The sequence below is a fragment of the Esox lucius genome, chromosome 7, assembly GCF_011004845.1.
Source record: "Esox lucius isolate fEsoLuc1 chromosome 7, fEsoLuc1.pri, whole genome shotgun sequence".
NCBI classification, from domain to species: domain Eukaryota; kingdom Metazoa; phylum Chordata; class Actinopteri; order Esociformes; family Esocidae; genus Esox; species Esox lucius.
Genome location: NC_047575.1, coordinates 86,905 through 158,993, shown reverse-complemented (window position 1 = coordinate 158,993; position 72,089 = coordinate 86,905). Strand labels below are relative to the sequence as shown.

The window sequence follows — 72,089 nt, the reverse complement described above, 5'->3', positions numbered from 1 at the left end:
GTTGGCATTAAATGTCTGTGCTGCCATTTTTCTGTGTCTTATGTGTATCTTACGAAATGTTTTGCCTGTAAATTTCAAATATTTTGTATACTTTGTTATTTTGTCCTGTACAGCATTTGGGTCAACAACAGTTGTTTTAAATGTGCGTTATAAATAAAGTTGACATTGACGTTACTTTGTGTGAATGATGTTTCAAGTTGACCACATGGGGGCACTATAGGAAAGGAAGAAACATAGATGTCGTATTTCTTGCAATTAGTCGTTGTCAATGTCCTTTTTTTTTCTTAAATATTTTTTATGCCAATCAAGCATATTATTTATTTTTTGCCAATCTATCCCTGTCGTGGTGTACAGCTCAGTTGTTGTAAGATAGTGGTCAGAAAAAATTTAGAATTTTTGCCCATTGATGTTCGTTCCTATCTTCCCGGACAAGTATCTCTTGCTGCTTCTCCACTACGGATCGTTAGGTCTTGCTGCTTTTCCTCACTGGCTAACTCGGTGTTGCCATGGCGGATATGACATTTATCGTGGTGTTAATCAGCATATTGCCTGTACTGGACACCAAGAAACAATAAGTATTGTTTCTTGTGCATCTGACAATGTGCTCTCACCTCACTTTGACTTTCCGTCTGCGGGAACTCTTTCGATTTCAAGTAATCCGAACATCCAAGTGCCCATACAGTTGTTTCTGGATACAAACATTACGAATTTTGGTTGCTACCAATATGAAATGGTTTTAAATTATTGTTTTGTTTTGTCTGGAAATATGCCTGCTTGTTTTAATTCCAGGACATCCTAAAGAAAGAAACATCATGCAACCGTTTTAAATATACACTGTAAACCAAGATTTTGTTTCTAGTTAAACCTACGAGTGATCATTTTCTTATTATTTTATGTTTAGTAAAAACCTGCTATCATTACTAAACAACATTATTTGTTTGTACTATTTAGTTCAAAGATTCATTGCACTAATCAAGTTTAGCAGAGATAACTTGGTGTGTTTACTTTTATAAGAAAGGAGAGGGGGCTAATGCCTGTGCCGAGCACAGGCATCGGCAGCAGACGGTACCCAAGAAAGCAACCTTACTCCAAGTGGAATGGTTAGTATGTAAAATAACTATTCTAGCCTAGTTAACTTAGTGGGATTTTTGAATACCCAAAAGCGTGCAGATAATTTGTTGACGCAGCTTTTATTTCTGTCTAATGTTATTGTTTGAACCTGTGCATGGTGTTAATACATACTTATTGCTAACACTAGCTAGCTACACAAAAAAGTGTCAGCTGAATGTTAAAGTTAGCTTAGCTAGTGTTAACAGTCTGAGGATGACTCACATACCGGCGAGTTTGGTCGACTGTATCATTTATACAACCGTCATTTTACGCAATAGAAATGCAATTAAACCGCTGTGGGGGCAAATTAGTGTAGCAGTCGCTGTGGAGGTGTTTACGTTGTGGACACCCAAGCTGCTTGCAGTGCATTGATTTACTCGACCCATCCTTGGCCGCTCTCTTTTTCCCTCTCACTCACTCTCAGGCCGGCTACACACTGGCTGCGTAGCGTGAGCATGTCAGCTGCGTGACGTGTCCGTTTATATTTAGGCTCCCATGTTAACAGGTTAGAGCTGCCTGCTAGAAATAGGACCGACGGCTATTTTTCACGCAACTTTCAATACAGAACCTGTCAATACAGAATGAAACAATGTCTTGATTAACCTTCTGCATTTAAGTAAAATTCTCCAACTTTGATTCATTTTTATTCCAGAAAGTGGCGGTCAGCCAAACACTAAATCACAACTTATATTTTGACCACGTCTGTGGTTCTACTGACATCAAAATTACTCTGTCATCAACAATGGAGGATGACTTTTGGTCAAAAGTCATACATTTCAATGTTAAAGCTATTGAGTAGAAAATGTCTCTAACCTCTACTCAATGTTTGATTATCCCAAAACTGAATTTGCTTATGTTGAGGAAATTACCACATTTGAGACCAGTCTGAACACTCAACTTTAACCCTTAGAAATAGGCTACCCTGACTTAATGGGAGAGGTTGTTTGGGGTCATCCTAGGGGTCTGCCCCCCTTCCTGGAGCCCTTGGCTTCACCCACTCATGGCTAGCCATAAATAAAGGCCAAATGGATTATTTAAAATCTATATGAAATTTAGGTTTCCACATATTAAAAATCCATACATGGTCCTCAGACTGTCTGTAGCAACATGTGTTATTCTTTCAACTTAGCCGATATCCTTTGTTAAGTGAAGGTTCAGATTTACTGTCCTCTAGTTTTGTTTGCAGTTAGTAAAAATATGCTTGTCATATCTATACAATAACTTAACATTCTGGTGGACATTCCAAAACATTGGTGAAAATTATGACTAAACCAAAAACAGACATGACCACCCAAGTAAGCCTATGTTACTCTCGCTATCCCAGGTTGTGGGGGTATGTGGGAGGATTGGCTCAAGCAATCCCCCCCCCCGTGCTGCTCTCTGAACCTTGCAAGGGTGAGACCATTTTAGAAAGTCTACTTTTTAGTATCTAACTTGTTCTATAAAACACAAATGTCATCTTAGTTGTAAGAGAAACACAAAAAACAAACAAAATTTCCTAATTAACCAAAGCCAATTCAACATTCAAAGTAAAATATAACATTTTATTGTATGGGATAAACTCGCTTTTGGCAGTTTTCACCCTTTTTGTCATAATTTGAGACTTTAATCTCAATCTTTTGTCTAAAACCAATGTATAACATATATTAGAATCAAATTCAGTGCACATGGAAAGCCATGTGTCTACTTCAAAAAATTATTACCCTATGTGTATTGTTTCCCTCTCACCAGTTGTCCTGTGACAAGGCAGAGAGAGAGAGAGAGAACACACACACATTCCAACTTGGTGGAAACCCTTTGTAAAGGCCTATGGCTGTTTTGGATTCATATTCAGTCCTCATGGGACACAGTGTGTCTTCTTAACGTTAAAGATTATCACCATGTGGATTCTTCAATCTATCACTGATATAATATTAAGGAGAGAGAACACACAATATTTTAACCTTTTGTAAGAAAACCATGAGACTGTTTTACCAGATTACAAAATCATCATTGTACCAATTTCTAATGTATCACTAGGGTTAGATGTACCCACGTGTTAAAGCCTGTAGAGAGACCCTCCTTGAGGCCTTACGGTTTTAAACATTATCATCAATGCAATAAATACGTTTGATTTAAATTTACATAGTGAACATGACAAAGCACAACAAAACAGGCTATTCCTTGAATACCTATTAAAACATGTTCAAGCATGACAGAACAAAACAGGCTATTTCAAATGCTAATTAAAACATGCTATATACCATCAAAGTGCTTTCGAATTAATATTCACTTGAAAAAGCATGGTCATTATCAAGGGAAGTGATCAGATTTCCTTGATAAGTTCCAGCTCTACTCAATATTTAGGTTCGATAAAAAAATTTTGGAAACACATTTAAAACTCTTAATCAATGATTATAAGTTCACGTCAGTTCCCGGTATCACCAGGAAATCTTCTGTCTTTGATTCCTGAATTCCATACATGGGAGATCTTTCCTTGCTGCTGATCAGAATGTGGTCAAAATGTCTCATGTTCCAACTGTCTGTGCATTCTGTCTTTTTCCTTTGGTTCTTCTTCTTCTTGTGACACTCATCCTGCCAATGTCCAATGATTCCACAATCACATTTTTCAATTTCTGATAACACAATCAACGACCAATGTGTTTTTTGTAATTCATCAGGCATTCTTTGAAATTCTTCCCATATTTTCTGTATATCAAAAAAACTCCAAAAATCTTCTTCTGGAACAATGGTATATTTTTTAATTATCTCTTGGTGACAGTCATCTATTTTCAACCTCTTTTTGATCTCATAGGCAAGGATTTCACAATTTTCTAAATTACAACAGGAGGGCTGCAGTCCCTGTATTTACCACGTTGTTTAAAGATGTCTTTTTCTTCCCCTTACTTGTACAAGATTTAAATTATTACTACATACGCGTCAACCTGCTATCCAAATAACAAGGACTTCTAGATGAATACCGAAGCTTTGCACTAAACAGTGGCCTATATTAGGACTTTACACATGTGTCACGTACTACTCAGTCTAGTAAGTACTTCCCATCACAACAAGGAAGATTTAGCAAGGATGACTAGATGACTTAATGAAGATTTATCTTCTTCTGTGGAATCGCTGGACTAAGACTAAGAACACATCTTTCAGTGTCAACGTAAGTCTTGCGTGTCCTCACCACAGGTTTCCATTGCCTAAAAAAGCGATATTTCTAGGTCTTCTTGTTCCAGATGTGATCATCTGGATATTCATGCTGATTTAACTGACTTGTTCTTTTAGAGTGGTTTGACTCACGATTCAGAGTGCAAATCCATCTGTCCGGCTCAAGGCACCATGCTGTTAGATTCTGTCCAAATTTGATCCATGAACAAAATAAATGCAACCAGAAGTCAGGGGAGAGCCTTCTTTATTCAGCATGAGTCTATGATGTTGTCCTTCCATTTCTCATTTCTCTCTCTTCCATAATTACAGAGGCAACACTGTCTTTATGCCAGAATACATAGGAGGTGGCCAGTGGTCATAACCAACCATTACACATTCCAATACCCTCCAATAAGAAAGGTTTATCCTACAACATACCCTTGTATGGTATGTTCCAACCTATGCTCAATGGACCTATCCATATAGCCTATGTTAGTCACATGGGCAACTCCTAACAGGAGGTATGGATAGGAATGTATGGACAGGATGTGTGGGGCCCATCAGTAACAGGCAACACGTCCTGTCTATGGTCCTTCTTTCAGAGTTAGTCAGCACATCTGTGTTGTGTTAAGTTTCTCATGCCCATTTCCTATCAACCAGAAAACCCAGGGTGCACACCTGAGTGAAACTGCCCAAGTAACATTTAACTGTCAGTCATGTGATTTTTCTGCACCCTGCACAGAAGCAGTCTTTCTCACTCACCTGCGCAGTACACATTTAAAGGTAAATCACAGAGTCCATAAAATGGCTGTAACTTTCACACAAATGTGTATTATACATTTAATGCTCACAAAAGTAAGGAGCACAGAACACACAACTGGAGGATGTTCAGGCCAGAAATAGTCTCTAGTAGTGCAACTAACGAAATGGCCCAAGATGAACATGAGCCTTTAAATGACACTTCAGAAGACAGTGATGATTCTACCAATGAAGGTCTTAATGATCTAGAGAAACAGCTGGAGCACAACCTAGTGGCTCTTTTTTTAAAGATGCAAATGGTCCTACACATTCCAGAACGTACGGTACAAGAATTCATACAACAGCTGTTACAGAGGCTGTTACAGCCACTGCTGCATAATGCACTCAAGGACATTCTGAAACAACATACAGATGTAGATGATTCAGTTGTGGAAGAGTTAGTCAGGGCTGCCACAAAGAGCAATGTGATCATTAAATTCTGTGGCAAGGATGGCCCCTTATCAACAACAAAAAGGAGAGCAGCATATGTGAACAAAAACTTCACAGAGATTAAACAAGTGGAGTACATTATTGAAAGAGGAAAAAAATATAGGGGAGGAATTCAAAATCGCTGTTGGACTTTATACAGATGATTTTGAAGTGTCCAATCCTTTAGGAACATCTAGAAAGAAACACAAAATGAATGCAGTCTATTGGATGATAGCTAATGTGCCATCAAAATACAGATCCACACTCCACTCCATTCAGCTTGCTGTTTTGTGTAAAGCCTCTCATGTAAAATAATTTGGCTACGCTAAAATTCTCTGCCCACTCATTCATGATCTGGCTTCTTTGGAGCAACATGGTGTATATGTTGAGAAGTTGGGAGAATGTGTCAAAGGTACGGTGTTATATGTGGCTGCTGATTACCTGGCTTCTCATTCTCTGGCAGGATTATTTGAAAGCTTTATGGTGGACAGATTCTGCAGGTTCTGTATGGTGACGAGAGGCGAGATGCAAGCCACAGAGGTAAATTCAGGTGCTTTTGAACCTCGCACTATAGACACTCACAACCAGCAGGTGCAGGAGGTAAAGCAGGTTCCCACTGTGGCAAAACGGTATGGTGTGAAAGGAGGGTGTGTATTGATGGACGGTCTGGAGCACTTTCATGATATTCGTGACATTGTCACAGTGGGCATTGTTCCTGTTGAGTTAACCCTCTGCATTTCAGACATGATTTCTAAGAAATATTTCCCCATAGAAACACTGAACCATGCCATGAAAACCTTTGAATATGCTTTTCATGACAAAACTGAGAAGCCTCAGCCAATTGCCCATGGCTTCTCTACCAAAGGGAACATAGGGGGCAATGGCCATGAGAACTGGGCCCTACTCAGGCTGCTCCCACTTATCATTGGCCATAAAGTCCCTGAAGGAGACAATGCATGTAACATTCTGCTGCTCCTAAAAGACATTGTTGAGTTGGCTGTTGCAACAAAGCACACTGAAGAGTCGGTGCATTTCCTTGACTGCAAAGTGTCAGAACATAGAGACTTGTTACAAACAACATTCCCAGATTTTAGATTACAGCCAAAACACCACTACATTGAGCATTACTCTGAGATGATCAAAGCATTTGGTCCCCTTTCAGATGTTTGGACAATGCGGTTTGAGGGAAAACACAAATTCTTCAAAAGGGTCATTTGTAATGCCCACAACTTCAGAAATGTAGCTCTTACATTGGCTGTTAAGCATCAGAAAATGATGGCTTACTATTTGGAGTTCAGCAGGATTGCAGGCAAGAACCTCAAGCAGGAATTCTATGAGAGCATTGATCGGCACAGTCCTCGTCTCCTCTAGTTATTTCGATCCAAGAGAGGGAATGTTGGACAGTTGTTGACACAGATTTCAGACCAATGTACACATTATTACACACATTATGTACTTGGCATTGTTTTTTTAAGGTTTTATATAAACATCATATCACAATGCTACTCTATTAGTTATATAATTCCATTCAAACGTTGCTTGGCTTGTTTAAGCTTTCTTAGAGATCATTATTTGTTTTTCATTTTAGCTATCTAACTTGTGGTACTGTGTTTCATTTCCAAAAGACTAGAGAGCCAACTGCGATCCGGACACAGGTGCTCAGAGGGCTTCCTATCATCCTTGGGTACAACCCCACAAACTTCTTCAAAGCAGGCTTTGTAAGTAAGCTCTTGCTTTCTTATAATTTTTTATATTGTTTATTTTTCACCATGACACACTTCTGTTGATTAAAGTTCTTTTTCAAATGAGAAATATAATGTAATGATTGTGCTCTTCTGTTTTTCTTTATTTAGGAATCTGATGATGATGATTCATTTCATGACCTTGGGATACTTCTCATTGAGCGTGAAGGTGCTGTGCTCACATTTTTCCAGCATCTCAGTCCAGCCTCGTTGAAAATCATCATTGAGGGAGAAGTTGTGATGAACAACATTCAAGATCTGCTAAAAGCAATGTGCATTCTGTTTGGACTCATGTATGCACTCCATCTTAACTAACCCAAGACTATGAAGCTCACATTTCGGTTCATCCAACAGGTATTGCTCTTGTTAGGCCACACTGACCTAAAGCCGAAGCTACAGACTTTGAAAAATCAGCTCGCAATGTAAAGAGATGTCAAGTCTACTTAAGACGCTGTTGACTCCATTTTATTTTCTTACCTGTGGGGTAAACCTTTTTATTTTCTGTGAAACAAGTGGATGAAAAGACACACGTAAAACGCAGACACACACACACACACACATAAACAACACTGACAACACAGACACGGACAACACCCACACACAACACCCACACGGACAACACCCACACGGACACCACACGGACAACACCCACAACACAGACACGGACACAACACAGACGCGGACAACACACACAACACGGACAACACACACACGGACAACACCCACACGGACAACACATACAACACAGACACGGACAACACACACCCACACATAATTGTTTATTTGAAATGACCTTTTTCAGATTAATAATTTTAGGTTGGACGTGTTGATGTTGACCTGATGTTAAGTTTTTCATAACAAAATTGGCTGTGTTTGGGCATTTTTCTTAAAAATTTAATGCATTGGAGCATTTAGAGGTGTTTTTTTTTTTCATATAACATTTTAAAAACAAATCAAAGGCTAATTAAATTGGAGGAAAATACAGTAATTGTATTTAACAAGTCATAATAGCTAGTGATATCTAATGATTTTGAGTACACACTACTAATAAATATAAATACTAAACTTAAGGTTCCATGTTAATACAACTCAACATGTTTAGTTTCAGCTTGTGTAAAAACTAAAGTGGGATAAGGCAACTGGTTTCCACGTGATTTGCAAGTAAAGTCAACTAAAGAGATGTCAAGTTTACTTAAGACGCTGTTGACTACATTTTTTTTTCTTACCTGTGGGGTAAACCTTTTTATTTTCTGTAAAACAAGTGGACGAACAGACACACGTAAAGTCAACTAATTTGGTTTAAGAGTGTAGGAGCCTAGTCATTCTTTTATTGTTAATATCTGGTAACGTGCAACCTAATCCTGGCCCTGATAATTTGATGCTAGATATTCAAACTCCTTCTGATTTTAAATCTAGAATTGGTCTTGGCATCTTTCATTTAAATGTGAGTAGCCTGTTGTCCGAAAATGATGGAGTTAGGACTTGGGCTAAATCAACGGATGCTGATATAATTGTATTTTCTGAAACCTGGTTCGGGAAGTCTGTCATTGATAATGATATCTGTATAAATGGATACAATGTATATCGCACTGACAGAGTGAAGAAAGGTGGTGGTGTAGCAATTTATGTGAAGCATAAATTCCAGGTAAAAAGTAATGTCCCAAACTATTGGTAAACAATTAGAATTTCTGGCCTTGCATATTGAGATTACTTATAGTTTCGCATTAACTGTCGTTGGCTGTTATAGACCCCCCTCTGAAGCTGGGGATGCATTCTCTCATGTCTAAACTTATTTTAACTAAAATTATTTTTGTCTGTGATCTTAACTGGTGTTGGCTAAAGCTGGTGTCTGAGGATTTTAAAATGTATTATAATTCTATGAATTTTACCCAGTTGATAAACACACCCACTCGCCCAAATCCTAAATGTCCAGAAAAATGTATTTTGTAATAATTTGAGTGACCATTGTGCATGTGTAGCTGTTAGAAATGGCAAGATCCCGAAAACAAAACCATGCTTAATTTCTATAATAAATCTTAGAAATGTTACAGAGCAGGCCTTTTTTTGTGATTTGTTTCATTCTGACTGGAGAAGGATTGAACTCATTCCAGATGTTGAAACTGCTTGGAAGTACTTTCACAAAGGTGTAACTCAAATAAATAAACATGCCCCATTCTGGCAATTTCGAGTTACAGGGTGTGATAATCCATGGTTTTCCACTGAGCTTTCTTCTCTTATTCATGAGCTGAATCAAGTATGGGCCAAGGCAAGGTACTCAGATGCTGATGCTGACAGGTTTTATTTAGGCAGCTGCGTAATAAATGTTCTTCGCTGCTAAGGAAGGCAAAATCTGAGTATTTTTTATCAGTCATTACTGAAAACCTAAATGTCCCTAAGAAGTTTTGGAAAACTAATAAGTCGATTTCTGCTAATAGCCATGCTAATGAACTGCCATCATGCATTATGAAGGACTTGATGGCTGTGTATGACAAAACTCAAATGCTAAATTGTTTTAATGAACATTTTGTATCATCTGGTTAATTGTTTGATTCCATTACAGTTTCTGATCTACCTTGTATTGAGGAAACTGTGATATCTGGTCAGATTTTCAGTTTTCAGCCATTCTCAGTCCTGGAAATAATTAAAGCCCTGAAGTCCCTAGATCAGTCCCTGATCTTCTTGATCCCTGCTTTCTGAAGTTGGTAGCTGATTTTATAGCTGAACCATTGACATATTTGTTCGATCTTACCTCTCTTTTAAACAACTATAGGCCAATTTTGAAACTGTCACCCTTGGCTAAAATCCTTGAAACCCTTGTTAGTGAACAGTTAAAGGAGTTTTTATATACTCATTCTATCTTATCAATGTATCAATCAGGCTTCAGGAAAAATCCTAGCAGTTACAGCAGCCATGAAGGTCTTAAATGACATCACTACTGCTCTGGATAAGAAACAACATTGTGTCACACTTTTTATCGATCTCTCAAAGGCTTTTGATACAGTAGATCACACTATACTGAAGCAAAGGCTATCAAGCATAGGTCTTCCTCAGCATGCTGTTTCATGGTTCGCCAACTATTTATCAAATCAAACTCAGTGCACGCAATTTAATGGGCTTGCATCTGATTTATTGTTTGTTCTGAATGGTCTACTCCAGGACTCTGTACGGGTCCACTCTTGTTCACTATTTATATAAATGATCTAGATAAAAACTTACAAAATGCTGAACTCCACTTTTATGCAGATTACACTGTTACTTATTGTTGTGCTTTGACCTTAGAGAAAGCTTTTCAACATTTACAAACTGCTTTTAATGCTGTTCAACATACCTTGTGTCAATTGAAACTTGTTCTCAATGTGGACAAAACCAAACAAATGTTGTTCTCTAAAACAAAAAGAAACCTCTATATCTTCCATGTAATACTACCTACCAGGGTAATTTGATTGAGACAGTAACTTCATATAAATACCTTGGAATTTGTATTGAGGATGACTTGTCCTTCAAACTGCATATACTTCAACTTGCAAAAATACTTAAGTAAAAGTTGGGATTTTATTTTAGGAACAAGGCTTGTTTCTCTTTTAAAACCAGAAAAAAACATATTTTAGGAACCTTAATGCCTATACTGGACTATGGTGATATTTTAAATATGAATGCCTCTACTTAGTGTTTGAGATCTATTGACACCCTTTATCATGGAGCATTGAGATTTATCTTAAACTGTCAGGCACTTACACACCATTGCACATTATATGCTGGAATTGGGTGGTCTTCCCTAGCATCCTGTACCTTTGTTTACAAAGCCATTATGGGTTTATTGCCCTTATATTTGTTAATTTATCCGTAAAAAATGTGGTGAATACTGTCCCGCTCACAGGATGTTATTTTACTTACTGTGCCAATGGTCAGAACAAATGTTGAGAAATGTGCTTGATCAGCTTGGAACACCTTTCAAAATCGTTTTAAACTACAAAATCTTGTCTCTCTTAGCATTTTAAAATCATTGATGATGGACATGGAATCTGATTCCTTTACTTGTCAATCTTTTTAATTATGTTCTGTCAACATCTGCAGAATAATGATGTAATTGTATTGATTATACTTGTACTTGTATTTGTTGTATTGTATTCTGAAACATTTTAGGTTACGACTGGCTGCCTATTCTTGGCCAGGACGCTCTTGGAAAATATATGTTTCTTCTCAATGAGCCTATCCTGGTTAAATAAAGGTTTAATAAAAATAAAATTGTAATCTGGCTAGTAGTAGCTTCAATGCTGAAACCCGCTAAATGCTGCTTGCAGTTTTTGGACCAGCTACATCCGTAGCCTATAAGCCTACAATGTTGCAGGAAACAGTTTGCACATTCCTGTAGGCTATTCATATTTCTATAGATAAGATATTTCCCATGTATTTCCTTCCTCTACCAGCTTTTCCAAAATAGCATGGTATTTCTTCAATTCAACCGCTAGGCTATGCATACACATGGGTTGAAATTTGCATAGAGATACGCACACTTTCCCCGTCAAGTTCAACATTGATAAATGCCAATATTTGCTTCAAAACAGGAGCATGCATGGTTTACGCACATATTTGTGCGTATGCACAATTTTTAAATGAGGCCCCAGGACATCACCTACAACTACAGCCATTAAAAAGTCTTTAAAAACATGAATTTCAGAGCAGTTAAAATTACGAATGTAAATGTAAACAAAACACAGTTTCCACTTGGTGACATTTTCATAAACTGCAAAGCATAATAAATGACTCAGGAAACCAGTATAATCTACTTATTTCATTCTTATGCATAGGATACAACAGATATTACACACAAAGTGTACAACGAGGTATGGCAGCAAAATACAGTTCATCAGTCCTTTCATAATGAAACAAACTCCAAGCTCCCTCTCCTAACCCTTCTTCACTGACTACAGGTGTGTCTGATCTGACCATTCTAAGCAAGCTCCCTTCCATACTTTGTAACCAGGCATTTCTGCTATTAAAACAGCTGCTGAGATTATAAGAGAAGTCTTATTTCTGCACTCCCTTATCTCAATCAGCCATCGCAGCTGCAGGCAGTCTCTGTACCTCTCCCCAGGCTGTGCCTAGCACAGACAGTACCTCCAGGCACCAAAAAATAGATTAGACAGTTTATTTATTCAAGCAGAACACATCCAGCTTACTCAGTACTCATCCAGTATCCCAGAACATTCCATTACACTTACTAATACATTTGTTAAATTCAATAATCCATTAATTTCATGTTTTACTTTACATAGAGTCCGATACAGAACCCTGCATTGTAATATCCATCTTCACAGCAAAAAATTCCACCAAAACATCTTGACTCCTTACCTTTTAGAATCAGACTAACTACTTAACTACTGACTTAGTGACTGCGTATCCATCAATATTCTTACATGGTGACCCTTTTCTTAACTGCAGCTCCTCAGAAGTCTTGCAGGTGATGAGATTGGAGAGGGTGATTGGTGGCACAGAGATGTCATTGCTGTCTGTGACTCCGAATGGTTGTAGCTCAACTGGCTGCTCTATCTCCCCAGTGGGAAAATAACTCCTATTGGTGAGTCCTGTCCAGCCTGAGCAATCCCAGACTCCGGTGGGTGTCTGTGGAAGGTAGCCTTTTGGGTGCCGGTGTTGAAAAGGAGATGGATTTGAAGGTGAGAGGGAGGGCAATGAGGCGGAATGGTGCACAGGGCATGAAGATGAGGAGGGAATTGTGGTGGAGGAGGAGCAAATGTAGGGGAGTTTGGGATGAATAAGAGGCGTCCTCTCTGAAATGGTTTGACTGACGTTTAGGATTTCAATATTACTACAGACACAGTCCTCCTCCCTGAGACACCACATCCTCTCACTGGTCTGTAGAAAGGATGGAAAGAATCAGAGTAGTTGCAAAGTCATACTAATCTCAAATCCAAAACAATTTGAATATTGCGTACGTTGTTGTTCATTGTCATTTGTTTTTGGTAAATCCAAATATGAGAAAATGCTTCAGAGACACAAGATGTAGGACTTAACACTAGAACCCGCCAATTGGTGTTTGAGTTTGTAACCTAAATAAAACTGCTATTTTGTAAGCTACATGGTCCATGTACGTGAGTATAATTCCTTGTCCCGTACAAAAAAAAAAATGAATCAAGAAACACATTTGTTTATCTGTTATTTTGTTTTTTACAAAAACTGAAACATTTATTTTGACTTATATTGTTATCTTGTTTTTTATACATAAACCATAAAACAACTTTTTATTAAAAAGAAATTCACGTGGGTGGAGAGAAATGTGAAATGCTGGTCAGTGGCCAAATGTAAAGTCAGCACTAGTTGTTCCTTCAAAGTAGCAGTTTCCCCCTTCTTAATTTGATTAAAATATTATCCATCAGTTACATTTTATTCAAGTTTATAAACTTGCCAATTACTGTTTATTGACTTCAAGAAACAGGTGTTACTTTAACCAGAATTGTGGAGGAGTTCACCCTTCAGTAGAGGATCTTCATTCATCTACTATTTAATAATTGATCCACTGATATCTATGAATATGTTAATGCAAAAATGCTGTAATGTTTTTCCATTTATATTAGTAATATTATAAGATGTCCCGTTGGTGTAGTGGTGTTGCTGTAAATGGTAAGCTAACTGATAGGGCTCATTGATTCAACACCCCCTTGAGCTTCTTTCACATCATGCTGTCTGTCTTTATGCATAAAAACATAAATAATCCCCTAACCTCCACACCATACCCCACACATTTAAGAGGAACTTTTAAGAGGAAAAAAACAATGCACACTACATCAAAAAGATATTTGCGAATGCCAAATTCCGGTCCCGTCCCACCGGGAGGAGACCCCAGGGAAGACCTAGGACACGCTGGAGGGACTATATCTCCCGGCTGGCCTGGGAACACCTCGGTGTCCCCCCGGAAGAGCTGGAGGAAGTGTCTGGGGAGAGGGAAGTCCGGGCATCCCTGCTTAGACTGCTGCCCCCGCGACCCGGCCCCGGATAAGCGGAAGAAGAGGGGATGGGATGCTATTGCTTACCCAAGTAGCTAGGATATATCATTTATCCAACTATTCATCTGTTCATTTCCACATTTGGAAACACTAGAATTGGGGTTGCTAGTTTATAACTCTGAAATGAATGTAACTTAGTAGGGTGAGCTGCTATTTTGAAAGGCTAGCCAAGTGCTAGCCTTGATTTTGGCCAGTGAAAGACATTCCACATTTAGCTCCACCCACAAGAGAACAATTTTAATATCTGTAATTTTATAATTTGTAAAAGAAATGAGATATCAAAATAAGTCACTGTTTTTCCTTTTTAGTAAAAAAATTTAAATGGATTGTCAAGCGTTTTTCCTGTGTCTGCTTGTTTTGTTTTGACGGGACAAGCAATTATACTCATGTACATGGACCCTACACCCTCCTCCTTCCATTACTTTTCCTAAATAGGCATATATTACATTGTTCCTTTGTCGGAATTCTAAACTGACAGACAGAAAACTATGTATAAACAATTTGACAGATTGTTTTTGTTTACCCTGTTTTCTGACTTAATCCGCCAACAGCCCACGCCACGTTGGTACCCAAATGGTACCCAGGCGCTAATCACCCCTCACTGAATGCATGATGTCAATGGATGAATGCATGATACTCCCAGATGAATGATCAGACCTTGTTAGAATTTGAATGAACTTACAAATTCAGTAAAATATTTCCATGACCATTCAAAAACTTAATTAGTCTATTATTTAAACATATAGGCTACTTATCATAAGTAGCCAATATAGGCTACTTATTACGCATTACAGTTTTTCAATAGGAGATTCAGCTTATTGTGTAGGCTAATTCATTGTAAATCTACATTATTTTAGGAGGGAAAGAGAAACTATTGTCTCTTTGAATTTTCTCTGCTTATTTTACTGAAGATGAATATTCTACAAATGTATTGGGATAAATAAAAGACCTGCAAAGATATGCCATTCGCAGCCTATTTATTTTAGACCTCATCTTTTTCTAATAACTCCTCTCAGTTTTTAAATAATTTATGTCACCTATAGACAATCATACACTCACCTAAAGGATTATTAGGAACACCTGTTCAATTTCTCATTAATGCAATTATCTAATCAACCAATCACATGGCAGTTGTTCAATGCATTTAGGGGTGTGGTCCTGGTCAAGACAATCTCCTGAACTCCAAACTGAATGTCAGAATGGGAAAGAAAGGTGATTTAAGCAATTTTGAGCGTGGCATGGTTGTTGGTGCCAGACGGGCCGGTCTGAGTATTTCACAATCTGCTCAGTTACTGGGATTTTCACACATATTTCTAGGGTTTCCAAAGAATGGTGTGAAAAGGGAAAAACATCCAGTATGCGGCAGTCCTGTGGGCGAAAATGCCTTGTTGATGCTAGAGGTCAGAGGAGAATGGGCCGACTGATTCAAGCTGATAGAAGAGCAACTTTGACTGAAATAACCACTCGTTACAACCGAGGTATGCAGCAAAGCATTTGTGAAGCCACAACACGCACAACCTTGAGGCGGATGGGCTACAACAGCAGAAGACCCCACCGGGTACCATTCATCTCCACTACAAATAGGGAAAAGAGTCTACAATTTGCATGAGTTCACCAAAATTGGACAGTTGAAGACTGGAAGAATGTTGCCTGGTCTGATGAGTCTCGATTTCTGTTGAGACATTCAGATGGTAGAGTCAGAATTTGGCGTAAACAGAATGAGAACATGGATCCATCATGCCTTGTTACCACTGTGCAGGCTGCTGGTGGTGGTGTAATGGTGTGGGGGATGTTTTCTTGGCACACTTTAGGCCCCTTAGTGCCAATTGGGCATCGTTTAAATGCCACAGCCTACCTGAGCATTGTTTCTGAACATGTCCATCCCTTTATGACCACCATGTACCCATCCTCTGATGGCTACTTCCAGCAGGATAATGCACCATGTCACAAAGCTCGAATCATTTCAAATTGGTGTCTTGAACATGACAATGAGTTCACTGTACTGAGATGGCCCCCACAGTCACCAGATCTCAACCCAATAGAGCATCTTTGGGATGTGGTGGAACGGGAGCTTCGTGCCCTGGATGTGCATCCCACAAATCTCCATCAACTGCAAGATGCTATCCTATCAATATGGGCAAACATTTCTAAAGAATGCTTTCAGCACCTTGTTGAATCAATGCCATGTAGAATTAAGGCAGTTCTGAAGGCGAAAAGGGGGTCAAACACAGTATTAGTATGGTGTTCCTAATAATCCTTTAGGTGAGTGTATATGCCAGTACTTTAGGAGACTAGATCTATCCATTGGTGTTGAAATCATCTTGGTTGCCCCACTACAACCCCCGGGAGGGACCTGTAAAATTCTCGTATGATGAGACCTTCAATACAAACACATTCTTTACACCATTTGAAACAAACACATTTTTTATATAGTGAGACTTCTATATAGTTTGATGACGACATAATACATGAACTGAGGCTCTGGCTGGATGGTAATGCTGCGGAGAATGTCAATGCTAATTGGGATGATTTGTGTGCTAAATGATGCCAAACAGCGTACGGCTCTGGTGGATACTTGGGTTCAGAAAGGCCTGACGGTGCTAGTGTTAAAAAAGCCTGTACCTCGAGTAGGCGGTGGTCCAGTTCAATGACTTTGATGTTCATCCCTGCCGGGTACCCAAACACCTCCACAAGACAACGTTTCAGCCTGGAGGTTAGACAGGACCAATAATATTCTTGACAAATAAAATGTAGAATAATGTTTTTGACAATCTGACCATTGTCCAAAAGTCATTAGATCAAACACAAGGAAATCTGGTTTTCTGTCCCGGAGGGAGTGTTAAGACCCCCATGGCTCTAGAAGTCTAAGGTGGATGGTAAAGAGGCTCGTAAATCTCATCTAAATTATGCTAGTGTAAAGAAACAGTGAGAACAGAAGACACAGCCAACCAAAGCTACCGTCAGACATACAGTATCGCACAGAGTACACCCCTCACATTTTTATACATTTTTTATTTTACCTTTTCATGTGACAACACTGAAGAAATGACACTTTGCTACAATGTCAAGTAGTGAGTACAGCTTGTATAACTGTGTAAATCTGCTGTCCCCTCAAAATAACACAACACAAATTAAGTGAGTACACCCCAAATTGGGCCCAATTAGCCATTTTCCCTCCCCGGTGTCATGTGACTCATTAGTGTAACAAGGTCTCAGGTGTGAATGGGGAGCAGGTGTTTTAAATTTGGTGTTATTGCTCTCACACTCCTTCAAACTGGTCACTTGAAGTTCAACATGGCACCTCATGGCAAAGCACTCTCTGAGGATCTGAAAAAAAGAATTGTTGCTCTATATAAAGATATAAATGCTATAAGATGATTGCCAAGACACTGAGCAGCAGCACGGTGGCCAAGACCATACAGCAGGTCATGGTCGACCAAAGACGTTGAGTGCATGTGCTCAGCGTCATATCCAGAGGTTGTCTTTGGGAAACAGACATATGATTGCTGCAGAGGTTGAAGGGGTGGAGGGTCAGCCTGCAGATGGTGTCAAGCGTGTGTGGTGGCAACCAGGTGAGGAGTACAAAGACAAGTGTATCTTGCCTACAGTCAAGCATGGTGGTGGGAGTGTCATAGTCTGGGGCTGAATGGGAGCTACAGTGCATTGAGGGTACCATGAATGCCAACGTGCTGTGACGTACTGAAGCAGAGCATGATCCCCTCCGGAGGCTGCAGGGCAGTATTCCAACATGATAACGACCCCAAACACACCTCCAAGACGACCACTGCCTTGCTTAAGAAGCTGAGGGTAAAGGTGATGGACTGGCCAAGCATTTCTCCAGACCTAAACCCTATTGAGCATCTGTGGGGCATCCTCAAACGGAAGGTGGAGGAGCGCGAGGTCTCTAACATCCACCAGCTCTGTGATATCATCAGTGGAAGAGGACTCCAGTGGCAACCTGTGAAGCTCTGGTGAACTCCATGCCCAAGAAGGTTTAGGCAGTGCTGGAAAATAATGGTGGCCACACAAAATATTGACACTTTGGGCCCAATTTGGACATTTTTGGACAGGGGTGTACTCACTTTTGTTGCCAGTGGTTTAGACATTAATGGCTGTGTGTTGTGTTCTTTTGAGGGGACAGCAAATTTACACTGTTATACAAGCTGTACACTCGCTACTTTACATTGTGGCAAAGTGTAATTTCTTCAGTGTTGTCACATGAAAATGTATAATCAAATATTTACAAACATGTGAGGGGTGTACTCACTTCTGTGAGACACTGTAAAAGGTTTATTATGACCACACGGTAAACGGTTTGGGGAAAGGAGCTGAGCTGGACCGAAGGAATGAAACAAAAATTCATAAACCCCTAAACTGAACTTGCCTACCTCAAGAACGCTTAACTCACTACTTATCTACACAAAAATGCAGTAGGTGGTCCTCAGTTCTAACTAGAGTTTTTAGACTGTCTTACGGGTTGTGTATGTTCAAAGGCGACTCGCTAAAAATCCCCTTTTCCCATGTACAAACAAAACACACAGGTTAAACAGGGACTAAACAGCGAACAATTGACTTGACAGCAGCAAACAAAACACCACAGCGATACATACTCACATGAAACAGGACAAAGTGAGATGTATGCACTAGAACAGGGGTGTCCAAACTATTCCACGGAGGGCTGTGTTTCTGCAGATTTTCTTTCTCTCCTTGTACTTGATTGCCTAATTAGGTTAATAATTGGTTAATTTCTACCCTCACCTGGTTGTTTAGGTGTGAACTGGGAACCGATTTATAGGAAAAACCAAAAACCCGCAGACACACAGCCCACATGGAATGGTTTGGACACCCCTACGCTAGGACTATGTGGTTTATGAATGAACAAAAGTAGTGTCTGTTTAGCAAAAGGATATGTATGTAGAGTTTGTGTCTATTTAATCTCATGTGTGATAAAGCAAAAAGAGTATCCGGGAGAAACAACTGATTGGGTTTTTAAACCAGGGATGTGTGATGTGATAGACTGTTCAATGTTTCTCAAACATAAAACAATGAGGAAATAAATGTTTTTTTGTTTGTAGGCCACAAAATAGTATTGTTTTATAGAAGTAAACCTACGTTACTAGATGAAATTACTTTAGTGTTTATAACAGAAATTATTAGGTTGAAATTAGTTTACAAAGATGTTAGCTAACTGGCTAGGTACTTAACTAGATGGCTAACATTAACTCAGGTTTGTTCTAGATACCCATAGCATTGACATCAATGGCTGTGTGTACTTGTCAAATCCAGTGGCGGCTGCTGGTCTTTCAAAGAGGGGAAGCTCATTTTCGGCCTACATTTTAACCCTCTGATGGTGTTCATTGGTAGTGACACTCGGGGTCTTTGGGATCTTTTGGATCCCAGACTATAACATTTATATAAAATACAATTTTGTAACAGAACCATATATATAAAAAAAATTTTTTTAAATATAATTTTATTCTGCTTATTAATGGCTTCTCTAAAATCGCCAAATTCAGGCCGACAATATTAGCACTGTCTGCCATCGTGCGCAGTTTCACCCGCGTAAGACACTAGTCTAGCCTTTCTACTGTATATGAATAAATGAATGAACTATCTAAAAAATATTAAACTTTGTAAAAATGAAACAAGGATTGTGGTGTAGCTTATAATTGTTTGAAATGTATGATGCAAATCGGCTAGCAATTTCGCCAAACAAATATCAAGAAATATTGCAGCAGTTTGTCTTTCGAATACACTTGAGAAATCTGCGATGGAACTGAGCACGAAATAGCTTCAGTGACTTCTTATAGCACAGACCGCTGTCAGTCAAAAGGAGATGCAGTTTGACAGAAAAAAGTCAATTGAAGTCAATGGACGCTCGGCTTCAACAGGGAAATGCACTGTGACGCTGTGGGATTGTATGAGAAGAAAATTGAGTCAGCCGACCTGTAGCTGATTCTGAACTAACTAGTTTTAGAGATGAACGTGTTTTAACGCATTTTTAGTCAATAAAATGTTTACACAATAGTACATATTTGACCATTATTTTTTTGGACATTATAGGGGAAGCCGAGCTTCCCTTGCAGTCTTAAAGAAATCCCCACTGGTCAAATCTGGAAACAGTATTTTCATGTACTGTTTTGTGTCAATCACATCACAATGTTAACGTTGGCCAAATTAGCTAGTGTAGCTACCAAGCCTAGCTAAGACTTTAGCTTGGTAATATATATGAATATAATATTAAAGCAGTCTGTACTGTAATAAGTTATGTCAGAATTATAACTGAAGCAATCATGACCACTTAAGATAATGAGGTGTGTATTAGGTAGCTAGCTTGCTATGATTTACCTGCAGACATCAAAGGTTGCAGGCGGCTGCAGACCTGTTTGGTGCCAGTTCACATGCAGTTCAACAACACATGATAGAAAACGGGTGAATACAGTACTACAGGTGCGCAAAGTGAAGCTAGCCTATATGAAAAATCGATCTCGTTATACAGAGATGACCAAGACCAAGACCGCAACACTGGAGACCAAGACACAGACCAAGACTCAAACCCTGGAGACCCAGACCAAGACCACGTTGAGACCACAAGACTGAGGCTCCATCTCTGGAGTTAACCCTAAGTGCTTCCAGGTTGTTGCTGAAAATGGGATTGGGTTTGAAATCATACTTACCTTTTTAAATATAATAAATAAAACAATAATGTTGAATTATTAAGCATCTCACTTTTTGCAGAATGGCCACAGGAGTATGAAGAGCCCCAACAGTAGAAACAGAGGAGTTGCCAGGAGAGTTGAGTCTGTCACAAGACACAGCATAAAATACTGTAAAATAATGTCAGTTCTACTGGGTTTAGAATGACTTGAACTAAAATACAGATTTAAAAAAATCAAGACAGCGCATCAGCTAATTCGGGTCATTTCAAAACTGACCTAGTGTCACCTTACCTAAAGTCCAGGCAGTGTTGGACTTATGAATTTGCTGGGTCCTGACAGTTACAGTGGTTCGTGGTCCTGGTCCAACCTTGGTGAGTGCACTCAGGTGGAATGTGTATTCCTGGTTATCCTGCAGTCCCACTATGGTAAGGGATTTATTGTGAGGGTCTGCCACTGTCTTGTTAAATGGACCTAGATACATGAAAGTGTCAGAGGAACATACTGTCATGTGTATCGGAAAACAAATGTCCCGAAATTCTATTCTCTTGATTGTGGCCTTGCCTTGTTGCTGGGAGTTGGAACGAGGCAAAACCATTATCAAGAATTGATTGTGAGTGGAAGAAAAAATACATCGATTTTTGGCCTCCTGGTTGTCTCCTACTTAGGTACTCTTTCGTAACATTACGTTATCTACCAGCCTATTTTAAAGCCTTGACTGTGCAAAAATCTGACAAGTGACTGGAAAGCCCCATGGTTGATACATGTTGACGTGCATTGCCCGGGGAGCAGGGAGGCATCGTCATCAGGGATGTCCTCATCTCACAGTGCTCTAGCAACTTCCTCAGGTGGGTTGGGTGCCTGCAAAACTATTTTAGATTGTCAACAAGAAGCATGACAGCCTTGACTTCCTGGTTGGAAGTTAAAAGGTTAAAAGGTTGGTTGCTGTGGATGATTATAAGGAAAATTTGACGCAATCTTCAACCATCTCAGAGAGACCTAAAACTCTGTAAGATTCCTTTTTATGCTGATGATACAATATTGTATTTCACCGCGCCTTCTATGAATCAAGCCATTGCAAATTGACTTTGAAGTACTACAGAAAGCACTCTCAGATCTTTAATTTGTGCTAAATGCTAAGAAAACAAAATACATTTCATGTGTCTGATTCAAATAATCTTTGTGAGTCTTTTGATAATAGAAAATAAATAGTCCAGGCTATTATCTTATCCATTTTGGATTATGGGGATGTCATTTATATGCAAGCAGCACTTACTGCTGAAACATACAACGTATATCACAGATCCTGTTGAAGTTAAATCTATTACAGTTGTAATCAAAATTATTCAACCCCCATTGCAAATCAGGTTTACTGTCAAAATGTACAGACGTTCAGCTGTTTGCAATGAACAAATCAAAGGAAAGCAATTGAAATAGCTCAACACAGTGAATGCTTCAAGTGGTTTCCCTAAATTAAACTGAAAATGCAACTTATAAAGACTTCCCCAGTCTCAACCCCCTGAATGGAATCCCTCAACAGCACAACAGAACAAATATGCAAAACAGGTGTTGTCTCAAGCACACCAGATGCAACTAATCAAGGGCTTCAAGTAAAAAGAATGGTTCAAAAAGTTAAGAGATCATCGCCCTTCACAAACAAGGAACAGGATACAAAAAGATAGCGATCATCGCCCTTCACAAACAAGGAACAGGATACAAAAAGATAGCGGGATTGTTTTGGGATTCTGTTCTGTGGAGCGATGGAACAAAACTGGAACTTTTCAGCTCGATGGATCCGCAGTATGTCTGGAGGAAGAAGAATGAAGCATACGCTGAAAAGAACACTGCTCACAGTTAAGCATGGTGGTGGCTCAGTGATGCTCTGGGGCTGCTTTGCATCTTCTGGCACTGGAAACCTGCAGTGTGTAGAAGGCCTGATGGATTAATTGAACTTTCAGGAAATCCTAGGAGAAAATGTCATGCCTTCTGTGAGGAAGCTGAAGCTTGGGAATCATTGGACGTTCCAACAAGGACAATGATCCCATGCATACCTCAAATTCCACCAAGGCTTGGTTGCAGAAGAAGTCCTGAAAGATTCTACAATGGTCATCACAGTCACCTGACTTGGACCCCACAGAAAATCTCTGGTGGGATTTGAAGAAGACTGTTGCATATGGGCTGAAATATGTGCCACCAGAAACTGAATTTGAATTATTTATATTTGAATTTGAATTGCTAAACTTGAATAATTGCATTGAAAAACTGAATTTGAATCACATAATTTGAAATTGTATTGTTTAATTTGAATAATTGCATTGAAAAACTGAATCTGAATTTTATAATTTGAAATTGAATTTATTCGTTTGATTTCCGAAGTCCAATAAAATGTGATCCTCACTGAAAATTAAACTCTCTATATATCTTCACATTCACTTCTCACAATTCAGATTCAGTTCTCAAATTCAATTTCAAGTTACTGAGACAGACATCCGGGTAGTTGGAGGATGAAGGAAGAGCAATCGAGCGCAGATCGATAGATAGCGTTCATTGGCGCATAGGACTCCTCTTGCGCAAATCAGCACATACGTTTTGGAGCATAGTACATGAAACAAGGAAGAAGCTCTTGCCTTGCCAGTGGCCGGCCTTGACCCAGAACGCCCAGACTGGTGTGACCACCATGGATTCGGCTGGGACAAATACGGTAATTACAATTTAACATATCTACGATCTTTTGTTTAACTGTCGTTAATGATATATCTGTTTTGTAGAAACAGGGGAAATTAAATTTCTCTCGACGTTGCAAACACAGTAGCTAATATCCCGGGTTTTTATGGTAGCCTACTAGCTCTGATAACAACATCTTTGCCTGGTGTTTATTATTTCTAAACGTTTGCCTCTTCTTTCGGTGAAAATGTTGTTGCAAACGTAACTAGTGCTAGCCGCCGCCAAGTAGACTGGTCATGTCTTCAGCGTGATTGTTTAACTACTCCTTGTGATTGTCATTGACACCGTCAGGGTACTGCTTACTGAGAGGGAGGGAGAGTAGTAAGCGTGTCAGGTCGCTGTGTTTGGCAGGTGCTAGCATAATGTAAGGCCATAAACTTCAGGGCAATTACACCATAGCACTAGCCCTATTCATTTTACTTGAATGCATAGCTAATTCCGGTTGACTTGAACACAAAAATAGCACATTTACTCTTCGAAAGAAAGCTGGCTGTTCTCCGTATTTGCAGGGAAAGTAAAAAGGGATGGTTTTTAAAACTAGCAATCCAGTAGTGCTTTCATTATTTTGTTGTGAGCATTATCTAGCTAGCGCTACAGTAAGGGCTAGTAGCTAGAAAACCGTGCTTGCCACTATATAATAACATCATATTTTGTCAACTTAGTGTAAAAACAGTCATGTTTATATTAAATGTAATAGTGCATATGGTATTGTGGTCTATATAGTGCCTGTTGTATTAATATTTTGTTTTATATTGATATAGCTAGCCATTTACTTCAATAACTTTTTGCAATACATTTTCTTTGGAATATGGAAAACATCCCACTTTGTAATTTTTTATTTGGTAATATTTAAGTTTCCATGTAGATTTCATTATCATTGTGAGTACTTATGTACCTCTGTGCTGGTAAAGGTAAACCAAATATTCAACATGATTGTTTGCTTTCTATCTCTGAAAAGGTGAACATCCAGAGGCGGGTGACACAGTAGGCTATCCAGGTCACCTGTCCCCCAGTACGTTTCTCCAGTGGCTCACAGGACAGGGCCACATTCCTGTCTTACCAGAAGAGAAACTTCAGTCTTTGTGCAGTTCAACCACACCTGTGACATCCTGTATGGTTCACATACAGTTTGCTACCCAACAGTCGCTGCATGTTGTAATACAATCCACCTACCTGTTAAGCATATGCAAACTTCTACTGAGTTCAAACAAGTGATGACAGAGGCCTTCCATCTAGGGCAGGCATTTCATCAGGTTTAAGTGAAATGTTTCAAATATGCATATACAGGGCTGGTCATAAAATTAGAATATTATCAAAAAGTTGATTTATTTCAGTAATTCCATTCAAAATGTGGAACTTGTATAATGTATACATTCATTCCACACAGACTTATATTTCAAGTGTTTATTCATTCAAAAAGTGAACCTTGTATAATGTATACATTCATTCCACACAGACTGATATATTTCATATATTTCTTTTAATTTTGATGATTATAACCGACAACTAATGAAAATCACAAATTCAGTATCTCAGAAAATTAGAATATTGTGAAAAGGTTCAATATTGAAGACACCTGGTGCCACACTCTAATCAGCTAATTAACTCAAAACACCTGCAAAGACCTTTAAATGGTCTCTCTGTGTAGTCTACATAACTAGACTATCATAGGGAAGACTGCTGACTTGACAGCTGTCCAAAAGATGACCATTGACACCTTGCACAAGGAGGGCAAGACACAAAAGTTCATTGCTAAAGAGGCTGGCTGTTCACAGAGCTGTGTCCAAGCACATTAATAGAGGCAAAGGGAAGGAAAAGATGTGGTAGAAAAAAGTGTACAAGCAATAGGGATAATCGCACCCTGGAGAGGATTGTGAAACAAAACCCATTCAAAAATGTGGGGGAGATTCACAAAGAGTGGAGTGCAGCTGGAGTCAGTGCTTCAAGAACCACCACGCAAACATATGCAAGACATGGGTTTCTGCTGTCGCATTCCCTGCGTCAAGCCACTCTTGAACAAGACACAGCGTCAGAAGCGTCTCGCCTGGGAGAGGACTGGACTGCTGCTGAGTAGTCCAAAGTTATGTTCTCTGATTAAAGTAAATTTTGCATTTCCTTTGGAAATCAAGGTCCCAGAGTCTGGAAGAAGAGAGGAGAGGCACAGAATCCACGTTGCTTGAAGTCCAGTGTAAAGTTTCCACAGTCAGTGATAGTTTGGGGTGCTATGTCATCTGCTGGTGTTGGTCCACTGTGTTTTCTGAGGTCCAAGGTCAACGCAGCCATCTACCAGGAGGTTTTAGAGCACTTCATGCTTCCTGCTGCTGACCAACTTTATGGAGATGCAGATTTCATTTTCCAACAGGACTTGGCATCTACACACAGTGCATAAGCTACCAGTACCTGGTTTAAGGACTATGGTATCCCTGTTCTTAATTGGCCAGCAAACTCGCCTGACCTTAACCCTATAGAAAATCTATTGGGTATTGTGAAGAGGAAGATGTGATACGCCAGACCCAACAATGCAGAAGAGCTGAAGGCCACTATCAGAGCAACCTGGGCTCTCATAACACCTGAGCAGTGCCACAGACGGATCGACTCCATGCCACGCCACATTGCTGCAGTAATTCAGGCAAAAGGAGCCCCAACTAAGTATTGAGTGCTGTACATGCTCATACTTTTCATGTTCATACTCTTATGTCTTAATTAATATTCTAATTTTCTGAGATACTGAATTTGTGATTTTCATTAGTTGTCGGTTATAATCATCAAAATTAAAAGAAATACATGAAATATATCAGTCTGTGTGGAATGAATGTATACATTATACAAGGTTCACTTTTTGAATGGAATTACTGGAAAAAATAACTTTTTGATGATATACTAATTTTATGACCAGCACCTGTACATTCAGACTCAAATAGTAATAGATAAGATATTTGTGCAGTCTTTTATTTCATTTTTTGTCAAATCCAGTTCGTATCTGTTAACCCAATTCACTGTTCATGGGTGTATTAAATGACCCAGTGTGCATGGCTAATTGATTTGATATTTTAGATCATAAATCATTGTTAGCCACATTGAATGTTACACCACAAAAAGCATTTCCATATGTGCATCGCACCATTACAATGTTTGTCAGAGAAGATGTCCTTCAATATGTTCTTTCCCACTTCCCTGTGGTTGTTTCAGCGAGACAGAAGTCCGATTAAAAAAATTTGGTGGACTAAAAGGTGCCTGGATACATGGGGTCCTAGACTGGACTTAAGCAATCATGAATTATTAAAAGCCTTTAATCCTCTGATTGGCACAGGCATGACTGTCAATGATGGTGAAATAGGTACAAGGCATGTGCGAGTGTGGTCAAATAAATATATTTTCCAAAACTATTTGAATGAGAAAGGGGATCAATGGCAAGGCGTAGAGTTCTCGGGTCTTCAATGGACATTCCATTTCTGGCACGGTAACACCTGTGTTGGCAGAGTTATGAGAGAGCCCTGAGCTCTCCCAATCAAAATTCTCCATTTGGATTCCCTAAAACCAACAGAAGATAGTATTAATGAATTGTTAACATACATCATCTAGTAATGCAACCCATTTCATCAGCTGTAGCTATTCTTTTCGGATATCACTGACATACTATGTATTAGATGACATCATTTCATACATTAATAGTAGGATATTATTATTAATATTTATTGTGGGACTAATAATATTCCAAATAGGAGATGTGAGCTACAGAGAGGTAGCTGGTAACATAATCTAGAAGTGGTAAAGGTTGAAAGTAGTAGGTTTTCATTGCAAAGAAATGTAATTGCTTTATCATAAACAGATTCAATCATCACTGATTGCTATGGAGTTGATATCAAATGTGATGGAGGCGATGGATGAGGAACCACCAAAATTAAGGAATAGTAGCAAACCAATTATATTTGTTATGTGACTACAAGCCAACTAGTTATGAATGTAACAATATTGCCAGATAGGTTTCCTATACCATGTTAACAGTAAAAACTAATTTGTAACTGGTTGGATCATGCCCATAATCACTATAACGTTAAGTTTCACCTTGCTCAACTTTGTGCAGATCACAGCATAAGTTGGTCAAAAATGTATCTCCAAAAGAACAGCTGGGTTGTTTTAAGTCACAGGTGGGACTGGCAAGTTAGCTAGCACGATGCCTTCTATTTCTAGATCTTCTAAGTTAACCGGTACTTATCTGAGCTAACGACATGATCACAGTCACTAGATATAAAGAAATCATTGACTTTCACTCTGTGCTATTCACTGACAGTAAAACTTTTTTTTGAAAAAAATGTTATTGTAAGCACTGCTGTTTGTAGACTAGCTCCAGCGCTCCTTGCTGCGTTGCTAAAATATGAGCTGAAACAATGCTATCGTGCTAGTCATAAATATAGAACAATGGTGCTAGCTAGTCGTCTAATGTAATTGTAAACATGATTTGTGTATGCTCGCGGACTAAACGAAACGTTTCTACAAAACAGCTATAACATTAACGACAATTAAACAAAAGATCGTAGATATGTTAAATTGTAATTACCGTATTTGTCCCAGCCGAATCCATGGTGGTCACACCAGTCTGGGCGTTCTGGGTCAAGGCCGGCCACTGGCAAAGCAAGAGCTTCTTCCTTGTTTCATGTACTATGCTCCAAAACGTATGTGCTGATTTGCCCAAGAGGAGTCCTATGCGCCAATGAACGCTATCTATCGATCTGCGCTCGATTGCTCTTCCTTCATCCTCCAACTACCCGGATGTCTGTCTCAGTAACTTGAAATTGAATTTGAGAACTGAATCTGAATTGTGAGAAGTGAATGTGAAGATATATCGAGAGTTTAATTTTCAGTGAGGATCACATTTTATTGGACTTCGGATCCAAACGAATAAATTCAATTTCAAATTATAAAATTCAGATTCAGTTTTTCAATGCAATTATTCAAATTAAACAATACAATTTCAAATTATGTGATTCAAATTCAGTTTTTCAATGCAATTATTCAAGTTTAGCAATTCAAATTCAAATATAAATAATTCAAATTCAGTTTCTGGTGGCACATTTTTCAGCCCATAGTTGTAGCACACAAACCCAATAATATTACTGAACTGGAGGCCATTGCTCATGAGGAATGGGCTAATATTCCTCAGGGAACGCTGCCAGAAGTTGGTGTCTGGCTATGCATCTCGTTTGCAGCAGGTCATAACAGCAAAAGGGTGCTCTACTAAGTACTTAAGATACTTGCCATGAAGGGGTTGAATAGTTTTGAGACTGGGCAAGTCATTATAAGTTGCCTTTTCAGTTGAATTTGGGGAAACCACTTGAAGCATTCATTGTGTTGATTTATTTCAATTGCTTTTGTTTGATTTGTGCATCGCAAACAGCGATGAGTGGAAAAAGTTCTGACATGATTTATCTTTCTTTTATCTTTATCTTTTACATCACAAAAACCTGGCATTTTCACAGGGGTGTGTAGACATTTTATATCCACTGTATAATTGGATATTTGTATTTTAATAAACATTTGATAACACCCACTATGTGCATGACCAGTTGATGACACCTTGTGCACTGTTACCAAGTAACCAGTGATGAACCCTGGGTTAGAGGGATTATTTTCATCGTAATCCCAATCCAGTGTGACAGAAGTGGAAGACATTATAATGGGCTCTATCAGCTTGGGAGACTGGTCAGGTCCTGTAGGTGGAGAGAGGAAGGAAGACAAATGAGAGTGTTTACATAGGGGAGAGAGACATTATCTGCAGCTTTCACATCCCAACCTTTACTTCTCACACTACAATCCCAGCATAATTCACTAACTGAGTTCCTGAGAGTAGCCGGTGCAGATCGCCAGTAGCTTGTCTCCTTCGTCAGTGCAGCCATATATATCAAAGTTGTACCTTCGCCCTGGTTTAAAATAGCCTGCAAAAATAGTGAAATACTTTGAAACGTCTTTCTTTCTTAAATCCTTATGTATCATTGTTTATTGTAATTACAATATCACTACACAGCAGCTTAATTCAAACTGTTCCAATCAAGGGTAATGGTGGTGTGTGACAAATATATTGTGTTATACCTGCTCGCAAGGACACCCATGTCTTTCCCACTGGCACCCTTCTCCATTGCAGGTTGCAGGGTACTCCGTTTCCCAGTGCACACCACTCCACAGTGTACCCACAAGTGACATCTTCTTGCTCTTCCCATAAGAGGTGAAACCCTCCATCGGCACTTCCTGCCATGAGCATGACAATCCGATGAGAACCTGGATTAAAGAGAATCTGCAGAACTGAATTCCACAAGAACTGCTCTATGTCCGAACCAGTTTAAACATTCCTTATCTACTAATTTTAAATACAAGCATTTCATTGCCAGTAACACTGTAACTGTGTAATGACAAATAAAATGAAAAGTTCAACATATTGATATTTTGAAATGTTAAATAGGTGTCTGTACACATTCAAATTAACTGAAATGTTGAAATTAGTTTTTAACAGGAGTTAATAACTGACCTGCTGTTAACTGACCATCTCTCTCTACCGGAGGTATGGTGATATGGGCAGGGAGGGAGGAGCCAGTTCTAATGACAGCCTGGATGATGATGTCACACTGCCCTGGGCCAATGGCTATCTCTGTCTGTGTCTGCTCCCTGACCCTTTGTTGGATCCACTGGCCCCCATTCTGGCTCCAGAGTACCTGGTAGTACTGGATTCTTACAGTAGATGCAGAGCCACTGATTTGCTGAGGAGAAACAAAGAGTTTTCCATGTGCTGGGCCAAAACTTTCACAAATGCCAACATAGATTTGATTAGCAATATGTAAAAGGTTTAACACTCAATAAAGTAAGTTTGAATTGGCTTTCTTTCCTTGTCTCCTCTCCATAATATTTTCCAGGAATGAGGCCTCACCGAGGTCCAGAGCAAAGTGACTTTGCGCCGATCATGGGAAAGCTCTACAATCCTTCTCCATACATCCAGTGTCACTAGCGGATCTGCATAGAGGAGCAGGAAAAGCGATAAGAACCCACCAATGACCCAGCTTGACCACTCAACTATGACAAGACTCACATGTAGTAAAAAGCATGGGTTGCGTCCACTTTCCCTCTTGGTTCTCTTTCCCAGAACAGCACACCCTGGTGGCATAGTGGGTGTTTGGCAAAAGATTGTCCAGGCTGACATTATATTGGTTGTCCAAACCTCCATGGCCCACTTGACGCTAACAAAGCCACAGTAGATAAGAGAATGGCAATCGATAGATACCCACTCACAATGAAACACCTGTGGTAAATTCATTAGTGCTACCATAGCAAAGCATTTAACAACAGGAAAGATGTCTATTACCATACAAAAATTTTCTTACCATTAATGCTCTCGGTGGGTCTGCTGCATTAGCCTTGCATGCCTGTCTCCTAGACTTTACCTGGTCTGCCGTGACCTGGCAGAAAATACCCAACCCAGACAGGTTCCCCCTCAAAACCCACGACACGTCGGCTTTGTCCACCCCTGGACTCACTCTCACATCCACTGGAACAGGGAACACTGCAGAGCACAGCAAAAACTATAGATAGACTATAAACTATAGATACTATCTATAGACTACAGATCAATAGAATATAGATAGCACTGTTGAAGTAAATGTTACCACACTAAAGGTTTTATATGTGCAATGTAATCCACAGGCCTTTTTTCACCATTATTGGGTGTATGGCGTCACTTCTGTCCTCACCTCTGTCAGTGATGTTGAAGCTATATCTCTGTCTTTCCTCTCCAAGCTGATTTCTGACCACCACTGATACCTGGTAATGCTCTAAGCCTGGGACAGCTTGTAACCTGCAGGATGACTCACCACATTTGATAGGACGCTGACTTGAGTTCCTGTACAAACACAATAGAGGAAAATGTAGCTGAGTGTTATCATCATGCTTCCATTGTGTCACCAACTTGATGCACACAGAGAGAAGCTGAGAGTTAGTGTGTGTGGGTGTACACTTTCCCCCATGGCTATGGTAAAAATGTATATTTGTGTGGACTCACTCTATATAGAGTGTGTGTGTACGTCTGTAAAATCTAAACAGGTTAGCAGGTCTACCAGGCGTCCAGGTGCAGGTAATAGCTCTCAGGTCCTCAGTACTGCAGGTCAGATTCTCTGGTCTTTGGGGGGAAACTGGATCACAAACATAAAGTAATACTGTGGTAAACAAAGTTACATTTCCTGAAGAAAATGTATGTTCTTGCTTGAGTTTCCTATCGTTGCTCCCTGCTTTCATGCATGTCAATCACATTACGCATAAGCTCTTCTGCTACAGTAGCTGCCTTCTGCAAAGCCTTTTATTATTTCAGTTTTAATGTTTTAATGTTGTTTTATGTTTGTTTTAATAATATTCTTAAAATTTTACTTATTTTGAAAAGATGTCCTCCACAACGTTCTTCGGTATGTACCAAACTGGCTTGCTATGCAAGCGCTGTAGTAACCTTCCTAATACGGATGCTTCCTAGCGTTCTACCAAGCATCGGCTAGCCATAATCGTGCTTACACGATAGGTATCGAGGCAACAAGTACCGTTGTTTATTTTATTTTTTATATTATTTTCAATTTTTCTCTACATTATTTTTAATCCTGTGAAGATGCAGTTTTTGGACCGCCTTGGATTGCTCCACGCCCTCTGCTCCGCCTCAGGGACCATGGATTACTGTACAGAAACCAAAAACGCTGGGAAGAAAATGACAATGGAGTGACGCCATACATCTGAGAAACAGCTACCAGGTGCTGGAAGAGTCCCTAAAGGAAGAAGAGAGCCCCAAAAAGACTGTGGGCTCATCCATGATCAAAAATTTTTCTATGAGGAAAGCAGAGACCATATGTTACCTGGATGCCTGGGTCCTGGACATTGACTGTATGTTACCGCTACGCATTAATGAACACCCGTCTGTCTCAGCAAAATGATCTTAAATTTCAGCATCTGAGTGACTCAAAGAGGACTTTAAATCATTGATTCATAGTCTATTTCAGTTGAGTAAACAATGCATTATCTCAGGTCCACTCCTGACTCCAGGCTTTACAGATAATAATTTCAGTTGTATACCCCAGCTGCATGCCTGGCTTAAGGGTTATTGTTGTTCATTGTATATACAATATGTTGACAATTTCACAGCTTTCCTACATCAATGGAAATTATTTCTCTGGGACTGATAACATCACAAAATACATAATGGACCCAGTGTTAGCGTTCTCCCTCTTCTCTTCAATTTTTACCTCCAATGCTGCTAAACACAACCCCCTAAACAAACTTAGGGTAAAAAATTGAACTAATCCATGACTCCCTGATTTGAAAAGCCTCTTCCTACAAAAGAATCAAGCATGGGCCTTGGCAAGGAAAACTGATGAAACAGCTGATTGGCAGTTTTTTAGGCAACTGAGATATAAATGGCCCAGAGGAATAAAAAAGACAAAATCTAGATATTCTCTTAATGCTATGACTCTGCCGGTGATCCTTCTAAATTCTGTAAAACCATTATGACCGGGTGGTAACAGTTGTTTTTTTATGGGGTTTCGTGTTTGTTTAGGGACGGAGGGGTAGAGAAGGTAATTCCAGGGGGTTATGGCTGGTTAGGGAGGGAGGGGGTAGAGCAGGTGATTCTGGGACTTCCTTCTCTCGGAGGAGAGGGTGTAGGGTTTCTTGAGATGTAGCAATGCAAGGGCATGTGTTACTGATGGTTCATTTTCTGAGAGTCCCAAATAAATAAGAGGTAGGGTTCTCCTGGTTTGCAGTTGAATTTGTTTAGTTTTTTACACTGAACAAAATTATAAATGCAACACTTTTGTTTTTGCCCCCATTTATCATGAGCTGAACTCAAAGATCTAAGACTTAATCTATGTACACAAAAGGCCTATTTCTCTCAAATATTGTTCACATATGTCTAATCTGTGTTAGTGATCACTTCTCCTTTGCTGAGATAATCAATCTACCTCACAGGTGTGGCATATCAAGATGCTTATTAGACAGCATGATTATTACACAGGTGTGCCTTAGGCTGGCCACAATAAAAGTCAACTCTAAAATGAGCAGTTCCATCACATAGCACAATGCCACAGCTGTCGCAAGTTTTGAGGGAGCGTGCAATTGGCAAGCTGACTGCAGGAATGTCCACCTGAGCTGTTGCCCGTCAATCAATCAATCACATTTATTTATGAAGCCCTTTTTACATCAGCAGTCAAAATGTGCTTTTACAAAACACCTGGCCTTAAATCCCAAGGAGCAAACAACAGTAGTATTGAATTTCAGTGGCTAGAAAAAACTCCTTAAGAATGCCAATATGTAGGAAGAAACCTAGAGAGGACCCAGGCTCAGAGGGGTGACCAGTCCTCTTCTGGCTGTGCCGGGTGAACATATTAGGGGTACAATTGTAATAATTACTCACAAGTCCCCGGCTGAGTGCCGCTATGTTGGAGTTTACCCTAGTGGATGAGAGGGTCGCCTCTCTACGCCTACGGGTTATGGGGGGGGATCTCTGACTGCTGTTTGTGCATATGCCCCGAACAGCAGTTCGGGAATATTTGGCCTTCTTGGAGACCCTGAATGGAGTCCTGTATGGGGCATCATTCTGCTGGGGGACATCAACGCACACGTGGGCAATGATGGAGACACCTGGAGAGGCGTTATAGGGAGGAACAGCCTCCCTGATCTGAACTCGAATGGTCGTTTGTTGTTAGAGTTCTGTGCTATTCATGGATTATCTATAACGAACACCATGTTCGAACATAGGGATGCTCATAAGTGTACGTGGTACTAGAGCACCCTAGGCCGAAGGTCGATGATTGATTTTATGATCGTGTCATCGGACCCGAGACCACATGTTTTGGACACTTGGGTAAAGAGAGGGGCGGAGCTGTCAACCGATCACCATCTGGTGGTGAGTTGGGTCAGGGGGTGGGGGAAGACTCTGGACAGCCCGGGAAAACCCAAACGGGTAGTGCAGGTGAACTGGGAACGTCTCGAGGAGTCCCCCATCCGAAAGATCTTCAACTCACACCTCCGGCTGAGCTTTTCTGGCATCCCTGTGGAGGTTGGGGGCATTGAACCTGAGTGGTCGATGTTCAAAGCCTCCATTGCAAAGCTGCGGTGGGGAGCTGTGGTCTAAAGGTCTTAGGTGCATCAAGGGGCGATAACCCTTGAACACCCTGGTGGACACTGGTGGTCAGGGAAGCCGTCCGACTGAAGATGGAGGCCTTCCGGGATATGTTATCCCAGAGGACTCCGGAGACGGTTGCAGTATACTGACAGACCCGAAGGGCTGCGACCTCTGCTGTGAAAGAGGTAAAACAGCAGGTGTGGAAGGAGTTTGGGAAGCCATGGAGAAGGACTTTTGGTCGGCACCAAGGTGTTTCTGGTAAACCGTCCGCCACCTCAGGAGGGGAAAATGGGGAACTATACAAGCTGTGTACAGTAAGGATGGGACATTGTTGACCTCAACTGAGGAGGTAATTAGTTGATGGAAGGAACACTTTGAGGAACTCCTAAATCCCACTAACACGCCCTCTATAGTGGAAGCAGAGCTGGAGGCTGATGGGGAAGCATCTTCAATCTCCATGGCAGAAGTCACTGAGGTAGTCAAACAACTCTACAGTAGCAAAGCTCTGGGGACTGACGAGATCCGTCCAGAAATGTTGAAAGCTTTGGGTGTGGAAGGGATGTCTTGGATGACACGCCTCTTCAACATTGCGTGGGGTGAGGAGGTCCCTTCTGAGGGCTATCCAAACCCTGTACGTCCAAAGTGAGAGCTGTGTTCGGGTTCTCAGTAGTAAGTTGGACTCCAGGTGCGGGTTGGCCTCCGCCAGGGCTGCCACTAATCCTGTTTGTAACTTTTATGGACAGGATATCGAGGCGTAGTTGGGGTGGGGAGAGATTGCAGTTCGGTGGGCTGGGGATCTCATCGCTGCTTTTTGCGGATGATGTGGTCCTGATGGCATCATCGGTCTGTGACCTTCGCAGCCGAGTGTGAAGCGGTTGGGATGAGGATTAGTACCTCTAAATCTGAGGCCATGGTTCTCAGCAGGAAACCGATGGAGTGCCTCCTCCGGGTGGGGAATGAGGCGTTACCCCAAGTAAAGGAGTTCAAGTATCTTGGGGTCTTGTTCGCGAGTGAGGGGACAATGGAGCGGGAGATTGGCCGGAGAATCGGAGCAGCGGCAAAAATCCAGCGTTTTTTTATATATTAGGCCTACATTAGTTTGTGAAATCTCTCTGGAACCTGAAATATTCCCAAACAACAGAAATTGATTTACTTTCAGCACCAAATCATCCCTAGTCTCGATCTCATTGTCCTCTGGGTTCATTTTCTTAATCGATCGTCTTCCTCTCCTTAACAGCAAGCCCTACTCCACACTATTCTTTCACAGTGGGCTCTACGCCGCATCTTCATGTTTCTGACTTGTTTATTTGATGTTCAGAGTACCAGCACAGCTAGTATCGTTTCCCCGACCCACGCATGTTGTTACTTTATTGGGTTGTGGCTATTACTTTCGTTTTGCCATCACAGAATCGGGATGTTTAAAGAATACTCACTTTCAATAAATTTGGGATGTTTTAAGAATACCCACTTTCAATAAATTAGGATAAGTGAGAGGCATGAACAGAACAATGTGTTGTATAGTTTGATTGACCGATTTGAGACATACAGTTGGACAACTGAATTGTAATCATTTATTGTCTTTGCAAATAGCAAAAGGTAGGGGAAGATGTGTTGTAAGAGTGCTTGAAGATGTGTAGACTGACATAATCGTTCCGTTCGCTTGCCAGATTCCAACCTTTTTACTAATAATCTGGAATCGCAATATCAATAGTGCAGAAAGCTGTGATTTTGGCTTTTTATTTAATTTTTATGCTCAATCAAAATAATTTTTACTGGTCCGATATCATATTCGGATTTGTATGCAGTTTATTAGGAGTTTATTTTAGAATTTGTTTGCCTACTTAAAAATAGTAATTCAGATTATTAGAATAAAGGTTGGCGTCTAGCTAGCGACAGTACAATATACTTGCCACGATAAGGGCATGCCGTTAAAAAGAGGAAGAGGATTGATTAAGAAAATGAACCCAGAGGACAATGAGACCATAGCAACGTCTCTGATGTCGCCTTATGCTCAGTTCCCAAAGATTGTGAAGAGCTCATTATGCTGACTAATTTAAATAAAAAAGCATTTGTTGGATCATAGAATTTGTGTTTTATAGCTTTTTAGATGTCGGCTATTATACAGTATGGATATTTAAATAATATGTTTTGTAGCTATTCTATATGGTTGGAATTCAGGAATTTTAACAGCCATATTGTCTGATTTGATAAAACAAATGAGTTGATGCAACAAATAAGCGACTGACACATTTGTCTATTGAATACAGTAAGAGTAAAATCTGACAGCCTATTCGCCAAACTGTCATAAGATGTGTTTTTTTACTTCAAAACTGTGATCGTAACAAATAGTTATATTTTATTATTTCTTAAGAATAATCAAATGTTTAAACAAATAGTCTTTACTTCTGTGTAGGGTTAGGGTTATGGTTGTATTTCTTTATTAAAACATTTCGTAATAATATCAGTGGTGAAGTTGCAAATAGAAACATTTCGCTTTTAAATTCATTGTAACCTGTAATTTTAGGAGAACATTGTGAACATTGTGTGTACTGTCATTTAGAAAAATAAATTCGAGAATGAAGTGTTTGGAATAGTGCAATCTACCTGATCTTACCGTAGTAAGAAAACGCTGTAATACAACGAGCGACATCTGTACCTCAACAGTGTTCCCATACATTGTATGATGCAGATACATAAATCTCAAGGGTGCTGTCTTCCTCCCAGGATGTGAGAGTATCCTGTGGCAAGTGTAGTGATCAGGTTTGATCAGCGGTAGTTCCTAAACAAAAAAATAGACCCTGGCTTCTTGGTGATGTAACATTATCCATATCTTTAAACAGATGCTACCTCAACAGTGGGCCCATACATTGTATGTTGCATTTTACATACAGTGAAGGGAAAAAAATGTGATCCCCTGCTGATTTTGTAAGTTTGCCCCTTGACAAAAAAAATTATCATTCTATAATTTTTATCGTAGGTTTATTTGAACAGTGAGAGACAGAATAACAACAAAAAAATCTTTGTTGAGAGCTATAAGAGTCCCATCCAAAAGTCAGGATACGAAACTTAGAATCTCCATATACGGTTGTATGATTTCCAAATTGTGTAATGCAACGGTTATTGTTGGATGTCCTGTTTATGGAGACATCGCAAAAGAAGTGAATTATTATGTAGAGATATTTAGCTTCCTCATGGACGACTGGACCGAGATTCCCTCATGCGTTTCAATATTCACAACCTTTTTAGGCAAAGAGATCATTTAAAACGCTGGGATCATTTAAATAATAGATTAGTTAATTTAAAACGTTGGGATATTTAAAATTAAAAGCTTGACATCTGCGCACCTCTCTTAAAACTGACCAGACATATCTTCACCCTAATGACCCCCAAGTCAAAAAGCCAAAAACAGTTATACAGTTTAATTATTTTCTCGTCATTGTTGAAGAACTCAAGAAAACGTCTCTCAAGAAAAAACTGTTGCCAATTCAAATAGGATTTTGCTAAAGAGCCCTAAAGTTAAAAGGTAAGATCTAACATTACAGGTGCTGGTCATAAAATTAGAATATCATCAAAAACAATATCCATGCTAATAAGGATGATGTGTATGCTAATGACGCCAAACGGCGTTCGGCTCTGGCGGTTATAGAGGGTAAAAAAGGCCTGGCAGTTCTAGTGTTAAGTCGATGACTCCCGATAGAAACTGTTCAAACAACTTGTCGACAATCCTAAGAGTTTAGAAACTTGTGTAAGACTCTTTCACCATCATTTTAGTTAAATATACAGGTGCTGGTCATAAAATTAGAATATCATCAATAAGTTGATTTATTTCAGTAATTCCATTCAAAAAGTGAAACTTGTATAATGTATACATTCATTCCACACAGACTGATATATTTCAAGTGTTTATTTCTTTTAATTTTGATGATTATAACTGACAGCTAATGAAAAACCCAAATTCAGTATCTCAGAAAATTTGAATATTGTGAAAAGGTTCAATATTGAAGACACCTGGTGCCACACTCCAATCAGCTAATTAACCCAAAACACCTGCAAAGGCCTTCAAATGGTCTCTCAGTGTAGTTCTGTAGGCAACACAATCATGTCCAAAAGACGACCATTGACACCTTGCACAAGGACACAAAATGTCATACCTAAAGAGGCTGGCTGTTCACAGTGCTCTGTGTCCAAGCACATTAATAGAGGCGAAGGGAAGGAAAAGATGTGGTAGAAAAAAAGTGTACAAGCAATAGGGATAACCGCACCCTGGAGAAGATTGTGAAACAAAACCCATTCAAAAATGTGGGGGAGATTCACAAAGAATGGACTGCAGCTGGAATCAGTGCTTCAAGACCCACCACGCACAGACGTATGCAAGACATGGGTTTCAGCTGTCACATTCCTTGTGTCAAGCCACTCTTGAACAAGACACAGCGTCAGAAGCGTCTCGCCTGGGCTAAAGACAAAAAGGACTGGACTGTTGCTGAGTTATGTTCTCTGATTAAAGTAAATTTTGCATTTCCTTTGGAAATCAAGGTCCCAGAGTCTGGAGGAAGAGAGGAGAGGCACAGAATCCACGTTGCTTGAAGTCCAGTGTAAAGTTTCCACAGTCAGTGATGGTTTGGGGTGCCATGTCATCTGCTGGTGTTGGTCCACCGTGTTTTTTGAGGTCCAAGGTCAACGCAGCCTACTACCAGGAGGTTTTAGAGCACTTCATGCTTGCTGCTGCTGACCAACTTATGGAGATACAGATTTCATTTTCCAACAGGACTTGGCACCTGCACACAGTGCCAAAGCTACCAGTACCTGGTTTAAGGACCATGGTATTCCTGTTCTTAACTGGCCAACAAACTCGCCTGACCTTAACCCTTTAGAAAATCAATGGGGTATTGTGAAGAGGAAGATGCGATACGCCAGACCCAACAATGCAGAAGAGCTGAAGGCCACTAACAGAGCAACCTGGACTCTCATAACACCTGAGCAGTGCCACAGACTGATCGACTCCATGCCACGCCGCATTGCTGCAGTAATTCAGACAAAAGGAGCCCCAACTATGTATTGAGTGCTGCTCATACTTTACACTTTCATACTTTTCAGTTGGCCAACATTTCTAAAAATCACTTTTTTGTATTGGTGTTAAGTAATTTTCACAATTTCTGAGATACTGAATTTGGGATTTTCCTATGTTGTCAGTTATAGTAATCACAATTAAAAGAAATAAACATTTGAAATATATCAGTCTGTGTGTAATAAATGAATATAATATACAAGTTTCATTTCATTACTAATCACTGAAATAAATCAACTTTTTGATGATATTCAAATTTTATGACCAGCACCTGTATACCCTACATTTACTACTGACGAGGCGTACAGAAATTTACCCGAAGTCGTTCTGCAAGCCGTAAAAAAAAAAAACAACAGCAAACCTGTTTCTTTGCAAAATTGACGTCAACAAACCCTGGATTGGTTTCTAACAGGCACTCAAGCTGTATGAAATGTTAAGTATTATCATAAACGTTATATTGAAAACATATCAAAAAAAAATCTAATTAGGTCTATTTGATCCTTTCAGACAATGTAGATGTATCCGTCTGGACAAAATGATTGGCACCCTTAACTTAATATTTGGTTGCACACCCTTTGGAAAAAATAACTGAAATCAATTGCATCCTATAACCATCAATAAGCTTCTTACACCTCTCACCCGGAATTTTGGACCACTCTTCCTTTGCAAACTGCTCCAGGTCTCTCGTATTGGAAGGGCACCTTTTCCCAACAGCAATTTTAAGATCTCTCCATAGGTGTTCAATGGGATTTAGATCTGGACTCATTGCTGGCCACTTCAGAACTTTCCAGCGATTTGTTGCCATCTATTTCTGTGTGCTTTTCGAAGTATGTTTGAGGTCATTGTCCTGCTGGAAGACCCATGATCTCGAACGCAAACCCAGCTTTTTGACACTGGGCCCTACATTGCGACCCAAAATCCTTTGGTAATCCTCAGATTTCATGATGCCTTGCACACAGTCAAGGTGCCCAGTGCCAGAGGCAGTAAAACAACCCCAAAACATCTTTGAACCTCCACTATATTTGACTGAAGGTACTGTGTTCTTTTCTTTGTAGGCCTCATTCTGTTTTCGGTAAACAGTAGAATGATGGGCTTTACCAAAAAGCTCAATCTTGGTCTCATCTGTCCACAAGACATTTTCCCAGAAAGATTTTGGCTTACTCAAGTACATTTTGGCAAACTGTAGTCTTGCTTTTTTATGTCTCTGTGTAAGCAGTGGGGTCCTCCTGGGTCTCCTGCCATAGCATCTCATTTCATTCAAATGTCGACGGATAGTTCGTGCTGACACTGATGCACCCTGAGCCTGCAGGACAGCTTGAATTTCTTTGGAACTTGTTTGGGGCTGCTTATCCACCATCCGGACTATCCTGCGTTGCAACCTTTCCTAAATGTTTCTCTTCCGTCCAGGGAGATTAGCTACAGTGCCATGGGTTGCAAACTTCTTGATAATGCTGCGCACTGTGGACAAAGGAACATCTAGATTTCTGGAGTAACCTTGAGATTGTTGATATCTTTCCACAATTTTGGTTCTCAAGTCCTCAGACAGTTCTCTTCTCCTCTTTCGGTTGTCCATGCTTAGTGTGGTACACACAGACACACAATGCACAGACTAAGTCAACTTCTCTCCTTTTTATCTGCTTTCAGGGGTGATTTTTATATTGCACAACACCTGTTACTTGCCCCAGGTGAGTTTAAAGGAGCATCACATGCTTGAAACAATCTTATTTATCCACAATTTCGAAAGGGTGCCAATAATTTAGTCCAGCCCATTTTTGGGGTTTTGTGTGCAATTATGTCCAATTAGCTTTTTTTCCTTCTTTCTTTTGTTTTTTTCCAATACACACAAAGGGAATAAACAAAACATGTGTCAATGCAATACTTTTCTGTGAGAAATACTTGATTTTCTGGAGAAATTTCAGGGGTGCCAACACTTTTGCCCATGACAGTAACTTAGAATATATGCTACAATTACATTTACCTTTCTCAGCTCTGGTCATAGGACCATCCAGCAGTGGAAAAACTTGTTTTATAAAAATAGAAAATTCTGAACATGTATTAACTCAGAACTTTTATAATATAGTGTGATGTTACAGTTGCTATCAACCAATGTATGATGAAATGTTGAAGAAAATAAACTTCCCTGAATCATTGAATGATGATCAACTCTTTCCTCCTAACAGAAACAATCTTTTAGTTTTGGATGATATGCTGTTTGCAGGTAGTGAATATCCAGAAATTGCCAGAGCTCAGTATACTCACCATCGAAACCTGTGCTCTATTTGGTACAAAATGTGTTTCACAAGGGCAAAAATAGCCGTACCATTAGCCTGAACTCCAATTACATGATTTTCTTTAAAATTCCTAGAGACAAACTGCAGATTAACACCCTTACACAAAAAATGTACCCGGGGAGGAGGTCCTTTTTCACAGAAAGTTATGAAGATGCAACAAAAAAGGCATTTTCATATTTACTGGCAGACCTTAAAGCTTCTACACCAGAAAATGTAAGACTCAGAACAGGGTTGTTCCCGTGGGAGTGGCCAAAAGCTAACATCCCAAAGAAAAGGTAAACATGTCTGCACGTTTAAAAAGACATTTGCCCTTCTTGAGACAAATTTGAGGTGTTATGGAAATTTTTAACTAAGGTACATTTGAGAAATGTCTGTCTTCTATTGCCTGGTATGTAAATCTTTACTTTGATTGTGACACACATCTGTATAATATCAGAGGATTATTAGGTACTTTGACCATGATCCTCTGCCTTGACCAAGAAAGGTGTCAGTCCTTTCGGGGGAAGGAATGTGGTCCTTCGGGGGAAGTAAGGTCAGTTGGCCCCTTTAGGTAAACACAACAGTAAACATTATGGCAGGAAGGATAAGGTGGGGGGACAGCCCTCCCTTTGGATAAAACCTATGTGACACAATGGGCAGCATCTTACCACAACCCTTTTTCCACTATAGGTACTGATGACTGTTCATGTATTAAGTTAGAGACTCCTCGGACAATTATTTTGTAAGCATTTGACGCGTCTATCTATTTGCAAATAAACTGTTAATTATGCCAAGATAATTTTGTCTCTATACTTACTCCTTTAAGAGTGTTGATCTATGGAATTACCACCACAGAGGCAAAAAGCAGTCATCAAGTATTTGCTGATATAAGGACCAGTATTTTAAAAAAGTGGGATGCCATACAGCAGATTGTTGGCCCTCCCTTTCCTCTGTAGTCTTATTGCCTCCAGGAGTGGGAGCTGATATCTAACTAAATGTATTTAGTGACTCAACTTCAGTTGGATAAACCTAAGCAACAAGGTCTTGAAACTATTAGACAAATGGCTGAAAGGGAATCTGGTTACAATATGAAGGATGTATTGAACATGAAAGGAATTAACCATTATGACAAGGCAAAGAAATCCTCTCTTACAAAGGTATTTGTCTTTGTTGAAAAACAGAACCTCTTGTTCCAGGGAGCTTAGAAGATCACGCCATAGATGAGTATGCTGTTATGAGTGACATCCTCGAGCATACTCCAGCACGTAGCCAATTGTTTTTTATATACATTATGAATAATGAATAAAATAGGTCAAAAGGAAGAGTGGGCTGGAATGACAAGGGTGAATTCATCATTAATGGTACAATTTTAAGAGGCTCTAATATGATAGACTCGATCAAAAATGTAACTGCCTCAAACAGGATATCTGAATACAGAAGACCTCTAGGATGGACCCATTTTCTTGAAACCATGGCTGACCACAATTTACCTCTGGCAGGTGTAGCTAATTATAATATTTGTCAAGAAATACAAAATTTTAAATCAATTCCCTCCAAAAGACAGTCATTTGAAAGGAAGAATACAGAAGACTAGTTACAATTTTCTGAATAAATACACAATCGATAATTGTAATGTAATGACATTTTTATTTCAATTAAAATACATTTGACAAAAAACGTATGGCCTTCTTTAAACATTTGTCTTGGACATGCACACTGAGTATAAGGTCTTAAAGGGAGTACATTTAAACACTTGATATAACAAAACAAGACATAATTTCTTCATATATCATCACTATATTGGGCTATAACATCTTCATATGAAAGCCCCCTGACTCTTTGACAGAGACAGAAAATACGATGACCACAGGTTGTAGAAAATGTGTCCTGTACTTGTTTAGTTCTGTAATATATCTTAAATCCATTTCTGATTTTTTAATTTTTATACATTTGGGGTAATGATAAAATCCTGGAGAAAACCCATAGGAATCCTTCTTCCTCTTCTAAAGTCAAGGGCGAGCCAGTGTTACCCAGGCATCTATTTTGGATGGGTATTAACAATGAACATAGCAGATCTATCACTACAAGTATCCGTAAGTAATTAGTCACAAGCCCATACTCTGAAGAACTGCTTTCTGACCATTAGTTGCATAAAACTCTCACTCTTGGGTGTTGATCTTTGTTTTAATCCACCAAGAGTTGTCTTCGGGAGTTTACTTCCAAGATGTAATTGGAGCATGCGTACACGATCATAGTAGCCATCCTGTCTAAGGGTTCCCTGAAACGCGTTTCCAGTCACAGGCTGCCTGTGGAGACCGGTGAAAGGTTTCCTGTGTTGTCATCATCCAGGGATAAGTTGAAAGCAAACAGGGCATAGCCCGCTGCGTAATCTTTTCTCACAACAGGCAAGGCCAGATCTTTTAACCCTCTGACAGCTAGGGTTTTCAAATCCACCTGTACATATCTTGACATTTTGGCTCCTAAAATGGTCACCCTTTATAGTAGAAGGAATTGCTTTATATAGGCTCTGTGCACAAACGTATGGACGAACTTCCGCTTTAGCCAGATGTCGGCATATCATTTTCCGGTTTATTTAAGGCGATCACCCGCGTCGCCCAAAATTTCAGTTTTTAGTAGATGTCTCCAAGACCTGCCTAAAATAAGCATTAGTGATGTCCATCGAATTGTTGATGCCTGGTCCCCTGCTCCAACAAGCAAGCGGAACAAGGGATTCAAACTCTACGTATCTGCACAACTACGAGGGTAAGTAGTTTGTGGTGTGCCGGCTGGCTATTGGCTAAGCTAGTTAGCGATATGTTCCTTTTTAGTGTAGTATTAGGCAGGACAATAAAACGCATAAAAATTCACCCTAGCCTCAAAAACGGCAAAAGAACGCTGGCTGAGCTGGAACGCTAGCGCGTCCCCATAGCAAGTGAATTGAAACGAACCTTTGTTCAGCCTCTTCTAACCTGAATGAAGCTTAAAATTCCATAGCCTCAAAAAAGCACCAAAAAAGGTTTCCTCTTTTATTTTACTACTGTAACCTCATTTCACAACGAAACTGAAAGATAACAACTGGCATAGGAAGTAAACATCTGGTCTTATATGGTATTAATTGTGCTTAAACCTGCGTTACGTGGAAGTATATTTTTTAAAAATCGCCTTTTCTGACTATTTCTAGTCTAGTGTTTGAAGTCATTGAATGGCGCAAGCCATATTTTATTAAAAAGAGGACATTCTCCTGATTAAAATGATGCCCCACTTGTACCTTGAAACTTAAATGAGTTACGTACATTATATTTCTTTTTTTTCCGTATAACAGCATCACTCATCTTGTTGTGAGTTTAGGTGTTTACTAATGCGGATGAGTATTAGTAAGTAAACCGGAAACTGCAATACCGACTTCTAGACAAAAGCGGAAGTTTGTCACTACGCTGATGCACAGAGTCTATTCTGGTATTCTGCAGACCCTCAGCTACATGAAAGATGTATTTACTTTTCTTTTTTTTGACACAGTGGATATAAAAAGTCTACTGTTAAAATGCCAGGTTCTTGTGAAAAAAATTAGGTTATGAAATGCAGTGGGGAGTATTTGATACACTGCCGATTTTGCAGGTTTTCCCACTTACAAAGCATGTAGAACTGGTATGGTATGGTATGGTATGGTAATAATTGTTGATTTCTCACCAAGCTGCTTGCCTATTGTCCTGTAGCCCATCCCAGCCTTGTGCAGGTCTACAAATTTATCCCTGATGTCCTTACACAGCTCTCTGGTCTTGGCCATTTTGGAGAGGTTGGAGTCTGTTTGATTGAGTGTGTGGACAGGTGTCTTTTATACAGGTAACAAGTTCAAACAGGTGCAGTTAATACAGGTAATGAGTGGAGAACAGGAGGGCTTCTTAAAGAAAAACTAACAGGTCTGTGAGAGCCGGAATTCTAACTGGTTGGTACATGATCAAATACTTATGTCATGCAATAAAATGCTATTTAATCATTTAAAAATCATACAATGTGATTTTCTGGATTATTTTGATTTCGTCTCCCACAGTTGAAGTGTACCTATGATAAAAATTACAAAACTGTTCATGCTTTGTAAGTAGGAAAACCAGCAAAATTGGCAGTGTATCAAATACTTGTTCTCCCCACTGTATTTCGGCTTAGGCATTGCTGGGCAGAGTCAGATAAAAACCTGAGGTTTCCATATTTGTTGAAATCACTTGTGAACAATACGCCATAGTGGTAGTTATTTTATCCTGCTGCGTCCAATACTTCTGCTTCTAGGACCCAGCTGTTAAACTTTTCCTGACAGTTTTTCCACTTGACAAATATGTTTCTCCTTTTACTTCACTTTATCTTCACTTTTTGAAGCTCTTGTTCATAAAAGGTACCCTTGATATCCATACCATAATCGCTTAGCTTATAAACAGGCAGTATACGCGGTACACATTCTGTCACTAAATAATTTGTCAGTTACCTTGTTCATATTTCTAATCAAAAACAACTTGCAACTTTGAGACACAAACAATATCGCCTTTATGAATTTAAAAGCAGTGGCTTTATTTTTACGAAGGGGAAACCAACCGTAAAGATTTTTAAAGACAGCAGTGTTTTCTTGGATGTTACTTGTGACGGTGTCATACATATGCTCATGATAGCTGTTGTTATAACTTTTTACCAGGTCTTGAATCACATCAACATAACCCGTGTGTTATGAGCTGTAAAATATTGCCACATCCTTTCCTTCAAAGTCCTGTTATAAAGTTCAATAACAGAAACTTTTAAATCTGAACCCGTAGTAAAATGTATAATACTGTGCTCGTTCATAAATTTTTAAATGTACGATTGTTAGAACTCCTTTCCATAGTCCGTTTGGACTTTCTTGGGAATTCCACTCTCTTTCAAAATAGATGCAAAAGCCCTAGCCACTTCCGCCTTGCTCTTATTTTTTAACTCTCACAAAAGCTACTTTTGAGAAAATATCTATTACTGTTAACATGTAGCGATTTCCATTATTTTTATCAGCAAAAGGTTGCATATCACAGAAGTCAGCGTGAAACTGTGATAGTTGGTGGGTGGTAAACACCAGAGGTGTGGACTCGAGTCATGTGACGAGTCAGACTTGAGTCATAAAATTGATGACTTCAGACTCGACTCACAAAATGTACAAAGACTTGCAACTTGACTTGGACTTTAACATCAATGACTCGTGACTTCACTTGGACTTGCCTTTTGACTCGAGAAGACTTGCTACTTCCCATGAAAACTGGGGAAAAACATTCTGCATCTGCAACTGTGAAAAAAATGTGCACCACCTGTACGCATGCAGAGAGCGTGCGCGCTGCCTGCACGACATCCAATCACTGTAGTCCCACGTTGTTTTGATTCGACAGCATCTAAGCAGGCACATTGCAAGACAACCAATGAAGCGCAACAAGCAACAACGCGCCAGTTGGCAAAATGATACCGAAAATAGTTTCGTTTGGCTATAACAATTACGAGGTAGTCGACAAAAAACGAGTTGCAAAACATGCGGGTCGAAGATTACAGATGGAGCTGCCAAAACGTCCAACTTTGTTCGACACCTGAAGTTGCACAAAGAAAGGTACGTTTTGAACGAATGCTAAGCACCTTATCGGATGTACCGTAACTTAGTAGCTGCTGCATATTTACTGTATCAACAAGACAGTAAACGCAAGTCTCCCTTGCTGGTTCATGCTTACAAAAATAGGGATTTTTGAACCCGGATTATATGAGGTACATGAGTGTAGCACACTCAGATGGAAAACCTCGCCAACATCATGTCAACGTCCGTTTTAAAGTACAGTCACAGTAGGTCCACCATTAGCCTTCCCTTTTCATATCATGGCCAAACAGCAGGCAGCGCATGGACAGAGTGCTACGTAGTCTAGGTCTGTGAGGCAGCCACCACTGGGATATATACAGTATATAATAAAATAATAACGATTATAGTAGTAATGTTCAGAGCTGCAGTTTGGTAGTGCAGTTCTTAACTAATGGGAATATTGTTTAGCTTATTTTTGGTTTAATTTGGTTTACTTTAGTTATTTAATTTATTCAATTATTTTGTTTTGCTATACTCCCTCGTGGGACCCAGGGGTCCTCGTCCCCACTTTGAAAACCACTGCTATAAAGCATATGACTTCAGTTTCTTGAGGGAAAGGGCTTTCTTATGACTTTTGAAGCAGTGAAAATATTCTTAATATTGCATACACTGAAACTGAAATGTATTATCGTATACCGTAGTGTACAATAGACAATGAATATTAACACAACAACATTGATATGAGTAAAGAGTAGTTTCAAATACAACATGTGAGGCTATAAGGGATTTTTTGACATCTGTTTCATATTCTTCTCTGTTTCAGGCATGAAGAATACCAGATTAACAAAAGCATAGTAGATGAATCACAACAGCCTTCAATCTCACAATTCCTGGACACTCGTGTAGGGCGTTACAGCATGAGCCACCCACAGCATGCCATCTCCAATTCGTGATGAATACAACATCAAAGCTAAATTGGACTATATCATTAGTGACAATGCTGCTAACATGCGCAAGGCATTTACGGTCTGCTTCCCCAGCGAACAGGAGGAAGATGATGATGATGATGCTGGAGATAATCTTGATGATCCTGAGCTATGGCATGACTGAACCCTAGAAGACCAGCAAACCGTCGATGCTGCTGTGGCAAAGAAACAGCGCCTGCAGTGTTTTGCACACACATTGCAGCTGGTTGTGAAAGAAATAAAAGCGGCATGTCCTTCTCTCTCCAAGTTATCAAAACTTAGCTCCCTGCTCCACACAAGCACAACAAATTTGGGGAGCACGAGGTGGAATTCCACACTGCGGCAGGTGAAAGCAGTCAATCATTGTGATCAGCAAAAGCTCTGCGCAGTTCTTGAGAAGGCCGGGCATAAAGAACTGTCATTCACACCACGAGAGTGGAATCTGCTGAAGGAGTTGGTGGACATCTTGAAACCGTTCGGAGAAGCAACTGATTTGACACAGGGGGAGAAAGTCATTACAATCAGTGCAGTTGTTCCATCCGTCTTGTCCCTCAATCACCATCTTGAGAGTTTGTTTCCTGAGCGGCCAGAGGTGTGCAGGCATCCCTGAAAAAAAGATTTCTTGGAATCTTCATTAATGTGAAAATGGCCCAGTCTGAAGAAGGGATCACTGCCCCCTTTTCAGACACAGTCTACCTGAAAGCAGCTGCCTTGGATCCACCCTTTTGTCTGCTGTTGATTGAGCCCCATGTGCTGGTCAACCGTGACATCAAGGCAGAGGTGGCACAACGAGTTAAAGGTAAATATTATTGACTTGCAATGCAACGTAAAATAATTTGATCTTAATCTGATCTAGGATCTAATGTGATATTTATCTGACTTTAACAATAATAAAAATGTTTAGTCTTGCACAGTATCATCAACATCAGTAATGGTAATAAGGGCTCTTTTGTTTCTGCTATTGTGACACGTTTTTTTTAGAATTGATCCTGCAAGATGCTGCAGAGACGGAGCAACCTGTGCCTGTGCCGGTGCCTGCTGAAGAAGAACTAGAGGACATGGAAGGAGAAGGGCTGTTTGCTGCATACCATAAGAGGCAGAAAAGGGATGTTGGGACCCCACCAGCAGTACAGCTAAGTCACTACATTGACATGGCAGAAGGACAGAATGCCCTTTTGTTCTGGGCACTGAACAGTAAGACTCTTCCTTCACTCTTTCAAGTAGCCATCTGAGTCTTGGCAGTGCCTGCTTCTAGTGCTCCAGTGGAGTGAGTTTTCAGCCATGGTGGCATCATTCTGCGTCCCCATCGTGCACAAATGACTGACAGACCTTTGGCCAATTTGATCTTTTGCAAATGCAATGCAGTATAGGGGCCTCCCTCCACCTGTCCACAGCATGCATGCGCACACACACTCTCTGCTCATCACCTGTCCACACAGCTCTCTCTCTCACTCACTCAATACAGGACTAAAGCTGCTGTGCATTGTTCTAGTGCAATATTCTGTTGAAATACAAGCATTTTTTGTGACAATTAAATTTTCTGTTTTTTACTGTATTTGGTTTATGTCATTGTATAAAAAGAGGTTTAAATAAATACAAATCTTACAAACATACATGATTTGTATACATTTTATTTCTGTGGTAAGAGGACTTGAAATGACTCGAAACTAAGACTTTGGACTCGACTTGAGACTTGTTGGCTTTGACTTTTGACTCGACTCGGGACTTGCCTCATCTTTGACTTGACTCGGGACTCGAGGGCAAAGACTTGAGACTTACTTGTGACTTGCATAACAATGACTTTGTCCCACCTCTGGTAAACACCCTATTTCGCGGGAATGTTTTTCTCACAGGCTTGTGTAGAGTATAGGCGTCCTGACCCGCAAGCCAATTGGTTACTGGTCCGTCACTTATACTACTTCCTGTTTCTTGCCGAACAGCTCTCTGAAGTTGCTCCTTTCCTCTAAAAGATCCCGGTTGAGAGGGATTAAAATATGTTTTTCATTAGCTGCTCCATCCTCCTAATTCTCATTATTATGGCTATTCCAAAAGTATGCTCTTTATAGAAACGGGTGAGGAGAATTTATTTAAAATCAGTTTACATGCTCACAATATCAATCAAGAGTTTAAAATCAGTTTTCTCATTTACATAATTATGAATGACTTTGAATACTCTGATTACATTTACAGACTTATGGCTCTGTATTTTTAAAACACACACATCGATTATATAGGCATACAAACAAATTAGATGATACACGTTACATGTCATCGGTGGTTCAAAGAAAATATGTAACCGTTTAGACAAATATTTTTCTGATGGTCCTTCTACTTCTAGCGATATCAGTGTTAGCTATTTTTGAGTCATACGGACACAATCCAAGATTTCCTCCATTCTTTGCACACGTTCGACATTAACAAAAATGTGGGATGTGTATAGTGAAGAATCATTTACTTTCCTTTCAATAATTTACATCATAAGATTTGTAACATTTCTCAAAATATTTTATTTAAGAGTTCTCTCAAATAACCTACATAAACTGTTACCCATTATAGCAATTAAGGGTTTCAGGAAACACATTTTAGACAGCCTGAGTGGGAGACAGATCTTCAGGTGTGTTCTGCCATAGACTTCATTTACCAGGCCCTGGCGGTCTTTGTTCTTGCTCAGCAGTGAATCATTCAGGGTCTTACTGATGGATGTTGACTCTTTCAGCTCGTTTAGAAAAACCTCTGAAATACCATGGACTCAAGGTAATTCAACGGTGAGTACACAGTCGCTTGACAAGGGTGTCAAAATGGTTGATATAATAATACTTGGGACAATCATAGGGGCACTGATGCTGCCGCTGACTTCCATGGCCTGTAAGACAACCGTGACAGTTTTCTTTTTTGTGTTCCTCAGTCATAATCCCTAAAAGTGTTACAATGGAAGCCTTTATGGTGTTCACAAAAATCAGACTCAGTCCACCATCAAAAACGTCAGATATAGGAAAGCAGGTCCGTTTGATGGTAGGAAGCAGCATAACATGTGCTACATGATTCATTCACACATGTGGAACTTATTCTTGGTCTCGGGCATTTTCATCAAGCAATGGCGTAAATTACGTTTTAGGACTGCACGTAAAAGGCAGATAGGAGAGAGGTCTTTTCTGAGTTTGTGATATAATGCAGGTGTCAGGTTTCCTGGCGGAGTCCTCTGGCATCAAGGAAACCATGGTTCTTTGAAACAGTCTACTTTAGCCCTACCCTTTTATTGCTGCATAGATCCTTTGACAGACGGCGTGGCTTTTTAACCAAAACTTATCATTCCTGCTTCCACATATATCTTGGTTTTAACTGGATCATGTTCATAACTATCGTCTGCAGCAAGACATCTAAGTTTAACAACGCTCTGCCATTGTTGACTTTGTATGTATAGCTCATCAATTCTCTGAAACATGTCATTTTCCAGATCAACCCAAACACTAACAGGTATCCTTACCTCTGACATTTTATCCTTACCTACATCGCTAATGTTCCTCGTGAGGGAAGAAAGCTCAACAAAACCGAATGGAAGTCAATTCTATTGTGTGCTGCATTGTCTCTGTGGAGCTCAGTACACCTTCCCAATCGATATCCAAACCAGTGTCGCTAGTGTAACCTTTCATACTTTGCTTAATTTCAGGACACATGGCGTAATACCTCCCAGTCAGTGATTTGGTACTCCACGCCACAGGTTGCGTTTGTATATTCAGCTCCCATGGCTAAAATGTACAACTTTACTTTAGAAGCAGGGTAATCAAACGCAAAGCCAACCATTTTTCCATCTGCCATGTCATGCTGATCCGTCAGCTGCTTAAACTGAGGATTTTGAGTTCTATACACATTAAGAAAACGCTTCTTTGGTGCATCATATATTTCTGGAATTTATTTTTCATTCCTCCATTCTGCGGCCTATTTCGTAAGTCTGGGTTGTCACGGGTGTATCACTAAGCACAGATGCCATCTTGAACTAAAAAAATGAATTCAACTGCAAACCAGAAGTCTAGCTCTTATTTATTTGTAACTCTCAGAGAATGAACCACCAGTAACACCTGCTCAACCCCCCTTGCACCGCTACATTTCAAGAAATCCAACACCCTCTCCTCCCAGAGAAGCCCTAGAAAAACAACTGTCCAAACATGATTACGGTTGGTATGAAGTTCTTCTGTTTCATTTTCGCCAAACAACAACTCATCTGTTCAGTAGTTTTGGTTTTTACCCATTTGTTGTCTGGCCATCAGAAATGTCTTGACATTATTTTAAGAGCAGAAGTTTCTTTCTTCCTAAATTTGCATGTAGGCCAAGTTTATGCAGTCTATTTATGACAGTTGACTCATGCACTCCAACACTGACTGTGACTTGATGGGCCTGCAGATCCCTTGATGTTACCCTGGGGTTCTTAGAGACTTATCTGAGCATCTTTCCATCAGTTCTCGGAAAGAAATTGGGTCATTGGTTGGAATACACTATACATGGGCATTTTGTAGGATAAACCTCTCTTATAATAGTCTGTGTAATGGTTGGCAATGAACACTGACCGCTTCCTATGTGTCCTGGCATAAAAGACTGTGTTAACTTTGTAATCATTGGAGAGCATGTAAAAACTATGGAAGATCAACATTTTGGACTCATGCTGAATAAAGATGGTTAGGGTTAGCATTCTTCTGTCCTAGGATAATGATATGCCTAGTTCCTGGACAGTGTTCTTCACTTGCCTTGATGTTGTGAAGGGGTATTTCTTTACCAAGGAAAGGATCCTATGATCCTCCACCACTGTTGTCTTCCATGGAAGTCCAGGCCTTTTTATGTTGCACAGCTCACCAGTGCATACTTTTCTTTCCTCAGGATATACCAAACTGTTAAGCCATTTCTAATGTTTCTGCTATCTCTCTAATGGATTTTATTTGCAGCCTAAGGATGGCCTGTTTCACTTGCACTGAGAGCTTGTTTGACTGCATTTTGTGGGTTCACAGCAACAGCTTTCAAATGCGAATGCCACACCTGGAATCAACACTCCAGACATTTTACCTGCTTAATTGATGAAGAAATAACAAAGGAATAGCCATCAACTGGAACAGATTTTGAGTCAATTGTCCAATTACTTTTCGTCCCTTGAAAAAGAGGGGGTTACACATTAGAGCTGTCATTCCTAAACTCCTGAATGACTGGACTTTAAGCCCATATTCATTCTTTAATTGTAACTTTAATATATTTTGGGAAACAGCTAAAATAACAACACTTGTCAGTGTCCAATTAATTCCTAACTGTATTTACATTAGTATACTTGGTGTTGATGATGGATGTGTTGTTGCCAAACAAGAAACCAATTCTGGTTTTAACCTTCAGAGAACCCCAGGATTCTGAGTATTATTCAGAATGTGATGGTTGACAAGTGAAAGGATTGAACCAGATCAATTTAAATAACTGCAGAAAAATTCTTTTTTACTAAAGCAGATAAACATTAGGACCTTAAGTGATGCTGAGATACACCAAAAGACAGCCATGAAGTATGTATGCACAAAAGATAAAACCCTGTGGGAATGTAGATGGTGGGTTCACAGTTTGTTGACCAGGCATTCAAAAACTTTATAAAGACTGGACAAGATAAAGAATGGCCTGTATTTTCAGGATCCAGCCAGTCATTCACTTTGAAATTAGGAATGACGGCAGCATCTTTCCAACCCAGTGGGATTACGTCTGTTTGAATTAGATGTTGTTTTCATACATCTTTTTTGCAAGCATTTCTTGCTTTATTGGACAGGAAAAGTAGGGTAAGAAAAGCTATGAGCAAAAAACAGTAGATCAGTAGAATTTGGACCAACGCTGCAGTAGTATAAAGTAGTCCCTTAACAACTTTAACAGGCAGATGATAGGAGCTAATACTAGCTAAAAGAAGAAACTGAGCCCTCAAAGTAGACCACTACAGAGGGCAGAATCAGCAGTGCTTGCAGAATGAGTGGGCAGGGCAGATTTATATGCATTTATTACCATCCCACTGTCCTGAAGACCATGTAGAAATTGTTTAATTGTCATGCCGTTTTGGGGAGTTTTTGAAAATATTGCCCTGCAGGATAGTGCTACATTGGTAATTGACATATTTTTATAACGGATATGTTAATTATAAGGTGGGCAGGAAAACACTCCACCATACTTACAGCTGATGAAGTTGGAGCAGTAGTTATTCTTCTCCTCTGTTGTATCTTCACACCAAAAGTACACTCCAGAGCCTGATGCCTGTGTGATGTTTAGATTGTGGACGTTGATTGCTCTGACTCTGTGGGTAATGTTGATCAGGGGGTAGCTAGTGGAGTTAAAGGCCATATTGGTGATGTGGACACCTCTAGGAGGGACACAGCAGAACAAGATGGTAGAGCCCTCCTTCAACACTTGCTGTTTAGGGAACATTGTAGTGTGTTTCCAAACTCTGTCCACTGTCTCTTGGGCACCTGATGGGGAATAAAGATGATAAATGATTAGGTTAAGGATAACTCCTAAAATACCCTATACACACAATACCCCATAGTGACATAGTGCAGGAGAAGGTGGTGGCGGCCCCGCCTCGGGAGCAGGAAAAGGCGGCGGCCCCGCCAGAGGAGCTGGATGAGGAGGCAGTGGCCACACCTCGGAAGCAAGAAGAGGCAGCAGCCCCGTCGGCGGAGCAGAGGCAGCAAGAGCAGGATGAGGAAGCAGCAACCCCACCTCAGAAGCAGGAAGCAGTGCTGGGCCCCACCAGAGGAGCAGAAGCAGCAGGAGTCAGGGGAGCTGGAGGTGCCAGGACAGGAGGTCCAGGAGGGGGTGTCAGCCCAGCCTCAGGAGCAGGAAGGGGCGGCGGTGCCAGATGGTGTCACTTTCACTTATACAGGCGGTTTCATTTGTATGTTAATTGTTGGGTTTTAATCCTGTCTCTAAACAAGACAGGTGAAAAGTCAGAGTGAGTGTGAGACAGAAGGCTGTTTAGACCTATTAGTTAGAGAGGGACAAGGAGTGAGAATTACAAAAGCATGGAGTTTTTAACTTTGATGGATATTGTATCCAATCATATTTTCTAACCTGGCTGCAGCATACAATTTAATCAAACAAAAACATTGAAATACATGGTTATTAAATCAGCATTATTTAAACTTAATTTATCTTTAATTTAACAGTTTCTCTAAGAAGGCTATGACATCATCAACAAAAGCCCTATTCTGTGTTCTGTTCCGTTCACCATTACCCCCTCTAGTTCTCTGTTCTGACAAACTGCTTGCGAAAACGGTTCTACGAATAGAGCGAACAAAGTGGGTGACAGGCAACAACCCTCTCTGGTAGATCTTTGCAAGCTGATTTTATCAGTCAGACTTCCATTTATTTTAATTTTGGCGGTGGGTTGTTGATATAGAGTCTTTATGCATTGTACTGATTCACTGATAAATCCAAATCGTTCTAGCACTTGATACAAAAATCTCCAATCCACACAGTCGAATGCTTTCTCTGCGTCAATGCTTACTAATATAATGCTTAGTTCTTCTGATATTGTCCTTTGTTTGCCTTCTGCTTATAAATCCTGTTTGATCTTCCTCTATAATTTCTGTTATAATAGTGCAGTTTAAGTTCAAGTCAACTGCGCATTATCTGCATAACAATGAAAATAAATGTCATGCTGTCAAATTATACTACCTAATGGAAGCATATTCAACGAAAACAGGATTGGCCCCAGGGTGGAACCTTGCAGAACCCCACATATGACAGTCACAGAGGAAGACATAATTGTCTTCGACTTGAACCAATCTTGTGCAATCCCTGAGATCCCAACCCAATTTCTAAGTCTGTCAATTAAAATCTTGTGGTCTGTAGTGTCAAAAGCTGCACTAGGATCCAGCAACAACAACAACAAGACTGAACATTCTCCAGAGTCAGCATTAAACAAGTCATTTGTAACCTTAACAAGACCAGTTTCAGAAACTCTGTTTCGGTCAAAAGCCTGACTGGAACTTCTCAAAAATAAAATTGTTCCACGACCTGTAAAAGTTGCTTTGCAAAAACATTTTCAAACCTTTTGGATAAGAACGGCATCTTGGAAATTGGTTAGTAGTTATCAATAACTCAAATAAAGATTAAGATTATATATATTTTTAAAGAGGCTGAACACATGCTGAATTAAAATAGTCAGGGAACCAACCTGCATGAAGAGAACTGTTTATAATGAGAGTAGTTCAGGGCCTACTGTTCCAATAATTTCTTTAAGCAGTCTGTGTGGTATAATGTCTAGTGGGCAAAAGGAGGGTAATACATGAGATCTCATCTTCATTCGCTTATCCGTTATCGGGTCGTGGGGGCAGCAGCTCCAGCAGGGGACCCCAAACTTCCCTTTCCCGAGTCACATTTGCCAGCTCTGATTGGGGGATCCCGAGGCGTTCCCAGGCCAGTGTTGAAATATAATCTCTCCATCTAGTCCTGGGCCTACCCCGAGGTCTCCTCCCAGCTGGACGTGCCTGATACACCTCCCTAGGGAGACGTCCTGGGGGCATCCTTACCAGATGTCCGAACCACTTCAATTGTCTCCTTTCGACGCAAAGGAGCAGCGGCTCTACTCAGAATTCCTCACGGATGGCCCTAAGGGAGAAGCCAGCCACCCTTCTGAGAAAACCCATTTCAGCCGATTGTACTCGCGATCATGTTCTTTCGGTTGTGACCCAGCCTTCATGACCATAGGTGAGGGTAGGAAGGAAAATTGACCGGTATATCGAGAGCTTTGCCTTCCGGCTCAGCTCTCTTTTCGTCACAATGGTGCGTTAAAGCGAATGCAATACCGCCCCTGCTGCTCCGATTCTCCGGCCAATCTCCCGCTCCATTGTCCCCTCACTCGCGAACTAGACCCCGAGATACTTGAACTCCTTTACTTGGGGTAACGCCTCATTCCCTACCCGGAGGAGGCACTCCATCGGTTTCCTGCTGAGAACCATGGCCTCAGATTTAGAGGTGCTAATCCTCATCCCAACCGCTTCGCACTTGGATGCTACGCCTCAATATCCTGTCCATAAAAATTACGGCCCTGGCCAACCCCCACCTGGAACGATTCCGACTTACTACAGAGAACCCGAACACAGCTCTCACTTTGGACGTACAGGGATTGGATAGCCCTCAGAAGGGACCTCCTCACCCCATACTCCCACAGCACCTCCCACCGTATCTCTCGGGGGAGATTGTTATGGAAATTTGAACTAAGGTACATTTGAGAAATGTCTGTCTTTCCATTGGCTGGTATGTAAATCTTTACTTTGATTGTGACACACGTCTGTATAATATCAGAGGATTATTAGGTATTTGGGCCATGTCATCCTGCCTAGACAAAGAAGGGTGTCAGTCCTTTCAGTTCCTTAGGAATGTAGGAGAGGGGATCTGGTATATGTCTTAGGGGGCATTCTTGATTGGTCACAGTAGGTTGTAGGGTTAATAATCTGCCGACCTGTAGGTTGTCTAGATGCTTTAAGTTTCCATATGAGGGAAGACACCATGTCCCTTGTGTCAAGCCCAGGACATGTGATAGAACAAAGGGCATGTGTTTTTCTTTGACATGAGACCGATGGGAGACGACTTACCACACCCCTTTTTCTATGTAATAAATACGGATTGTTCATGTATGGACTTAGAGACTCCTCAGATGATTATGTATGTAAGCATTTGACGCGTCTCTCATATTTGCATAATAGTTAATAAAACTGTTAGAATGTGCTAAGAGAACTTTGTCTCTGTTTCTTACTCCTTTAAGAGTGTCGATACATGGAATTGGTCTTCTAAAGCAATTTGAGTAAAAGAGTTAAATATGTTTAGACAGGGGTAAGGACCTTCAAATAAATGTAATGGAAATTTTTGTTTTTGTTTTCTAAATTGTTTCTATGTCTTCTTAATATTCTCATCTAACCTAGATCTAAAAGGAGCAATTTCATCAAGAGTGCTTTGACATAGTATGTTGAATCTATTTTGTGATAAATCAGTACTACATGTGGCATACAGGTTTTCAGTATGACTAGGAAATGTAGTTGTACATGTTGAGATACAGTGAAAGGTTTTTTGATATGGGTTGAGATATGGTGACTGTACTACCAACTACATTATAGACAATACCAGCTTAGTGCTTTGGGTCATTGTCCTGCTGAAGGTGGAAATTGGCTCCAATCAAGCGCCGTCCAGAGTCTGTTTTCTTTTGCCCCTCCTAATAATTGTCATTTTATTTATTACAAGATGACCCAGGGCTGGGGGGATTGCATGTGTGTAATTACATAATTCTGGGGGCTATTAAATTATTTGTTTTAACAGCACAAATGAAATGAAGTACATGTTTCTAATGAAGTATGCTATCAGTGTCTATGTGTTTATATGTGTATATTAATTTATTATTATTTTCTTGTTATTATTTTTTCTAAACTTATTTTTTGTTATTGTTATTATTATTTAGAGATGTTCAGATACCATTTTTTACCTCCCGATACCGATTCCGATACACGTCCTGTGGGTATCGGCCGATACCGAGTACCGATACCAATGTGTTAAAAAAAGAGATCATACTACGCCTGCATGACTGTGATATGATTATCATTGTGGTAAGGCCTGGCTCAGGTTAAACCCTTTGTAAAACATGAATGAATACAGCAAATGGAAGAAATTCATTTTTAAATAAAACCGTATCAAACAGTAGTGAAAAAGCAACTTAAATATAGGAATAATTATTTTAAAATAATAAAGTGCAGCCACAATATTGTAAAATAAAGGCTTTTAAATGTCTGAATAGAACAGTATAAAACAGTACTGCAACAGCAACTAAATATAGGAATAATTATTAAAAAAAAACAAGTGCAGCCACAATTTTGTAAAATAAAAAAGGCATTTAAATAGAACAGTATAAAACCGTCAAATAGCAACTTTAATGATTCCTTTAAAAAAAAAAGTGCAGCCATTATGTACTAAAATAAAAAGGTATTTAAATCTTTAAATAGTGCAGTATTTAACAATAGTGCAACACCAACCTATAAAGTAAAAATAAAAATCAAAAGAGCAGCAGCTACACAATAAACAATACTTTAAAACAAGTAGGCTACACATTGCAGTAGCATTTTAGCAATTTAGTATTGCTCATAATTTCAAGAGCAAAGGCAGATTCTTCTTCAAGAAGATGAGCATTTCTGCCCTCTCTCCTCCTAGCCTGTTCCTTCTTGCATCAACAATGCTGGACGCTGCACTGAACAGTCTCTCACTGTCAAAACTGGTACAAGGAGCACAGAGAAACTTTGCAGCAGTGGCAGCCAGGGTCGGAAAACAAATTTGGTTGACTCCCCAGTACTGGAATAGGCTGTCTGTGCGTGGGACCGTTTGCTCTGTCAAATATGTCTGTATTTGAACTTGTGTGCTTGTGCTACTTGCTCCACGTTCCTCATCATGCTCCTGCAGGATTTCCTCAAACAGGCATTTCAAGCTGCTCTTTCTGCTGTCTGGCTGTGCTTCCATACGTGGAGCTTTATGGGGGTTTTCTGGCACTGTCTCTACTCCCTTAGGTGTGGTCCTGCTCAGTAACGCCTCCATCTTCTCCACCTCTCGGGTCAGAGCATCCTTGGCATGCTTACTGTTGTCTGCTCCTGTGAAGTATCTAAAAACAATGACAAATAATAAATAAATGTCTTAATGTGTAAAATAGCAACCTCCTCCATAGTAGTTTTTAGTGGTAACATATTCATGCAATAGTAATCAATAATAATGCAATATCTAGTTATCCAAAATACCATTTCAAAATTTTGTTTATAATATAGACTTATTAGACATACCAGTCTTTGAATCTTGGGTCTAAAAGAGTGGCAACTGCATACAAGGGCTCGTTCTCGATGGTCTTGAATCTTTTCTGGACAGCCTCAAGAAGGGTTGTTTTAATGGTTTTTATACCTGTGTCCCCCTCGTTCTCCCGAGCAAACAGGTGTTTCAACACTGTGACTGAGGGGATGACTTCAGCTGCAGAAGAGGTGGAGGAGCTTATCTGTTTGGTCAGTTCTTCAAATGGTGCCAGAACAGTGATTCTTTTCTCCAGTAAAGCCCACTGGTTAGCCGTAAGGGTAACTGGCAGGTCGTGGTCAGCTCCATATGCTGAAATTGACCTCTTCTGCTCCAGTAAACTCTCAACCATATAGTAGGTACTGTTCCACCTAGTTGCTACGTCTTGGTTCAGATGTTTGATGGTCATTTGGAGATCTTTTTGAATATTCTCCAGGTGTGTAGTAGCCAGTGGCGAGTAGCCAGTGGCATTTGAAATGCGCGACTATCTTCCTACCATTCGCCAGTGCATCACTCACACTTCTCTGTGACAGTAGCTCTTCATGCACCACCAGCTGGAGAGTGTGGGCGAAGCATCCCAAACTTGGTACATCCATCTCGTCCATGGCTTTCTTCATGTTGCTAGCGTTGTCGCGCAAAACAACATGAACGTTGGACTTGGGGATTTTCCACTTTACTAGCATCCCCTCAATTGCTTCGGCAATTAATGTGCCAGTATGTGACCCTCGGAGCTCGTTGGCGTGCAGCACCGCACTTCAAGGGGTAAATGTTGACTCACTGTCCACCCAGTGTGACGTTAAACTTAGCAAAGACTTGGGGCACACGTCGGAGCTCCAAATGTCCGTGGTAAAGCTGATTGCCTGCACGTCTTTCAGCATATACGAAATGTGTTCCCTAACGGCCTCGTATAATTTGGGTAGTGCAGTTTCGGATATATATTTACGACCTGGCAAACAGTACCTTGGCTCCAAATGCTCCATTAAGCGGCGAAATCCCACCTTTTCGACAACAGACAGGGGCTGGTCATCCAGGACAATAAACTCCAAAATTTTGTCGGTTATCTTTGTTGCTTTTTGGCTGTCTTTAGGGAATTTATCTCGTCGCTGGAAGGCAGTTTCCAGAGTTTGCTGCTGCAGTTCGTCCTTCTTTTTCCCCTTTACTTTGTTAAATTCGTCGTGCTCTTTAGCGTGACGCGTCTTCAGATGTTTGATTAAGTTGCTGGTGTTGAAATTTGCAACACTCGTACCACCCCTCGAAATTGCTTCTTTATATATGTTGCATGTCGCCGTCTTACTGGTGGGAAAAGCCACTGTAAAGTACTGCCAAACCGCCGACATGATGCGCTAACCTTAGCTCCTTTTTAAGGAGGCGCCAGGTGAACAATTCTTCTTCGCCCCTCTAAAACAGCAGCTGCTGATGGCAGCACAGCGCAACTTTTTTAAAAGCGGCGAAGAAGAACTGTGTCAGAGATGTCGGAGCTTTATATATATGTCAATGGAGCTAACCAGTAAATGGATTCCTGTTTCTATTAAAGTACGTGGTATCGGATCGATGCCTGGACTCCAGTACTCGCCGATACCGATGCCAACATTTTCGGCAGTATCGGAGGCATTTCCGATACTTGTATCGGAATGGGAACAACTCTATAATTATTATTATTTTATATACATATTTTTTGGGGGGGGGGGGGTAAGGACAGTCATGAGCTTCCTGAAGTCGTCTTGGTCAAGATGGTGTTTAAAAAAAAAAAAGATCTTCCTGTTTTGATATTTTTGTGAATACTGTTCCTACTCTGAAGTATTTACCCCTCATTAAACATGTGAAACCATCAATGAGGACAGTCAAAGTGTGGCCAGAGGGGTTAGACCCACTGCTACAGCACCAGTTTCAACACACAGACTGGAGTTTGTTTGCTACTGAAGCCACCCTTATGTCCCATAAGGACATTGAGACTTCTATTCTGGATTACATCAACATCTGCATCAACAATGTCACCACCCATAAACAAATAAAGTCCTTCCCCTACCAGAAGCCGTGGATGCCCGACAACTGCCAGAGGCACGCAATGTTGCTTTCAGATCCGGCAATGCAGAGGCCTACAGTTCATCCAGAGCCAATTTGAAAAGGGTCATCAAGATGGCGAAAAATGACCACAAATTGCAGACTGCGGAGCACTTCAATAACAACTCCGAACCACAACACATGTGGCAGGGTATGTTGGGGAAGTTTCTGAAGCCTGATATATTCTAACTAATTAAACGACTGAGCAACGGTTTAGATGAGAAAAGGAATGTTGGTTGTGCTGTGAGAAAGGAAGTATGAGGTGTTGAGGTAAATATAAAGCTCCAGCAGGACAGGGGTAGATGCAGATCAATGGGTTTTAGGACAGGATAGGGGAAGATACACCACAGGGGTAGGAAGGATAAGGAACATAGGTGGTTTTATGGTGCGACCATGTGGATTCCTAACCCCACCCATTTCTCCATAAGTATTGAATGTATTTCCCAATGCTTTAGAGACTCCTCGGATGATTATGTCTGTAAGCATATTTGCAAATAAATAATATTAATAAAGACTGTTAATTGTGCCAAGAGGATTTTGTCTCTGTACTTCCTTCTAAAAGAGTTCTGATCGATAAAATTACCGTCACAGGTATCCAAGCCATCATAGACTACCAGCCAAAGAATCCTACGCCCACAGCCAACAAAGTCTCATTCACCGACGGGTTAAACAGGTTCTAAGCCAGCTTTGATAGGGACAACAAAGAGCCAGCCATTAAAACTGAACTCCCCCCCCTTAGACTATCTATTTTCTGCACTCCCCTATTTGCCTAGATTTGCTCATTTAAAATGTAAAATCTATACATTCTATTTGTAACATACACTTTACTTAATACTTGTATATTTCCTGCCCTCTTCTATTTGCACTTTTGGTTAGATGCTAAATGCATTTCGTTGAACAGTTGGCAGGTTCATCTTGGTCCAGCTAGGCCCTTGGAAGTGGTATATGGAAATTCCTGCTTGGTAGGTACGTGCCCGACTGGTGTGTCTGATACCGACAGTATGGCCAGGTGGTCATTGGGGACCGACAGGTATGTGCGCTTGGATGGATTGACTGTATGTTTGGGGACAGGTCCACAGAAGACTGTTGAGTCTATATGCCTCAGCAGGCCCAGGCCAGGGGATGGGAATTTATTCTCAGTCTAGATAGTTCACAAGCAGCGGTTAGCAGGATGGTTGACTAGGGGGTGACTGACTGGCTGGATCCAGCACAGCTATATATCACGCAAATTGATACAGGATGTCAGGCAGTGGTTCTGTTGTTTTGGGGGATTGGTACTGCGTACCTTGCTCATTGCCTATGGGGATTGCTATTGATGATATCATGGATTTGATATTGTTATTCGTAGCATTGTATAAACAATCATTTTATGGCAATGAGTTACCCCAGAGGAGCAGAGGCTAATGCCATAACCGGTATAAATTATTGTTGTGCAATGGTTCTAATAAATGGTTAAAATTAAATGTGGGGATTTCTGTCTGAATACAATTTATAATAGAAATTTTGATTGATATCATTTAATGTTCAGCTATATGGTGCTACCAAAATGTTTGGTGATGAAATGTTTTACAGGTGAAAACCTGACTTGCATTTCAAGTACATGAATGAATGGAGGTTTTCAAATAAAACATGTATTTTATTTTTATATTTTCTTGCGGTAGCACCAAATTATTCTGTTTGTGTGAAATCTGACAGGGAGTGGAAATGTTTATGACACTTGCAAATCTTCTTAACCAGAGGGTCTCTCATAATGTCACATCCTGGCACATGGCTATAATCATTTGATTAAATACAAATGAGTGATTTAATGTTGGTTGCACTGAATAATGATGAAAGAGAATTTTCTGGACAACAGCATTTAAAACTAAAGTGTTTAAAACTTTTCTGCATAAAATGTCTTGCTCATGTGGTGGTTTTCTGAAAAAAGACAAAAACTACAAAATCATTCCAACATATATTTTCACAGTTATGGTTAGAGATATTTTACTAACATTTATAAAAACTGTATTTATCTTTGGAAAGTTGCACCGAATGACTTCAGTTGTTTTTTTACGTTTTAGCATTAATTATTTGGAGACACAATAAAAGATAAATGGCACAGTTGATAACATAACATGTATATACAAAAATCTGTCAAAATAGAAAGATTCAATGACGGATTCAGTAGTGACAGATTTCTTAATGACTGCAACCATGAAAGAACTAAATCGCAAAACAAGTCATTAAATGTAGAAATATACCATTAATTATGTTACAGGTTTCTTATTTGTTTTTGTATTTATAATTTTGTCAGGTCCTGTCTATGAGGATGCCCCTAGCCATTCTACACTGGCTGACGGAGAACACCATGTTAGTTGCCAGTGAGTGTAAATATATCAATGTGCTCTGGCAAATGCCATTTAAATTATGTTCTGTAAAACTATGCTACTCTGTTAAACCACTGTAGTGTCAAAAAGAAAATATTTCTGAGAAACATTGATAAAAAGATAAGTGAAGGAGGAAAAGGAAGCTGTCTTTCTTAACACAGATCTGATAACATCACAAGTGGCCTTTTTTTTAGAGACATATTTCTCAAGCATGTTTATGCTTGATGGAGACAAATAAAATACATAAGTGGGAGATATATGGCTGAAAGGGCAGCAAGCCGGATTCAAACTTGTGCTTCAACAGTAAATGGGAACTGGAGGTAGCGACTTAGACCACTCACCGTAATTTGTCTTCCATTGGGTCCAGTCACTTGGGTTTGAGTGGTTGCAGAAACTTCGTATTCTTACCGAATGGTCGGCACATTGTAAAGGCAACGTAGACACCCAGCTCCATGTTAACACTGAGTCACTGCTCACAGTAGAGCTACTGACATTAGTCTGTGTGATGTAAAATCATAAATGATACAAATCATAAAACACAGTTGATTCAAATCTGAAGGAGTCTCAACCCAGCAAAACTGGTTACATGGATGTGAATGATAGTGAACTGGTTACTCACGCTGTGAATGACAGTGAAGTTTTCAGTGCGTCCGACCTGTATTTCATAAGTATCTACAGCAGTGTCATTGACCAGCCACCTCAATTCAAGTGTTTGCTTGGCAACATTAGCCCGCAGCTCGGAAATGATAGGACAGGAACAACCTGCAACAAAAGAAATACAAATATATATATTCAGGTTTTGACACTACAACAGATATTTAAATGAATCATTATATACAATAATTGTTATTATAAGTAATATGAATACTTTCATAGGCCACTGTATACCGTACAAACCTAAGTAGACCTTTGACTTTATAACTTACCTGATTCCAGGCAGGATCCATTCAAATACACAGAACAAGTTATAAGGATCAAATAGCAGGATCTATTGAAATGCATCATCAAACCTCTACAGAGAAAATTATGCTTTTCAAACAATGTTACTTGAAAAACTACAGTCCTAATGATGATGAAAGTTGCTTCCTCTTGTTCAAGCAGTCAAGTGTCCACTTACACACTGTCAGAATGACTGATGTTCAGGGTTGAGTCACAACTCAGCTTGGTATGGAGCAATAATACAGTATGATGTATTGAGTAATAAAGAAGTTGTAAGGTGGGGTTGAGGAGACTAAAGAGTACTGTGTTAATGCCAACTGGTGGGAGTAAGATAAGGTTGCCCCTGGAAGCAATCTAAAGACAGTTATTGTTAGGATGTTATGATGTTGAACATTACATTGTAATTAGGTAACTGTATAGGTTATTATATTGAAAGTTGCCAGGAAAGCAAGAATACAAACAACATGGATAGTGATAGCATTCTTGAAGTCATACTGTAAACTAATAACACAGTAAACATGCAATACGATTATTGATTACTTATTTTCTAGTATATGATTATTCCACAGTTATATCGATATTACAACTTTGGGGAAAACATCCCTTAACAACACCAACCACATTATACAAACAGTGCATTATGTTGAGAAAAATTGTCGTGTAACCCATCATGTGAGTTGCATGTTATGTTGAGTGTGATTAGCAAGCTATAAATGCCATTTAGCTTGACAAATGTGCTATAAGGCATTCAGACACATTGTGGTGAAAATCACAAAACACAATACAAGACAACCTCCATCCCAGTACATTATAACAGACAACAGCTTAGTGCTAAAATGTACCCAGTTAGATAAAAAATTATATAGTGCCTTGAGAACATAATTCTCTCCTTATAGTTGTTTTACTGTGTCAAGAAGTGAAAGTACGGTAGCAAGGAGGTAACAAAGGGTACCTCGGCATGAGTTCTTAATGCACATTATTTCAGTATGCGCTGACAATTCCAGAATTGTATATTATGACACAACAGAAATTGCCACCACAGCAGCTCATAAACACCAAGTTTCTTATTAGATATTGTGATGGTAATTCCATGTATCGACACTCGGAATAAGGGACACAGAAACAAAGTTCTCTTTGTACATCATAACCGTTTTATTAATTATTATGCACAGAGACTATTATGAGAGACGCGTCAACCGCTTACGCAAACATAATCGTCTGAGGAGCCTCTAACTAATATAGCTCATTCAACCGTATATATCACATAGGAAAAAGGGGTGTGGTAAGATGCTGCCATCTGTTTCATGTCAATCAAACACCTTCCCTTTGTTCTATCAAATGCTATCTTCCCCCAACTTATCCTTCCTGCCCTAATGTTTACTGTAGTGTTTACCCAAAGGGGCCAACTGACCTTACTGCCCCCTGTTGTATCTTCTCCTATCCTGTCCTAAAACCCATTGATCTCCATCTGGACAGGCAATAGATGCCCCCTATGCAAATACCAGGTCCCACACATTCCTGTACCTATCTTAACAGTGGGACTCAGTCCTTTATACAATCAGAATACATTGTATAAGAAATTTCCACAACAATATGGAGCAGTATTATGATTTTGTCTTGTTAAAATTATATTTTGAAACTATTAAGGGCAGTAGAACTGTTAAACAGTATACTGAATAATTATTGAGCAACCTCCTAAAATGTATTTTGCTAAGAATCACATATGCTAACTATCAGACAATGGTTTGTGTGTTAATAATTTCTTTAAATTATGTGATTATTCACAATTTCCAAAAATTATTGCGATTCTTGCATATTTTGTAATGGACAAATACGATCAAATACACCATTATGAAGGTTATATTGAGCTTGTTTGACTAAGTACTTTCTATATGTACAGCCATGTTTGTTTAAATTGCACTGGATTCTGGGACCAAAGATCTCTGCAACCAAAGATGGTTAAACAAGACGATTCTCTGTTTTTTCCTCAGTTTGTGGGTCATTGTCTGGCGTTAGACTTCAGTTTATGGTTCTGCTTCTCCTTTTGTTTGTTTTCTGTTTGTTTTCTTTGAAGAACAACATTAAAGTATGTCCTTTTGCTCTGCTCCATGTGTCCTGCCTCATCTGAACAGTGACAACGATTCACCAATCTGACTAGAGGGGTATACTATGAAGAGAGTTCAACCTACTCAGATTTAACTTGGGGTTATCAAGGAAAGTCAGGGTTGAAAAACTGATTGCCTAAAGTGGTGTTAAACGGTACTACAATGATGATTAAAATGTTTGTTGGTTGGTTTTTGCTCATTCGCCTAAAGGGCAACGCAAGCTGAGTTTTTGCAAAATGGCTTGTGCTCTGTCTTCTTTCCCGGAAGAAAGCACATTTATATAGAAAGGATATGAGGAGTTTAAAGAAAGGTAAACGGTTAAATCCAGAGGTGTGGACTCGAGTCATGTGACTTGGACTCGAGTCAGACTTGAGTCATAAATATGATGACTTCAGACTCAACTCACAAAACGTACAAAGACTTGTTACTGGACTTGGACTTTAACATCAATGATTCGTGACTTCACTTGGACTTGCGCCTTTTGACTCCAGAAGACTTGCTACTTCCCATGAAAACTGGGGAAAAACATTTTCACACGTCCGCGCCGCTCTCAGTTTATCTGCATCTGTGAAAAAAAATGTGCACCACCTGTACGCATGCAGAGAGCGCGCGCGCTGCCTGCACAACATCCAATCATTGTAGTCCCACGTTGTTTTGATTCGACAGCATCTAAGCAGGCACATTGCAAGACAACCAATGAAGCGCAACAAGCAACAACGCGCCAGTTGGCAAAATGATACCGAAGATAGTTTGGCTATAAAAATGACGAGGTAGTCGACAAAAAACTAGTTGCAATTTGCAAAACATGCGGGTCAAAGATTACAGATGGAGCTGCCACAACGTCCAACTTTGTTCGACACCTGAAGTTGCACAAAGAAAGGTAAGTTTTGAACGAACGCTAAGCTCCTTATCGGATGTACTGTAACTTACTAGCTGCTGCATATTTACTGTATCAACGAGACAGTAAACGCATGTCTCCTTTGCTGGTTCATGCTTACAAAAATAGGGATTTTTGAACCCGGATTATATGAGGTACATGAGTGTAGCACACTCAGATGGAAAACCTTGCCAACATCATGTCAACGTCCGTTTTAAAGTACCATAACACAGATCCACCATTAGCCTTCCCTTTTCATATCATGGCCAAACAGCAGGCAGCGCATGGACATACAGTGCTACGTAGTCTAGGTCTGTGAGGCAGCGCACCACAGGGATATATACAGTATATAATAAAATAATAACGATTATAGTAGTAATGTTCAGAGATGCAATAGATTATTATAGTGCAGTTCTTAACTAATGGGAATATTGTTTAGATTATTTTTGGTTTAATTTGGTTTACTTTAGTTACTCAATTATATTGTTTTGCTATACTTTTCATGCCAACTTGCCATGGCCCCCCTAGCCACCCTCGTGGCACCCAGGGGTCCCCGTCCCCACTTTGAAAACCACTGCTATAAAGCATAAGACTTCAGTTTCTTGAGGGAAAGGGCTTTCTTATGACTTTTGAAGCAGTGAAAATATTCTTAATATTGCATACACTGAAACTGAAATGTATTATCGTATACCGTAGTGTACAATAGACAATGAATATTAACACAACAACATTGATATGAGTAAAGAGTAGTTTCAAATACAACATGTGTGGCTATAAGGGATTTTTGACATCTGTTTCATATTCTTCTCTGTTACAGGTATGAAGAATACCAGATGAACAAAAGCATTGTAGATGAATCACAACAGCCTTCAATCTCACAATTCCTGGACACTCGTGTAGGGCGTTACAGCATGAGCCACCCACAGCAGAAGGCCATCTCCAATTGGATACTGTCTGACTTGATTATTGATTGCAATTTTCCTCTGTCTATTGTGGAAAATAAGAGCTTTCATCACTTTCTGGCTGTGCTGGACAGCAAGTATACCCCAGACTGTCGCCGAACGCTGACCACAAAAACAGAGAGCCTTGCTGAGGAGAGACGTTAAAAGTTAAAAACTCAATTGAGCAACACTGACCATGTTTCAGTCACTGTGGACATTTGGTCTGATCGAAAGATGAGGGGATTCCTTGGTGTCACTGTGCACTGGATGGAGAGAGATGCAGAGAGGGTACAGCTAAAGACTAATCTCTTGGCCTGTAACCGCTTCAAAGGCTCTCACACAGCGGAGCACATCGGTGACCAATTTGAGGCAATATGTGATGAATACAACATCAAAGCTAAATTGGACTATATCATTAGTGACAATGCTGCTAACATGAGCAAGGCATTTACGGTCTGCTTCCCCAGCGAACAGGAGGAAGATGATGATCCTGGAGATAATCTCGATGATCCTGAGCTATGGCATGACTTAACCCTAGGAGACCAGCAAACCGTCGATGCTGCTATGGCAAAGAAACAGCGCCTGCAGTGTTTTGCACACACATTGCAGCTGGTTGTGGGAGACGGTTTGAAAGAAATAAAAGCGGCATGTCCTTCTCTCTCCAAGTTATCAAAACTTAGCTCCCTGCTCCACACAAGCACAATGTTTAAAGACATCTTCGATGGTGAATTTGGGGAGCACAGAGGCATCCCTGCTGCTGTGAGCACAAGGTAGAATTCTTCTCTGCGGCAAGTGAAAGCAGTCAATCATTGTGATCAGCAAAAGCTCTGCACAGTTCTTGAGAAGGCCGGGCATTTCACAGCAGCCTCCGCAGCTCCATTCCTGTGGGGTGCATCTGCAGGATGAAAATTCCACTTCCACTCAGTCCCGTTCTTAGCGACTAAATCTTCTATGGACGTAACCTGCAGGCAAGCCAGATGTTTATGCAGCTCACACAGAGCAGACTTGGCGCCTACGAAATTGGTGCCTCTGTCGGACCATAGTTTCCTTGGATGCCCCCTCAGAGCAACAATGCGGGAGTATGCTTGGAGGAAGCCTTCTGCCGACTGGTCATCGGTAAGGCCATACAACAGAAAACAATTCCCCAGACCTTCTTACTTGTCCTTCTTTTAACAGCGTCTTTCACCTCGAAGGGACCAAAAAGGTCAAGGGTTGTATACTCGAATGGGCTTGCTCTTTTGGTACGCTCTTGAGGGAGCTCACTCATTACTTGCTGACACATCTTGGCTCTTAGTTTTTTGCTGGTGACACAGTTGTTTAGCACCGTTCTTCGTCCCTGCATGATCCAGGCTTTCCTTCTTGTCCGCAGGAAGGGTAGAGGCAACACCTTCATGATTTTCTTAATGTGCCTCCCTGGCCAGTAGGGTTGCAAGCACGACTGGCATGGGATTAGCGGTACATCCACTCTATCCTCATTCCAGCGTTGGATTCTCCCTCCGCAGAGCAAGAGTCCTGTCTTTTCCTCCCTCTGAACAACCAGGGGGTCCAGGGTTGTATCCCGGAACTCAACACCATCTTGAGCTTCGAGAGCCAGATCTTTAAAAGCTGTTGCTCCTTTTTCCACAGATTGGTATGGTCTTGCCTCCCACTTTGACCGAACTAGGGCCTGACTTTTGCTGAGCCAGATTTCTACTGCTTGTCTCATCCAAGCGATGGTCCCACATAACCGTGCCAGTGAACTGAACCTTCGGGGGTCCACAATGCGCACAAGTGCAACACTGGTTGGGCCTGACCCTTTTCTGGGCTGGGCTTCTGCTGTAGCCAGTGCCGAGAACGCCTTCCTCCGAAGTCCCCCGATCTCTTCAGCAAAAGAGGGGTTAATCTCTCTGACAGTTTTCACAGGCCAATCTGATTCAGGCAACTTCAAAATGCAGGGCCTTCCTGCCAGACTGATCCTTCAGCAAGCTGCTCAGTGGATGCCTCCCTTGTTATGAGGTCAGCGATATTCTGTCTTCCTTCAATCCACCTCCAGCTATCTACTGATCCAGCCTTTTGGATTTCTCCAATCCGGTTTGCAAAAAATATCTGATAGCCATAGCTATTCTTCTGGATGGCTCCCAGGATTGTCTATCAACAAATTGGATCCACTGATCGACCTTGATGTAGCAGTGCTTCTCGAAGTATGTCTTCAAGCAGGATGCAAAGACAGCCCCACACAGCTCTGCTTTAATAACATCACCTTTCTGGGGGTGAGCTTAGCCTTTGATTCAACCAGTTTCACTACGATTCCATCTTTTGTCTCCCACCGCAGGTAAAGAACGGCTCCGTAGGAAGCTTCACTACCATCGGAAAACGTGATCCCCATTG

The 72,089-nt window shown here is 40.2% G+C and overlaps 1 protein-coding gene across 1 annotated transcript; it reads right to left on the bottom strand.

Annotated features, from left to right (window-relative positions):
• Window positions 1–12,032: 12,032 nt before the first annotated feature.
• Window positions 12,033–65,944, bottom strand: osmr (oncostatin M receptor). Its single transcript, XM_013132485.3, has 17 exons — window positions 65,787–65,944; window positions 65,480–65,622; window positions 65,202–65,358; window positions 54,793–55,083; window positions 31,655–31,784; window positions 31,347–31,495; window positions 30,981–31,159; window positions 30,689–30,836; window positions 30,530–30,612; window positions 30,134–30,362; window positions 29,701–29,886; window positions 29,445–29,546; window positions 29,163–29,321; window positions 21,184–21,363; window positions 20,963–21,035; window positions 16,856–16,940; window positions 12,033–13,085 (listed from the first exon to the last, which is right to left on the bottom strand). The coding sequence occupies exons 1-17, from the start codon at window positions 65,863–65,865 to the stop codon at window positions 12,582–12,584; spliced, it is 2,877 nt and encodes a 958-aa protein (XP_012987939.3). The 5' UTR covers window positions 65,866–65,944; the 3' UTR covers window positions 12,033–12,581.
• Between the last annotated feature and the right edge of the window lie 6,145 nt (window positions 65,945–72,089).

Excerpts from the sequence above, each read along its gene's own strand:
- osmr (XM_013132485.3), bottom strand. The coding sequence starts at position 65,865 with ATGATGCATTTCAATAGATCCTGCTATTTGATCCTTATAACTTGTTCT. Across the intron at positions 29,547-29,700 it reads ATGGGTGTCCTTGCGAGCAG|GCTATTTTAAACCAGGGCGA; the intron begins GTATAACACAAT and ends CTATTTTTGCAG. Across the intron at positions 13,086-16,855 it reads TGGACCACCGCCTACTCGAG|ACCAGTGAGAGGATGTGGTG; the intron begins GTACAGGCTTTT and ends TCCTTTCTACAG.